Source organism: Adiantum capillus-veneris, chromosome 19, assembly GCF_014529385.1.
Source record: "Adiantum capillus-veneris isolate H3 chromosome 19, ASM1452938v2, whole genome shotgun sequence".
NCBI lineage: Eukaryota > Viridiplantae > Streptophyta > Polypodiopsida > Polypodiales > Pteridaceae > Adiantum > Adiantum capillus-veneris.
This window is the reverse complement of record NC_140949.1, coordinates 88815136-88887007: the sequence shown is the minus strand read 5'-3', so window position 1 is coordinate 88887007 and position 71872 is coordinate 88815136. Positions and strand designations below refer to the sequence as shown.

Here is a 71872-nt window from a genome sequence, read left to right as displayed (position 1 = left end):
TCACGGCTCACGGACACCCTATCACCTACGAGACGGACGTTGTAACCTACAGTGGACATTGTATTATTTATTTGGTAGAGTCAGGTACCGGGCTTGTCGGTCCAATAGGAAAAGGGTAAGAGTGATCGCCGATGAGAGGCGCACTCTAACTGGGACATTCAAGGGATTAGTTGGCTAAGCATGGGCGCCCAAGTGTGAATGGAGTGAGCTCATATAAAAGCCAACTAAACCTAAAATTCACTCATTCTCTCATTTGTGCAATAGAAGAGTGCTCTTGCTCCATCTCCATCTCCATCTTCTTCTTCTTCACGTCCTTGTGTGTGTGTGTATGTGAGTGAGAGAGAGAGAGAGAGAGAGAGAGAGAGAGTGTGCGATCGAGCATTGCGACGACGGCACGGCGAAGCGGTTGAGCGCGGCGGCTCCTTCTTCTTCGCGGCGAGGAATCCTCCACGAAGAAAGCATAGAGCGGTGAGTGACACACCATCGCTTTCTTTGAGCTTACTAGTTAAGCTAGTTGTGTGCTTGGAGCCGTCTGTGGCTCGCACACAGTGTTAGGCAAGTCCCTTGCTTCGACAGTGCGGCAAGGAGCGCACACTTGGTGAAGGGACTGGGCTCCACAAAACAGCCTGCAACTAGTTCTCTATGCATCGGCCGGTATAGCTTTTTGAGATCGGCTTTGGTAAGCGCCAGGTGTCCTCTTGGTTGCATAGAACTGGTGTGGCTCCGACTCAGTGTGGAGGTACGGCTACGGACAATGGCCTGGATGGTGGTAGTGCCCTGGACAGTGGTGGCATTCCAGTCTCTCCGGTGGCTTTTGGAGTTTTTGATGGTGGGACCGTTTGGTGGCATCCTGTATTGTTGGTGATGGGGACTCAAGCCCCGCCCATTCAACTCTATAGATGTTTGATGTAAGGTTATGCCTTTGGTTGTAGGTGGTGAGATGTCGGGTGGCAGTCGATGTTCTCTCTTGTGGCAACACTTTCCAGGTATTGATCTATAAGTGTGGCACCCTCTAAAGCCTGACATAGCTTGAATCGGAATTGTATTGTGGTTATGTGGTTTGTTGTTTACGAGGAATGTTGTAGGGAGTCTGTGTAGCTAAGGTCAATGGGGTGGCTCCCCTGTCAGCCAAGATTGTGTCATGGAATGGTAGTATATTCTTTTTGAATCCATGGCTCAGTCTATGTGAGCAGGGCATGTATTTTTTTGGTGTTTAATTTAATCTAACTGACTCAGTTGAGTGAGTATGGCAAAAAAAAGGTGCGTAAGTTAGTTAAGGGCAACCCTCGCCATCCAATCGAGCCTACGCAATAGTAAGATACTCGGTACTTCTACAGTTGTAACCCTATGTTCCTCAAGGCTCGGTCTGAGCTAGACGCTGAATTGTATTTTTGTTGGTGACTATACAATACAACCATTCACAATTGTGAGTTTTGTACCCAAAAAAAAAGATGCTTAAGTTAACCCCAAACTGCTTAAAAAATGCACCAAGGAAAAAAACGTGGGAGTGTGTGTTTGAGGCCCATATATTGACCGCGAGGCCACTTAGCCTCTTGGAGTTTCCTATAGGTACTAGGTAGTCGTGCACCATAGATCCCACAACGGCACCTTCATTAGGGTAAAGGGGAAAATAAGGGGATGGGATGGGCTCCTCTACGACACCCGTCCACCCCCAATGTTAAATAAGCTTTTCCACTAGTTCTGTTACAACACTTCTCCAAAGGCGAGCGTGGTTAGTGGTCTGGCGATCAAACCTTGGCCGTCAGATCGTGGGTTCGAGCCTTGTTGTCACACTTGCCCTGGATTACCTTTGGATCGTCACGCTATGGAATCCTCTTTTTGGCCTACCCCAAAGGGGGAAGGCCTTAGTGATGGTTCCCTTTTTGCTAATGAAAATGGGAAGATTATTTTTAAAAATTTGTTCAAATTATTTTTAGATGAAAGAAAAAAAATATTTTCATTAGGAAAATTCCTCCGAGATAACATAATGATGTTTTTATGGTTGGGTGGGAATTGGTTGATACTCTCAATAAATAAAACACTCATCAAAAGAATGAGTGATGGGTGTGGTGGCCTAGATGTCGACATATCCCAGCTTGAGCTTGGGGAGAGAGAGAGAGAGAGAGAGAGAGAGAGAGAGAGAGAGAGAGAGAGAGAGAGAGAGAGAGAGAGAGAGGCTCCGAGGGAGAGAGATTAAGGCTAAACTCCAAGGATATCCTAGCTTGTGAAGGCTAAACTCCAAGCAAAGATGAGTACCTGGGAATATGAGCTGGCCATAATAAATCAATGTTGGCCTCTCTCGGAGTGTCCCAATCACCTGTCATGTTCTCTCTCTCTCTCTCTCTGTGCGTGAGACTCTGCCTTACAGGCTAGCAACCAATGTTTCTTTGTTTTGAGAATCTCAGTGCTTAGTGCTCACTCTCTCTCATCTCCCTTCCAACTTTGTTGGGCATTGCTAATTGATGGGCTGACCAACATCTTTCTTCGCCTTGAAGGTTAGAAGGCTTGAAAAATTAGAAGGCCGCAGACTACAGAGTCCCGACTCCCGAGGGTTGGTGGACCTCTTGATAAATTCTCTGAATAGATATCTCTCTTCTCTCTCTCTCTCTCTCTCTCTCTCTCTGTGTGTGTGTGTGTGTGTGTGTGTGTGTGTGTGTGTGTGTGTGTGAAGTTGCACGAGGCACTCCATTGAAGTGCTTCAAAACGCCACAAGAGAAACTGTTCGGCGACTACAGCCATGGTGGGAGCCTATCAAAACGCTAGGCATGACCAGTAGGACTAGCACATTGCAGCTTTGAACCCTTCCAGTGGGCCTTTTTCAATTCACGTCTTAGTTGGATCCGCTCGATGCAGTCGACGTAAGTGTGCTGACGACCAGCTCGCGGCATATGCAAGCTCTGTATTTGTGTGTGCGTGTAGTCAACCAGGAAACAATGCCGGTGCAATAGGGGTCGGGGTGGTCCTGTGTGCCAATTGTGAAGTGCGGCCAAGCTGGTTGTGACGGTGTTGCTCTCCATGCCATTGAGAAGGAGGAGGCTTCCAAGCTAGCTAACCAACTACGTTTCCCCTATTGAGACTAGGCAGATAGCACTAGCCGCATCCTCGGTGTGTCTGACGTCTTCACCACCATCAAGATTGCTTTGGGTGACCCCTGGAAGTTTCTGGCATGCCCCTCCATCCCAACCTGCTCTGCAAGTCATTTGTCCTTCCTGAGAACCTGGGCAACCCCATAACCTCCTCCAACCTATTCAACCATGCGGCCAAGCCTCACTACCAAGTCCTCTATGGAATTTCCTTCACCCCGCTTGGCTACTCGACCGTCAGCCATGTCAACCCAGCCTACACCACCCAGAACAACAAGCTCAATCTCACCTTCTTTTGCGATGCAAAAACACCATGATCGACAATATTGTCTGTGCCGTTTTCCACCATATAGATTGGTTCTCCTTCTCTTACCATTACTAGTCGGTCAAAGGGGAGAAGTCCCCCAAGCAGCTCGGGCGCTTCTCCTCACTAGAGTTGGTGCACGACCTGGTGCACAGTACCGCAGATGGAAATGGAGGTCAGCTAGCACATCTTGACCTTTGACCCCTTCCTCTTCTCCCACCATGCCAATGTGTGCCACCTCTTTGCTGTGTGGCAAACTGTTACCCCATCTTATGGAATTCAATGTTACAAGTCTAGAGGATGATGTCAATGGCACCTTCATAGAGGTGGCCCGTAGTGCGATGCATGCCCTGTTTCCCTTTTGGTTTCTCTCCCTATCACCCTTTTGGTTTCTTCATATGCTGCTAGGCAAGTCCTACTCCAGGGAATGACATCCATGGCTTGCCGACAAAAGAGCATATGGTCACCCTCCAAAATGCTTGTGAAGGTTAGGCCTGAGTGAGCAGGTTGACCAACATTTACTACTTGCCCTTATGAGGGTTAGGCCTGAATTAACAGGCTGAGTGGCTACGACATGCATTGTAATCTTCTTAGCGGATGATATAGCGGTCATGGGATCAGAGTGGAAATGGTTCTTGCTCGAACAAAGGAGAAGATGGGCTTCAAGTCATAAATCCTTTTGAATATTGAGAATTTGGACTCTCTAACTAGTGGCCCTTTCAATTCCCTTGTATGCCTCATTTGTAGGCATGCTGCATTTTATTGCCCTTCAATATAGCGTTGCAATTTGTATTATTGATGATGTTGTTGATGATTGTGTTGTTGTTGGAGCTGTTGTTTGGCTGCAGGGGGAAAACACTTGGTTTCCCACAATGCTATCTCCGTCCTCTCTCAACTTTTTTGGCCCACTGACATGCTCCAGCTTCATGGTACTCGCTTGCATCCACACCATCTTTGCGAGAGGAAGTATCAAGAAGCAACTGATGCCCTCCACCTTCATACCCCATCACACATGCACCTGACTGCTCTCTACAGATTTGCACACAAATAGCTGTGTGTGCATGCGAGTCGTGATATATAACATTTTGCCTGATCTAGAAAGTTGGTAGAGACTATTGAGCTGTGAGGAATTATCAACGTCCCTTTCTCTCTCCTCGTGCTTAAGATGTCATCTATGCTAAGGACACACCCTTGCATGAGTCATCATTGTAGAAAAAGAGTGAGCTGTGAGGAATTGTCAACGTCCCTTCCTCTCTCCTTGTGCTGAGATGCCATCCATGCTAAGGACACACCCTTGCATGAGTCATCATTGTAGAAAAAGGGTTGGTGGGTTGCACGATGATGCTAGAAGGGTTGCACAATGGCGGTGATAAACAAGGGGATTGTTGGCCCTCTCAAGAAGATAGGGATTGCTCCTTGTGGAGGTGTTGCTCTTACGTGAAGTGTGGTTAGGCTCTCTGTTTTTCTTTTCTTTAGCATTGGTCGTGTGACTACAAGTCCAAAGCTAGTTGCAATTGCAAGTTTCTTTGATCGAAGTGGTTTAAAATAGGGTTGTGATTTACTACTCCGTCCCTTCGAGGCAGTATCCCTAAAGTTGCATATATTGCCAAGGAGAAAATCTTCAATGTTGGCTTTGGCTTCGTATCAAAGAATATAAAACAAGAAGAAATGGTATTCTTAATCCTTGATCAACCCTTTTATTTTTTACTTTGCCGTTTTTTTATTATGAAAGGCAAGGCGCTAAGCAAGGTGTTTTAAAAAACATTTGAAAATGTACTTGGCACTACTACTAGATCAATGTCTTTACATGGGGATTGTTATGGTGTTCTGCGTTGTCATTGAGTAACTTGTCCATTACCTTTATCACCTTTTTACAATCATAGGGGCATGCCTCGTCTATAATCGAGGAAAGGCACTACTCTCCATCTCCATCATCACGACCTGTGTTTGTGTGTGTGTGTGTGTGTGTGAGAGAGAGAGAGAGAGAGAGAGAGAGAGAGAGAGGGAGGGAGGGAGCTCAAAGTTAGCTCTTGCAAGCCAAATAGATGTCTTGAATGGTTTTCTTGGCAAGGCAAACTGTGCTTTGCTTTGTTTCCATTTGTCCTTAGGTTCATCGCATGCATGACCACTCTTTTGAAGCTTTGATTTTGTTGGAGAATGGAGCTCAACGCATTCGTCGTATGGCCTATTATAAATCCATGTGGGCAATGCATGAATATGAATTATAGATGTGACGATATTTATGTATGTCACTGAAAGATGTGAGCATATGTACATATGTGCAAGCCTTGTGATTTATCAGTTGTTAAAGATTGCAATGGTGGTATTAGCCTTCCCCTATTCTTCTCAAGGTAGGCCTTGTGATTTTATCACTTGTTGTTACATAGGATTCAGTAGAAATGATCGTTCTTCGCTTGTGTGTCAGTGTGACCATTCGCGGTTCTCATTTTATTACGAATAGCTAATGTGCTCACGGTTGATTTGCGCAATGTTGTACCTTGTCCGGAATTGGCCGCAAAGCTTAGGTGGTCCGCTATTTGGTAGTTACTCCAAAAATTAAAATTTTAAGAAAGAAGTTATCCCGCCAAATTCTAGGCGCCAAAGAGAAGATCTAAACGAACCTTGTGGCGCTTTGGCAGTCATCTTCATCATCAGTTGCAAAATGGGCGACTGTACCTGAGCAAAATGGGCGACTGCACCTGCGCGATCTTCATCACCTGTTGCAAAATGGGCGACTGCACCTGAGCAAGGGGGTATACGTGGTTCGAAGGTGGGAGTCCGAAGAGGTAGAGGGTGTCTATTGGACAGAGGACCAGGGCCCACATGTTTGTCAAATGTGAGCCCCGTGCGGCAGCCGGCCATGGGCTTCATCAGCGGCGGATTTTGGAACATCCAGTCTGCAGATGTCCTGGATGAGCCTTCAGATGGGGCTAAGCAGCTGTACAGGGTAGTATGTAGTGGCTCAGATGGGCTATGTAACATTCATGGGTCCCTCTATGCCAGCAAGGAGGAGGCGTATGCTGTGGCCTTGCTCAAGCAGGTTGCTATAGTGAGGAGACTCTCCCAGCAGTACAATGATTTGAACGAGAGGGAAGAGTGCATCAATGCCTTGGAAGAGGTCAAGGGAAAGCCCATCGAAGAGCAGCTCCGCGCAATTCGCAAATTCAGTGATGGTCGATGCTTAATCACTTTCGATGCGGAGAAGGTGAGCCTCTCCTCTTTTGCTTTGCCCGCTTCTCAGAATGAGCTCATTGATACTGCCATTGGCATGGTGAGTAACTCAGAGCAGAAGATCTATTTGGTCAAGAGCACCATGACACATGGTGCAGCCCGCGACCGGCGGCATGGGGCCGTCTGCTTTTCTTGCACATGTTTTGAGTATGTGAGTGATTTCAAAAAGAGGCAAACGGTGCTTCATGGAGCTTTCCTAGATTCCAAAGAAGCTTATGTAATGGCATTGAGGAAGCAAGCCCAGGAGGTCCATGCCCACTATAGACATGCTGCCTACGAGGGACCATTGAAAGAGCTATGGCCTCAGCTTGAGAAGGAGGAAGAGGAAGAACCGAAGAAGGCATTCGAGTCTTTAAAGTCGTGGCTCATGGACGAGAGGGTTAAGTTGAGAAGCATTGGTAGGTCTTTCACAGTGCAGGAGTTTGTTGTAAAGAGCTTCCTACAAAAATACAATATGGACGATTGGGAAGCAGTTGAAGAACTCTTTGAGGCTTCGGACAAAGGGTTCTTGCCTGACGAATCGGTTGACTCACTGCCCTAGGGCTCTTGCAACTCAAAGCTGTTGTGAGGATTATAACCCTACATTACTACCATTTCATAGTATGGAAACGGATCTATAGGCATGTTGTGTCTTAGATCTGCACCTATGTAATGGTAGTTTCGTTGGTTTGTGTAAATACAAGGCCATTAGCTTCCTCTCCCCACCCTACAGTCATAGTATGAGCTTTATGATGCTTGGCTTCAAGACAACTTGAGCTCACTTCATTTTTGGTAAGCAATCATCTCTTTCGTGAATGAAGAGGCTGAGGATATGTTAGTATTGAGAAGGTTGATGTAGATATAAAGTGCAAAGAAATGCTATGCACCCAAGGCTTAGGCCTTAAGCTTGGCTAGCTTCTTTCTTGGGCTATTTATCATAGAGTTATCAAAGAGAGTTGTGCTTTTGCATGTCTTTGTTTGTTTCATTAAAGTCACTCGTTTGTTTGTTTTCTGTGGAAACCAATTTCTCTCTCTTTTGTGGGCTACTCTATTTAAGCTAAGTTTTTTAAGGGATGTGTAGGCAAGTTTAACTCCTTCGGTTATCCAACCACCCTTATGCAAGTCCACATCATCATCATGCCAAATGAGGTCTATCCTCTCAACCCTATAAAATGCTCCCGTTTTACACTCATTTCAAGGTGTTGAAGTAGTTAACTCCTTTTCCTTTGTTCTGCTTGAGACTATTATGGTCACTAGTAAAACGGCACCGCCTTCGGTGGCGGCATGGCCCTTGTTACACTCAAAGAACTCAATTGTGAATAAAATGCTATCACAATCTGATTCACACACTAAGTTTGCACTGACATATTCTTTATAAGTACCAGGAAACTTTTGCAATATCAAATTGTTTATAGCATCCACATCCTTGTTGCGAGGTGCTAAGATTGCCTTGTCCTTGAAAAAGGTTGCATGACAAGAGTGTTTCAAGGTCTCCATATATGCAATCAATAAGTCCTTGCAAACTATTTTGCGGTAGCACCATGTAGGTTGGCAAAGCTACATTACCATGTACCTTCCCATCACAAACATTGCCATTGCCAATATCAAGTGTCCATTGCACAAATTCTCTTTTTTTAACATTATTGCAACAATTGACCACTCGCATGTTCTCTATTAGACGCAGAATTTTTGTACAACACCAAATGTATGAGCGGCACAAAGATGCATCAACAATGTTCGCCCTTCCTCTACGTACAACATGCAATATCTGTCTAAAATCATCACCAAGGAGGAAAACTTTTCCACCAAACAACATTTTATTATGCATGACATCTCTTAGTGTCTTGTCATGAGTCTCAAAAGCATGTCTATGAGTCATGGGAGCTTCATCCCATATGATCAATGAAGCCATTTGCAACAGCTCAACAAGCTGGCTATTTACTTTAATATTGCATGTCGAGTTAGAAGTTATATCAATAGGGATCTTAAATTTAGAGTGTGCGGTCCTTCCATTGTCGAGACGTTGTGCCGCAATATCAAACAATGCACATATCAAAGCAACTTTGCTCTCTCCGTGTATGCGAGAGAGCAAGACATTATAAAGATAGGTCTTTCCTATTCCACCTGGCCCATCCAACAAGAACACAGTCCCACTATTCATGTCAATGGCTTGTAAAACCTGATTGTAAGGTTCCCTTTGTCCAACATTCAAAGATGATTCCATTCGAGTAGATAGACCTCTTTGTTCCTCTACATTATACATTAACTCTTCTGTCCCATTATTCATGTCAATGGCTTGTAAAACCCTTTGTAAGGTTCCCTTTGTCCAACATTCAAAGATGATTCCATTCGAGCAGATAGGCCTCTTTGTTCCTCTACATTATACATTAACTCTTCAGCAAGCACTCCATGATCACTCATTACTTGCAATGTGCAATCCACCTGGGGCATTCCAGAGTAATCTGAGAGCCTCTTTCCATACTGTTGAAGCATTGTCTCTAAGTTCGACAATGCTTGGTTTTGTGCCATGGGTTCACAGATACTAAGATTGGTTGTGCAAGTCCTCATATGATACACATGGTAAGCTCCTTACAGAAGTGATTCCATAATGCACCAGGACATATCGGCTCACAAAAAACCAAAATGACTACAAATAGTAGCCGTAATTGTTTTCCTGTTTTTTGAAATGAAGCTTCTTCTAAACAAAGAAACCATTCATCATCAACTTGCAATAATCCCCGTGCATTGCATGCTTCTTTAAACCTTTTATATACTCGTCCATTGAAGGTCCAAATATCCTCAAAAGACCTACATCCTTTACACTTGTTGAGTAACATACGCAAATAGTACAACTCTCTAGCAGTGGGAACGATGTTGTACATTCTTCCAATCACGTCTCCTTTGTGTCTTGGAGTCCATGTTCTGCTTGCTGACTTCCGAACCCACTTTGTTGGGAAGTCTATGTACAACAAATCATTGGCCTTTGGATATCTTTGATTTGCAACAAACCACTCAGTGAGCGTAGTCTTTCTATTGGCTTCACTCTCCACCACACTTTGTATAGCCGCTCTGTCATTAAAGAAGACTTGATTTTGTTGTTTATAAGAATGTGCAAATGAATAATAAACGGATTGTTCTGTACAGTCCATTTTTGTCAGTAAGGTACAATGCGCATATCAATGTGAAGGTTTGCTCCACTATATCCACTATGAAATATCTCTACAAGTATGTGTATAAGGGACATGACAGGGCGACTATTGCTATACAAGACACTGAAGGGATTTTAGGTGAAGTTACAAACTATCTTAATGCACGATATGTATCAACATCTGAAGCTATCTGGTGGATATTTGCATTTGACTTGCATCAAGAGAAACCTGACATACAACGCCTCCATGTTCATTTACCTCATCAAAATCAAGTCTTCTTTAATGACAGAGCGGCTATACAGAGTGTGGTGGAGAGTGAGGCCAACAGAAAGACTACGCTCACTGAGTGGTTTGTTGCAAATCAAAGATATCCAAGGCCAATGATTTGTTGTACATATACTTCCCAACAAAGTGGGTTCGCCCTGTCATGTCCCTTATACACATACTTGTAGAGATATTTCATAGCGGATATAGTGGAGCAAACCTTCACATTGATATGCGCATTGTACCTTACTGACAAAAATGGATTGTATGGAACAATCCGTTTATTCATTTGCACATTCTTATAAACAATGTGATTTCCATCATCCCTTCTCATGTATGTTGGGTATCCTTCCCTATCCACAGTAATCGGTCCATTGAAGCCTCGAGGGTATTTAAACTTGCACTTTCCCTCTACCATACATGGAGCATTTTTATTCAAGTTTCCACATGGTGCATGTACATTACACCGATTGATAATGTCATACAATTGTGGAAACATCAACTTATTAGGAAGCTTCACACACACGATTTTATCATAATGGGATGTCTATGTTGGTTTGTGCTCGGGAGAAAGTATCAATAGAATGTGGACATGAGGAAGGCCTCTCTTTTGGAACTCAATCACATAAATGTGTCCAATGACCTTACCAAAAATCTCCCCCTTAATCAGCAAGCACCTCAAATCCTTGAACTTATGGTAGATGTAACATTTAATGGCCTAATAACTTATGTGTAGCAGAAATTAACATGAACATAGTGGACATTTCATTAGAATAGATTCCTAATGAGAACTACAAGAGTGCTTGGGTAGAGAGAGCAACAAAAAGCATAACACCTAGTTAGATAGCATCAACAATACTTTCAAAAGAGAGAGAAATTAAGCTATTGACAACAGTTGAGGACCGGATTTGCATGGAGCCGGTCCCCCCTCCAAAAGGCTTTGTATTATGGTTTCTCCCATCAAGAGAGACATTGTACAATACAATTCTTTGTGTTCCTTCAAGACTAGCTAGTGCAATGAAGATGGAAGCTTCATGCACTAAGCAAAACACTTAATCAAACACAACTTGAATTATCCCCGTTCTCAGACCCAAGACCTCACACACCTTCGAAGATGGTGAGAGCTAGCAGGGTATGAGAGTAGATTGAGAGGAAGAAGGAGTATCTTACGAGAAAGATGTACATCTCCTCACATAATCACTCATATCAGCATAGCTTAGCTTATTAATTAGCTTGGTAGAGAAGATGAGCATGCATTGAAGCTTGGATCTTGGTTGGATTTGCATCCACATGCCAAGAGAGTGTTGATGTAGGCTTCTATCTCACAAGCTTGGAGTAGGTGATGAGCTCTCCATTAAAGCTTGGGAGGAGATAGAGTATTCTTTCTTCACACATGGTCAAGTGTGAGTGTGTGTGTGTGTCAATGCCAAGCAAAAATCAGCCCCCTCTCTCTCTCTTGGGCGAGCCCTTCCTGCTAAATTGGTCTGGCTTTTGCCTCATTGGACCTCCCCAAGTCAAGCCAATGGGTGCTAAGCAGCATAAGTGATAGCCTTCTGACATGTGTCCCCCTTTCCCCTTTTGTGAGAGCTTTAGGTAATTAAATAATTAAACTAAAATCTCATTGGACCCCTTTGCCTCCTGGCCAATAGGAATCAGGCAAGCCATGGGGCTCCTGAATGCTCATTGGACCCCTTGGGAGACTGCCCAATAGTCTTCTAGGAGACTTAATTCTCATTGGTTTCTTTTATTAAATGTTTTGAAATTAATAAACTAGATTTACTCTAGCTTAATTCTCATTGGTCCACTTCAAGGGTCTTCCAATAGGAATTGGGCACACCTTGTGGGCATCTGGCCTAGGGAGCTGACATGTGTCCCTAATTCCCTTTGTGTAAAGGGAGCCTCTGTGTGTGTGTGTGTGTGTGTGTGTGACTTTCTCTCTCATCCCCTACTAAATGGGCTCGCCCCCTCCTTTGTAGGCTTTGAAGAAGACTTTTGTACACACACTAAGTATCCAATTTTCCCAAGGGTTGACCTTTGGACACAACCTTTGAATTTTGGAACCTTAGCATTTTGGAAGTCTTAATGGGCTGAATCTTAGGGTCTTTTTAGCCCATTGTTGCACATGGCTCTTTTGCAGATGGCCCCCCCTTTTGATCCCTATTTCCCCCTCCTTTGGATCCCTATTGTGGCCGGTCTGCTAGCTTAACCAATATTCTAGCTTTTTCTCCCTTGGTACCTCCCCACATTAAATGATCAGTTTAATATGAGAAAATCATTTAGGAGAATTAGATATTGATTATTATGACATTACCTCTCTCTTGAAATCATAGTCGTCCTCGACTATGGTGTAGAGAAGATAAAGCATATTCATGAGTCCTTTTCTTAGCGGGTAGAGGATCCCTATGTTACCCTACGACATCATTCCATAATGGATGACTAGTCCATTTGGGGCTTGAGAGCCTGAGGCTGCCGCAAGCATGTCTGCACATCAGTCCTATCAGTCTTCCATAGTAGAGTGACAAGCTCTACTTGGTGTTTGGGAGACGTCGTCTCCACAAACTTGATCTAAGCATGCATACTACTTTATTTTTGTGCACAAATAAAGAAAAAGAGAGTCTTATAAGACAAAAACTTTGTTCATTTTTAACATTTTGTACATTTGCTTACTCTTGGGAAGCATTGTAAGCATTGACAAGGTTTAGGTTATCCTTTAATTGCATGCCTTGCATCCATCTAGCATCTTCAAAATGATAATTCTTAAACTTAATAAGATATCGTCGGATAGTCTTACCGCCTCTTAATACCTTGTCTTCATGTCGGAGAATGGACTCGGGCTGCAGCACCTCCTCTTGGTCCTCGATCTCTGGTGGGTCTTCAATAGTTGGTTCTTGAGGTGGCTCTCCTTTGTAAGGCTTTAATAGGCTCACATGAAAAGCATTGTGTATGAGCCAATGATTGGGTAACTTAAGTTGATAGGCCATGTCATTGATTGGCCTAAGAATCTGGAAGGGACCATAGTACCTTTTTGCTAGTTTAGCATAGTACTTTTGGTGGCCCGTAGGATTCTTGCCCGTCGTGTGCCTTAGTCGAGCCTTGGGAAACTTTAACAAGACCCAATCATTTTCTTTAAAGGCTTGGGCTCTTCTGTGCTTGTCAGCAACAGCCTTTTGCCTTTGCTGTGAGATAGAGATAGCATCTTTAATCTTTTGAAAAGATTCTTGTAGGTCTTGGCTATACTCATCTGCAGCGAAGATCTTCCCATGTACCTTAAGTAGCAAGGGACTTTTTGATCTTCACTCAATTACCTCGAAAGGTGCTTTTCCCGTGGAAGTATGTACAGTGTTATTGTAAACATACTCCACTAAGGGTAAGTACTTCTCCCATTGGGATCTTTGATTTACTTCCGTTACATAGGCTTTTAGTAGATCGAGAATTGTTAGGTTAGCTATTTCACTTTGGCCATCCGTTTGTGGATGATAGGCCGAAGAGAAATTTAGCCTTGTCCCTAAATTCTCAAAGAGACCCTTCCAGAAATTACTGGTCTTTCTAGGATCTCTATCCGACACTATGGACATTGGCAAGCCATGGTATTTGAAAATTTGTGAAATGAAGAGGGTTGCCATTTGATGGGCTTTGATAGTCTTTTTGACAGGTATAAAATGAGCTTGTTTACTGAACCTGTCTACTATCGTCCATATTCTCGTATCCATGGATATGCTCTCCCATGGTGAATTAGGGATTGGCAAGGGTTGAAGCAATCCAGGTTGCTTCCCTCTATCAAATTTTGTCTTTTGACATACCACACATTTGGAAACATACTCTTGTATGTTCACTTTCATGGTAGGCCAATAGAAATATGTTTCAATTCCCTTTAAGGTAGACTGAATCCCTCTATGCCCCGCATACGGGGGAGCATGAGATTCATACATTACTTTCTCACGCAGGGAGTTAGTAACGCATAGTCTATTGCCATAGAGAAGATAACCATCTTGTAAAGTAAATGGTTCTTCTTTCTTCCCTAATGCAAGGGCTGAAATCACATCTCTAAAATCGGGATCAATAGCATACTCATCTATCATTGAAGATAGATCATTGTGAGTTGCTATGGAAACCGCATTCACTCTCGGCCGTCTTGAGAGTGCATCAGCTACTTGATTATGCTTGCCAGCAATGTGAGCAATATGAAAATGAAATTGCGAAAGGAAATTTGCCCACCTCATTTGTTTGTCGGAGAGCTTGGTCTGCGTCATGAAGTACTTAAGACTTTGGTGATCCGTTCGCAGAATGAAAGGAGTCCCCAATAAATAGTGTTTCCATGAGTCTAAGGCATGAAGAACTGCAAGGAGTTCTTTTTCATATATGCCTAGAGCTTGCTCAACAGGGTCGAGCCTTCGACTCTCATAGCCTATGGCATGCCCTTCTTGGAGCAAAACAGCTCCAAGGCAATCACCACAAGCATCGCATTGGACCTCAAATGGTTTTGAGAGATCCGGTAGTGTAAGAACACGTTGAGAGATAAGCTTTTCTTTAAGCTTTTCGAAAGCATTGTTCTCCTTAGCAGACCATGTATACCTAACGCTTTTCTTTGTTAGGTCATGTAATGGTCCCGCAATTTGTGAGAACTTTTCTATGAAGCGTCTATAGTATGCACACATACCTATGAAGCTTCTTAGTTCATGAAGATTCCTTGGTTTAGGCCATCCTTTTATTACCTCTAACTTGGATGGATCCATTTGGATGCCATCTTGAGAGATAATGTGACCTAAATATTGAATCTCTTGCAAGAAAAATTCACTTTTCTTTCGATTAACATAAAGTTTATTCTCTCTTAAAACTTGAAATATTACATGGAGGTGTTGCTTGTGTTCCTCCAATGAATTAGAGTAGATGATAATATCATCAAAGAACACTCCAGTGAAGGTTCGATGAGGCCTTAACAGCTTCTCCATCAAGCAGTTGAATGTGGCTGGTGCATTGGTCAAGCCAAAAGGCATGCGGCGGACTTTTGAAAGTGCATAGCTACATGGCGTAGCTTAGAGGACTCCGTGAAGCCCTCATCTCCAAACGCCGCATCGAATTTCTGGATAAAGGCCAAGACTTTGTCCGTAGCACCAAAGGTACCATCATAGGTAAGGAAAGAGATACTCTTCCCTCCCTCTTTGAATTTCTTCAACGTGGACGACCTCTTCCATGCGGCATAGGATTTCCTATGGCCTCTTCTTTTTGATGGTTCAAAGGTTGCACCATCACTTTCTGCAGAAGGTGAAGAATTTGAAGAAGGTGGAGAAAGAGGGTGACCTCTTTCTCACCTTTTTCTTGTCTTGATCTTTGTCGTCTTCACCATAGCTTTCATAAGAGGAAGAGGATGAAGAAGATGGAGAAGAGGGTGTCCTCTTTCTCGCCTTTTTCTTCTCTTGCTTTTTATCATCCCTCTTTGAATTATGGGGTGGAGAAGAGTGTGATGGTCTTCTCCGCTTTGGTGGTGATGGAGAGCATTTAGCCCGCCGTCTTCGTGGAGCCATCTCCGCCGAGGTGGCGGGAGACTCGCTTCTTTCTCGTTCCTTCGGTGGAGGCTCTTGAGTTCTCCTTTGGGAAGGAGATGCATCATCAAGAAGTAAATTCTTGAGCCCTTCATATGGATTCTCTTCTTCTTCCCGAATCGGAGAGAGACCTCTTTTGGTAGTCTCACAAGGAGGCTTTCTAGGTGCTCTCTCGTCATGGTGATGAGCTTGGAGAATCCCGTGAGCACGGAGCTGCCGTTGCACTTCACTTTGGAGAGATGGATTGCCCATGGCTTGTTGAAGCCTAGAAACAAGATAGTTAACAAGCATTGAAGCATCATTAGTAGCTTGCTCATGAGCAAAATCAAAGTTATCAACATTAATTTCACTCTCTTTACTATTGTCAGCCATTCTAACAACTTTTAGGTGTAAACTTTTTAGGTGTACTTTGGCACTTCAAGCCCTAGTTGCTACTCCTCTTTACCCCTTTAGAAAAAGCACTCAAGCTACTGTACCCGCGGCTCGAATACCATTAATTGCAAGGAATAGAAGAGAGGGTCTTTCGATACCAAAACAGCACCGGCTCTTGTCAAGCTTCTAATAGCTCAATAGTGGTTAAGCCGTAGGCAAGCCCCGTAGGACTCCACTATTAAGACCATAGCTCTCGACGGTGATGCCCCGTTAACTGCACGAAGGCAGGCGCACTGCAAGGCTGAAAAATCCCTATTCTAGTTACTCACAGGCAATTAATAATACCAACCATTTGTAGCTAGCTTGAGGACCTCCCTTCTTGAGCAAGAAAAGACAAACCTTGAGCTCTGATACAATGTAACATTTAATGGCCTAATAACTTATGTGTAGCGGAAATTAGCATGAACATAGTGGGCATTTCATTAGAATAGATTCCTAATGAGAATTACAAGAGTGCTTGGGTAGAGAGAGCAACAAAAAGCATAACACCTAGTTAGATAGCATCAACAATACTTTCAAAAGAGAGAGAAATTAAGCTATTGACAACAGTTGAGGACCGGATTTGCATGGAGCCGGTCCCCCCTCCAAAAGGCTTTGTATTATGGTTTCTCCCATCAAGAGAGACATTGTACAATACAATTCTTTGTGTTCCTTCAAGACTAGCTAGTGCAATGAAGATGGAAGCTTCATGAACTAAGCAAAACACTTAATCAAACACAACTTGAATTATCCCCGTTCTCAGACCCAAGACCTCACACACCTTCGAAGATGGTGAGAGCTAGCAGGGTATGAGAGTAGATTGAGAGGAAGAAGGAGTATCTTACGAGAAAGATGTACATCTCCTCACATAATCACTCATATTAGCATAGCTTAGCTTAGTAATTAGCTTGGTAGAGAAGATGAGCATGCATTGAAGCTTGGCTCTTGGTTGGATTTGCATCCACATGCCAAGAGAGTGTTGATGTAGGATTCTATCTCACAAGCTTGGAGTAGGTGATGAGCTCTCCATTAAAGCTTGGGAGGAGATAGAGTATTCTTTCTTCACACATGGTCAAGTGTGAGTGTGTGTTTGTCAATGCCAAGCAAAAATCAGCCCCCTCTCTCTCTCTCTTGGGCGAGCCCTTCCTGCTAAATTGGTATGGCTTTTGCCTCATTGGACTTCCCCAAGTCAAGCTAATGGGTGCTAAGCAGCATAAGTGATAGCCTTATGACATGTGTCCCCCTTTCCCCTTTTGTGAGAGCTTTAGGTAATTAAATAATTAAACTAAACTCTCATTGGACCCCTTTGCCTCCTGGCCAATAGGAATCAGGCAAGCCATGGGGCTCCTGAATGCTCATTGGACCCCTTGGGAGACTGCCCAATAGTCTTCTAGGAGACTTAATTCTCATTGGTTTCTTTTATTAAATGTTTTGAAATTAATAAACTAGATTTACTCTAGCTTAATTCTCATTGGTCCACTTCAAGGGTCTTCCAATAAGAATTGGGCACACCTTGTGGGCATCTGGCCTAGGGAGCTGACATGTGTCCCTAATTCCCTTTGTGTAAAGGGAGCCTGTGTGTGTGTGTGTGTGTGTGACTTTCTCTCTCATCCCCTACTAAATGGGCTCGCCCCCTCCTTTGTAGGCTTTGAAGAAGACTTTTGTACACACACTAAGCATCCAATTTTCCCAAGGGTTGACCGTTGGACACAACCTTTGAATTTTGGAACCTTAGCATTTTGGAAGTCTTAATGGGCTGAACCTTAGGGTCTTTTTAGCCCATTGTTGCACATGGCTCTTTTGCAGATGGCCCCCCCTTTTGATCCCTATTTTCCCTCCTTTGGATCCCTACTGTGGCCGGTCTGCTAGCTTAACCAATATTCTAGCTTTTTCTCCCCTGGTACCTCCCCACATTAAATGATCAGTTTAATATGAGAAAATCATTTAGGAGAATTAGATATTGATTATTATGACAGTAGAAAACACGTGCAGTAAGGTCAGGCCGATCGTTGGACATTTGTCCAGGCAATAATGTGTCCTCTATCTCCTTCCATCCAGGATTGCATGTGAATGTTATGAAGAGATTAGGCTTCCCTCTTTTGCGTACAATTGCCATGGCATCCTGACAGAGTTGGTGCATATAGCATGGACTACCAACATATGATGAAGGCAATACCACCCTCCTTCCAACATTAGCACCGCACCCAATATGGGTTCTCTGTCACCCCTTGTTCCATCTCTTGCTCCGATCATGTCAGCCAAACCTTGATACACCTTACTGTGTAGATCACTCTGATGATTGCGAACCCATAAAAGCCTCAACACCTCCATACAACTCTATGCATCAACAATATATTGTTACAATAGCCTACCACCATGTAGAAGACATTGAGTCGTGTCATCCCTGATTTTCAATCTATACTTGTAGAAATCCATTGTAGAAATATACCTTGTATTCCTTCCCCCTTGCTCTCTGTTTTCTCGTGGCCTCTCTAATGCCTGTATGTAGGGATTCCAACCTTCTTCACCACTTGGAAATAGCAACACATATAAGAGAGGCATGTACGACCTATGGCAATTTGAGCTTCTTTTTAGACCACCACCAGAAAGATTCAACACAATATCACGATGGCCAATGTTGCTCTCATCGCCTTGATCAGGCATGATTGCATCAACTTCCGCACCTGTTGGAGCAAGGTACTGCCAGCCATTTGAACGTCTCTTAGTGATGACCATCCTTATGTCAGGAATATTGGAAGTTTGAACCATTGATGCAAACTGCCTGAAAGCTTGAACGTAAGGATTTACGTGATGCCTCATTGATTGCAAGATTTCCAAGACATCTGGCTTGAGCTTAGAAACATGGTGCATCCTATTTTGCAACTCATTCTTAGTGTCAATAAAATAAAACTGAGCAAAGCGAGGGATTTGATCTGGCTGTTCTTCAAGCATCAGTGGACCAATTTTATGATAGATAGATCCATGCACTTTGAAGGTATAGATTCCTTTTATTTGACAGAGAGATTCATCTATATGAGCTCCTAAAGAAGCAAATGTCAACACACTATTGTATGCTCTAATATGTTTTAGGAATTTCTTGCTTCTAGTATTACCTCCGTGCATTAATTCTCTTAATTCAAAAGGAGGTTCACATAATGGTGGCAAAGAAACACTCCGTGAGTTGCAACATATTTTCCCCACAAATGTGCGAATGGTCTTTGCTTCTATCTTCCAAGCAAAAGCACCACAAAAGGAACATGAAAAATCCAAGCTGCCTATATTGTGAAGTATAGATTTTTTGTGAAAAAGTGAAAACATAGAGTTAGGCATCAAGGGTGTGTTTTTAGGATATATGTAGGTGATGGATAGGCAATGCCTTTCAACTTTGGAGTAATCTCCCTCTCAAGAGACAACTATGGGCTCCCCATGAACATCTCCATTACTGGCTTCCAAATTGCTTCTCACTTCAATCTCCTCTCGATTTTGCAGAAGCATTGGATCAATATCTACATCCATTCCAACCCTTCCCTGAGAGAAATTATTGCATTGATCGACATTTATCAACTGTTGGCAATCTTCCAAGCGAGCTACATTAAGCCCCTTAGAGAGCGTCGAACTCTCTCTCTTGCTGCCTCACATCGCCTAGCTCGAGAGGCTTGACAGATCCTACTACGTCTTGCATGTCCAGGAGACAACACCTTCGGACCAATAGCCATCTGTCCCAAAAAGAACTCTTATAAGTAATATTAAATGTGGATAATTAAGGAGAGAGTGGATCTTCTCTCTATCTCTACCTTTAAAGTTTCATGTATGGAAACTACGATATATATATATATATATATATATATATATATATATATATATATATATATAGAGAGAGAGAGAGAGAGAGAGAGAGAGAGAGAGAGAGAGAGAGAGAGAGAGATGTATTTATACCTATACACCTTAAAAGGAGTGAGATTACAGAGGGGGAGGAGCTTGTGCACCAAATTAGCATGACCACATTGAGAGATTGAGAGAGAGAGAGAGGGAGAGAGAGAGAGAGAGAGAGAGAGAGAGAGAGAGAGAGAGAGAGAGAGAGAGAGAGAGAGAGAGAGAGAGAGAGAGAGAGAGAGTCGGTGCATAATACAACTTTGGAGAGCACTTCATTCAACATGTTATGGCCACAATTTTATAGAGAGAGAGAGAGAGGGAGGGGGATACTTCTTTCACAAAGATCACTCCTAAAAGTAGCTAGATAGATAGATCCATGCACTTTGAAGGTATAGATTCCTTTTCTTTGACAAGAGATTCTCCTCTTCTCTCTCTATCCCCTATCCCTCCTTTTCTCTCCACCTATCTCTCGATTTTTTTTCACCACCGCTCTCTTTTCCTCTCTGCCTATCTCTTAATTTTCCTCTTTCTCTCCCTCTCCCTATCCGTGCCATCCCACCGTTCATTCAACACTTCAATCAACATGTTATCGCCACAAATATATACATATAGAGAGAGGGAGGGGGATACTTCTTTCACAAAGACCACTCCGGAAAGTAGTTGAGAGAGAGAGAGAGAGAGAGAGAGAGAGAGAGAGAGAGAGAGAGAGAGAGAGAGAGAGAGAGAGAGACCCCCAAAACATAGATCTCCATAGGCCTATAAATTATATAGAAGAACATGTAGATCCGCAAAGCCTATAAATGAGGAAGACGTGATGGATTATCTCTAGTCACATTAAGCCCCTTCTTGGGCCAATGTGTCGACACCAATGCATTGAGATTGTTTGTGATAGATTTGACTTCAGATACACCTATATTATCTAATATTGCCACGGCAGCCAATTTTTTGTTGGTGCTTTGCAATTCAGACACAATGCTTTTTAAATCAATGCCATCCTTGTCACGTTTGTTCTCAAGAATAGATATCTTCAAGAGACTCATGGTTTTGTCTTGGTATATAGATTCCTTTTCTTTGACAGAGAGATTCTCCCCTTCTCTCTCTATTCCTTATCCCTCCTTTTCTCTCCACCTATCTCTCAATTTTTTCCACCACAGCTCTCTAAATATTTTCCTCCCTCTCTCTCTCTCTAAATATTTTCCTCATCCTCTCTCTCTCTCTTATCCCTAGAAATCTCCGCCCCATCTACTTCTCTCTCTATACCACTTCTCTCCATTTCTCTTCTCTATCCCTATCGCTCTTTTTCCTCTCTACCTATCTCTTGATTTCCCTCGTTCTCTCCCTATCCCTATCCATGCCATCCCACCATTCATTCCACATGTTATCGCCACAATTATATATATATATATATATATAAAGAGAGAGAGAGAGAGAGAGAGAGAGAGAGAGAGAGAGAGAGAGAGAGAGATCTTGAAAGAGGAAAATCTATACACCTTGAAAGAGGCAAGAGAGAGAAGGGGAGAGGAGTTTGTGCACCAAATTAGCATGACCACTTAGAGAGAGAGATAGAGAAAGAGAGGGAGAGAGGATCTAATAGAAAGAGAGAGAGAGTTGGTGCATAACACAACTTTGGAGATCACTTCTTTCAACATGTTATGGCCACAATTTTAGAGAGAGAGAGAGAGAGAGAGAGAGAGAGAGAGAGAGAGAGAGAGAGAGAGAGAGAGAGAGAGAGAGGGGGGATACTTCTTTTAGGAAGACCACTTTGGAAAGTAGTTGAGAGAGAGAGAGAGAGAGAGAGGGAGAGAGGGAGAGAGAGGGAGAGAGAGGGAGAGAGGATCTAATAGAAACAGAGAGAGCAAGTACATAACACAACTTTGGAGATCACTTCTTTCAACATGTTATGGCCACAATTTTAGAGAGAGAGAGAGAGAGAGAGGGAGAGAGAGGGAGAGAGGGTGTGTGACTCAAGAGACATAATGACAAAAACACTTAGAAAAGAGAGCTCATTGTCCATCCACTACATACATAAGATAGACCCCCAAAACATAGATCTCCATAATAGCCTATAAATGAGAGAGAAGAACATGTAGATCTGCAAAGCCTATAAATGAGGAAGACGTGAGTATTATCATCCACTACATAATTCACTTCCTGTGAGGGGTTCCTTGCTTTGAACTCGATGGAATATCTCCAGTCACATTTAGCCCCTTCTTGGGCCAATGGGTCGACATCAATGCATTGAGCTTGTTTGTGATAGACCTGACTTCACATCATCCTGTATTATGTTGTATTGCTACGGCAGTCAATTTGTTGCTGGTGCTTCGCAATTCAGACACAATGCCTTTTAAATCAATGTCATCCTTGTCAGGTTTGTTCTCAAGAAGAGACATCTCCAAGAGACTCATGATTTTGTCCTGGTTGCTTTTTATGTCAGAAAGTTGTACTCGCACTGAGTTTTGTTGCTGCAAAACATCATTGATCTGTACTTGCATCTGCACCTCTAAGCAGCGAAGATAAACCCCTTGATCACATTGTAAATCGTGCAACCCATGAATGCTCTCTTTGTAGGAAACATGTGCTGCCTCCACTCTCTCACATGAGGCTTGAATGTTGGAGTATATTGTGTGGATGGCCCTTAGCCCATTTGCAATCTGCCTCTCTGATGATCCATCTGCAATTTGCCTCTTTGAAGGTCCATCCCCCCCTTAGGCAACACGCTTGGCACTTCGCACATTGTTGATTTGGTCTCTCTCTAGGGTAGAAAAGATCACCTCCAATGAATCTCCTCCAGAGGTAAGGGCTTGCTCCATTACTCTAAGAAATTAGGATAGGTTATTTAGGATAAGTTAGGACAGAGCGTGGAGCAGGATTGGCTCGATACTCTCTCTCTCTCTCTCCGATGACTCTGATGTGATACTACTTGTCGAAACATGGGAACATGATGCGCGACGAATTCTTGGATTTGACAAATATGATGTGCATTCTTTGATGTGGACAAAAAATGCAAAGCAATGTAGAGGCCAAGGAGGTGTAGCATGTATGATCAAGAAGGGTTTGAAATATGTTTCCATTGTCAAAGAGGATAAGTATAAACGCTACTTATGGCTGAAAATCAGCCCACCCAATGGTCAAGTCATGTTTGTGTTTGGTTGCTACATTCCTCACTATGACTCCAACTTTTATGCTCGCTTGGATATGGATAGAGATCAGCCGTTTGTTGAACTAGAGGAAGACATTGCTCATTACAACGACCAAGGTGAAGTCATTGTCTTTGGAGACATGAATGCTCACTCAAATAGGTTACAACACGACACACAACAAGTTGACATGCCGCATGTCTCGAGAAGAATGGATGACTCATACATGTATAATCGAAGTTCTAATGATGCAAAATAATTGGATCACTATGGAAAGTCACTCTTACATATGTGCAATAGTATCGCAATGCTCATTGCAAATGGTGTATCTTTATGGCAAGGCACCAATGACTTTACATGTAGAAAGCACAATGGTGATAGTGTGATCGACTATATGTTGTTTTCGGCAGCCACTATAGAATGTATACAAAGCTTTACACTTGGTGAATGGAATCCGGAATCGGATCATACGATGCTATGTATTGACCTCAAGTGTGGTAAAAGACCCGAGCATATAGCCTCCAATCATGATGTGAATCATTCGTACCTACGTCTAGACTTCAAACAAGCACTTATATATGCTCATATGGTGGACCAAATGTTAAGCATGACAGAGCATCAAGAGAGCCCAACATTAGAATGCAAGTGGAAAGTTTTCAAAGAAGTAATTTGCTCTTGTGCGAGGGAATGCTTTTCGGTGAAACACATGTCTTGCAAAAGATCTAAGAAAGGTAGCATCAAGAAGAAATGGTTCGACATGGAATGTAGTCAAGCCCGAAAATGCTTGCTAAGGTTGGATGCAAGCCAAGACAAGGAAGGTTATTTGGGACATTCACACACATACAAAGCACTTGTTCAAAAAAAGAGGAGAAGGTGGGAAGTCAAAAAACAACTTCTTTTAGCGCAAGAAAAAGCACATGCATGCGGCAAGTTTTGGCAAAATCTAAAAGGCAAGCGTGTTGAGAGATTTGGTGACTTGACTCTTGAGGATATGTATACGCATTGCAAGAACCTCTATGAGCAACCCAATGTTGATAAGATGGAGTGTTGTAGCTCCCTTCCGTTTATGCCTCCCTTCTTTACCATTGAAGATGTATGTTGCGCGCTTGAGAAACTTGCTACCCACAAGGCAGGGGACCTTCGAGGTGTCAAGGTTGAAATGATTAAATGGACAAGCAAGAAAACACGGTATTGGATATGCGATATATTTAACCTTGCACTTCAGCATGGCATGCCTCATGATTGGAGTGAAAATTGGATCAAACCTTTGCACAAAGGAGGAGATGTAAATAATGTGAACAACTACCGCACTATAATGGTTAGTTCTTTGATGGCAAAGTTATTTGGATGTATCATGGAGATGAAGATAAGTGAATGGGCTGAAAAGAATGGCAAACGTGTGCTAGTCCAAGCAGGTTTTCGAAAGCATCATAGCACTATTGATCACCTTGTCACTCTTCGAGTTTTTATGGAAGCGTCTCGATTGAAAGGAAAAAAGTTGTATTGCTGCTTTGTGGACTTCAAGAAAGCTTTTGACATGGTACCGCGAGAAAATCTTTGGAGACGTATGCAAAGCCTTCAAGTGTCGAGAGAATTTATGCATGCAGTCTTTCGCATCTACCAAAAAGTGATATGTCGACTACGTATGGGAGATGGAATTTCAAAATTTTTTGCAAGCACCATTGGTGTCAAACAAGGATGCCCTCTTTCCCCAACCCTCTTTGGGCTACTTATTGATGAATTGGAATGCATGGTTCTTGATTTTATGCAACAAGACGACATAGAAGAGGTTAAGATCGGAAATGGGGTGATCATGCTTTTGCTTTGTGCCGATGATGTAGTGCTCTTGGCACATACCTTAAAAGACGCACAAAAGCTTATGAGTGTCTTGGAACGGTTTTGCCCACATAGCGGGCTGATCGTGAATGGATTCAAAACCAAGGTTATGCTTGTAAAGACCCTCAATGATGAAAATCCATGCATTGTATACAACGATGAGCAACTTGAAGTGGTAGATAGCTTCAAGTACCTTAACCTTGAGGTTCCATCCAATCATAGATGGAATGATTGCGCAATGCGTCGCTTGGAAGCCGGAAAGAGGGCTTATTATGCATTTGAGAACATGTGCAATGCTGGAGAGATCAAGTGTTGGGCTCTCAAAAAGTACCTCTTCGACACATTGGTGACACCGGTGCTTCTTTATGGAGTGGAGGTGTGGGGTGGTAGCATCGGGAAGTCTACTTGGAAAGAGTTTGAGAATGTCCAAAAGCGTTTTCTCACCAACTTTTTCCAAGTCAAGACACAAACACCCTACATGCTCTTACTTCTTGAGTCTGGATCGCTTCCCATTGAGGTCTTGGGCATGCAAAGGGTTGTGGAATACATGCTTAAGACACAATGTAGCCCTTTGTATCGACTTCCTAGAATCGCATATGAAGCAAGTCAAAAGGTCCAAAAGACATGCAGGAGCAAAATACTAAGTTCGGGGTGGATGCTTGACATCAAGAATGGTTTGGAAGATGGGATGCATGTCACTTGGTCAAGGATGCATCAATTGACTCCCAAGGTAATGAGGCCTTTTTACAACGCCAATGTATCACGGCTTGGGAGAAATCCGGAGGTTCTCGTTTCAGCCATTAGGCTACACACATTGCTCCAAACTACAAATCTCTCTTCTTCTCCGAGCGCGGTAACCAAACCCATCCCTACATCCTTGAGCCCATCCCATTGAGTGCAATCCGCACCATTGCCTCCATTCGTCTTAGCTTACATTCTCTACGCTGCGAGACAGGACGTTGGGGCATTGGCGAGGAGTCTCATCGACTTTGCACCTTATGCCCTCATCAAGTGCGAGAGAGTGAGTACCACACACTACTTGAGTGCTCAAATTTTGACCACATTAGGTCCTCTTTTCCCCATATATTCAGCTGTGAGCTCTCCTACATACCTTCCTCTCCTAACCACCATGTGGACTCTCTATTGCGATGCTCATATTGGGCATTTTTGAGCATCAAGAGTCACTTATGACCTCCCCTCACACCATGTGACATGTTCATTTGGTCCCATAGGTCATATTCGACCTCCGAGGACGATAATACAACTAACATTCTAACTAACTATCTCTCTCTCTCTCTCTCTCTCTCTCTCTCTCTCTCTCTCTCTCTCTCTCTCTCTCTCTCTCTCTTCTGTGTGTGTGTGTGTGTGTGTGTGTGTGTGGCAAAATAAATTCAAACACTGCCTAAAATTTGCCCTATCAATCTCCGAACCCCTACCTCTCTCTCTCTCTCTCTCTCTCTCTCTCTCTCTCTCTCTCTCTCTCTCTCTCTCTCTCTCTCTCTCTCTCTCTCTCTCTCTCTCTCTCTCTCTCTCTCTCTCTCTCTCTCTTTGTGTGTGTGTGTGTGTGGCAAACTAAATTCAAACACTACCTAAAATTTGCCCTATCAATCTCCGATCCCCTACTTCTCTCTCTGGTTTGGTCTCATAGGTCATATTGACCTTTTGAAGACGTTAATATATCGTTTCATTTCATTTCATTTCATCTCTCTCTCTCTCTCTCTAAATATTTCCCTCCTCCTCTCCTGTGCTAGACGAAGGCGAAGAAGCAGCAATCGATGAAGGCGAAGAAGCAGTAGAAGTAGTCAAAGCAGCAATCGACGAAGGCAAAGAAGCAGCAGTAGAAGCAGTCAAAGCAGCAACCCTCACAGATTCTCTCTCTCTCCCGCTCTCACAGGTAAGCTAGCAGATTCTCTCTCTCTTGCTCTTGTAGATTCTCTCTCTCCCGCTCTCACAGGTAAGCTGGCAGATTCTCTCTCTCTCTCTCTCTCTCTCTCTCTCTCGCTCTCAGTCTTGCAGGTAAGCTGGCCAAGACTCTCTCTCTCTCTCTCTCTCTCTCTCTCTCTCTCTCTCTCTCTCTCTCTCTCCCACGTAGCCGGTACAGGATTCATTCAAGCACCTCAAATCCTGGAACTTATGGTAGAAAACACGTGCAGTAAGGTCGGCCGATTGTTGGACATGTGTCGAGGCAATAATGCGTCCTCTATCTCCTTCCATCCAGGATTGCATGTGAATGTTATGAAGAGATCAGGCTTCCCTCTTTTGTGTATAATTGCCATGGCATCTTGATAAAGTTGGTGCATATAGCATTGACTACCAACATATGATGAAGGCAATACCACCCTCCTACCAACATTAGCACCCAATATGGGTTCTCTGTCACCCCTTGTTCCATCTCTTGCTCCGATCATGTCAGCCAAACCTTGATACACCTCACCGCGTAGATCACTCTGATGATTGTGAACCCATCTAAGCCTCAACTCCTCCATACAACTGTATGCATCAACATTATATTGTTGCAATAGCCTACCACCCTGTAGAAGACATTGTGTCATGTCATCCCTGATTTGCAATCTATACTTGTAGAAGAGAGAAAGAGATCGATGTATTTATACCTATACACCTTAAAAGGAGTGAGATTACAGAGGGGGAGGAACTTGTGCACCAAATTAGCATGAGAGAGAGAAAGAGAGAGAGAGAGAGAGAGAGAGAGAGAGAGAGAGAGAGAGAGAGAGAGAGAGAGAGAGAGAGTCAGTGCATAACACAACTTTGGAGAGCACTTCATTCAACATGTTATGGCCACAATATTATAAAGAGAGAGAGAGAGGGAGGGGGATACTTCTTTCACAAAGACCACTCCTTAAAGTAGCTATATAGATAGATCCGTGCACTTTGAAGGTATAGATTCCTTTTCTTTGACAAAGAGATTCTCCTCTTCTCTCTCTATCCCCTATCCCTCCTTTTTTCTCCACCTATCTCTCGATTTTTTTCACCACCGCTCTCTTTTTCTCTCTGCCTATCTCTTGATTTCCCTCTTTCTCTCCCTATCCCTATCCCTGCCATCCCACCATTCATTCAACACTTCATTCAACATGTTATCGCCACAAATTTAGAGAGAGAGAGAGAGAGAGAGAGAGAGAGAGAGAGAGAGAGAGAGGGAGGGGGATACTTCTTTCACAAAGACCATTCCGGAAAGTACCTGAGAGAGAGAGAGAGAGAGAGAGAGAGAGAGAGAGAGAGAGAGAGAGATTCCCAAAACTTAGATCTCCATAGTAGCCTATAAATTAGAGAGAAGAACATGTAGATCCACAAATCCTATAAATGAGGAAGACGTGATGAATTATCTCTAGTCACATTAAGCCCCTTCTTGGGCAAATGGCTCGACACCAATGCATTGAGCTTGTTTGTGATAGACCTCACTTAAGATATACCTGTATTATGTTGTATTGCCACGGTAGTCAATTTGTCGTTGGTGCTTCGCAATTCAGACACAATGCTTTTTAAATCAATGCTATCCTTGTCACGTTTGTTCTCAAGAACAGGCATCTCCAAGAGACTCATGATTTTGTCGTGGTATATAGATTCCTCTTCTTTGACAGAGAGATTCTCCCCTTCTCTCTCTATTCCTTATCCCTCCTTTTCTCTCCACCTATCTCTTGGTTTTTTTCACCACCACTCTCTAAATATTTTCCTCCCTCTCTCTCTCTCTAAATATTTTCCTCATCCTCTCTCTCTATCCCTAGAAAACTCCGCCCCGTCTACTTCTCTCTCTATCCCACTTTCTCTCCATTTCTCTCTCTATCCCTATCGCTCTTTTTCCTTTCTACCTATCTCTTCATTTCCCTCTTTCTCTCCCTATCCCTATCCCTATCCACGCCATCCCACCGTTCATTCAACACTTCATTCAACATGTTATCGCCACAATTTTATAGAGAGAGAGAGGGAGAGAGAGAGAGGGAGGGGGATACTTCTCTCACAAAGACCACTCCAGAAAGTAGCTGAGAGAGAGAGAGAGAGAGAGAGAGAGAGAGAGAGAGATCTTGAAAGAGGCAAATCTATACACCTTGAAAGAGGCAAGAGAGACAAGGGGAGAGGAGTTTGTGCACCAAATTAGCATGACCGCTGAGAGAGAGAGAGAGAGAGAGAGAGAGAGAGAGAGAGAGAGAGAGAGAGAGAGAGAGAGAGAGAGAGAGAGAGAGAGAGAGAGAGAGGATCTAATAGAAATATAGAGAGTTGGTGCATAGCACAACTTTGGAGATCACTTCTTTCAACATGTTATGGCCACAATTTTAGAGAGAGAGATAGATAGATAGATTTTATTATCGTCCTCGGAGGTCAAATATGACCTATGGGACCAAAGTTACATGTGATGTAGTATGTGTATGGCTGATGAGTGACTCTCGATGCTCCAAAATTGTAGTGATGAGAGTCGCAATGGAGAGCCCACACTTTGGCTGGGAGAGGAAAGTGTGTAGGTCTAAGTTATGGCTGAAAATGGGACAGAAGCAAGTTCGGATGTGATCAAAAGCTGAGCACTCTAGTAGTGTGTGGTACTCAAACTCCCGAACTTGCAGTGAGCATAATGTGCACAATCGATTTGACTCTTCTCCATTGCCCCAACACCCTATCTCGCATCGAAGGAAATGGGAGCTAAGCCGAATTGCTGCGATAGTGCGTATCGAGGACAAGGGAATAGGCTCAAGCATGTAAGTGTGAGTACGGTTTCCTCTCTAAGCGAAGAACATGGTTTTGTAGTTGGGGGCAATATAGGTGGTGTAATGTATGAAGCGTGACCCACCGGATTTCTCCCAAGCCGTAATACATTGGCGTTGTAGAAAAGCTTCATTCACTTGAGAGTCAATTGAAGCATCATGTAGCAAGTGTAATGCATCCCATCTCCCAAACCACTTCTTTATGTCTTGCATCCATCCCGTGCTCAAGATCTTGCTTTTATGCGTCTTTTGAACTTTTTTGCTTGCTTCCCATGAAATTGTAGGAAGTCGATGTAAGGGGTTTTGACGTATCTTTATCATGTACTCCACAAACCTTTCCATGCCCATAACCTCAATTGGAAGAGATCCCGACTCAAGAAGTAGGAGCATATATGGTGTTTGTGTCTTAACTTGGAGAAAGTTTGTAAGAAAACGCTTTTGGACATTCTCAAACTCTTTCCAAGTAGACTTTGAGATGCTCCCGCCCCACACTTTAACCAATGCATCAAAAAGATACTTCTTGAGAACCCAACACTTGATGTTTCCCGCATTACACATGTTCTCAAATGCATAATATGCTCTCTTTCCCGCTTCCAAACGACGCATAGCACATTCATGCCACTTGTGATTGGATGGAACCTCAAGGCCAAGGTACTTAAAGCTCTCAACAACTTCAAGTGTCTCGTTGTTGTACACAATGCATGGCTTCTCCTTATGGTTGGTTTTCACAAGCATAACCTTTGTTTTGGATTCATTTACAATCAGCCCACTATGCAAGCAAAAGTTCTCAAGGACAACCATAAGCTTTTGTGCATCTTCTAAAGTGTGTGCTAGAAGCACTACATCATCCGCATACAACAAAAGCATGATTACCGCATTGCAAATAGTGACCTCTTCAATGCCTTCTTCTTGCATAAAGTCAAGTACCATTTGTTCCAATTGATCGATGCATAGACCAAAGAGAGTTGGTGACAATGGACATCCTTGTTTAACCCCAATAGTGCTTACAAAAATTTCTGAAATTTCTCTTCCCATGCGCAATTGACAAATCACCTTCTCATAGATTCGAAAAACCGCAAGCATAAACTCACTTGTCACTTGGAGTTCTTCCATCCTTCTCCACAAATTGTTACGTGGAATCATATCAAAGGCTTTCTTAAAGTCCACAAAACAACAATACAATCGCTTGCCTTTCAACCGACTTTCCTCCATGAGAACACGAAGAGTAACAAGATGATCAATGGTGCTATGGCATCGACGAAAACCCGCTTGTCTCTTTGCACGCTTGTCATTCTCTTCAGCCCAATCACTCAATTTCATCTCCATTATGCACCCAAACAACTTTGCCATAAGAGACCCAATCATTATAGTCCGGTAGTTGCTTACATTCTTTACATCCCCTCCTTTATGCAAAGGCTTAACCCAATTAGTACTCCAATCATAAGGCATACCATGTTGAAGTGCAAGGTTGAACATATCACACATCCACTCATGGGCAAAATCTCCCGTCCATTTGATCATCTCCGGCTTGATACCTTGAAGATCTCCCGCTTTGCGAGTGGCCAACTTTTCAAGCCCACCGCATACATCCTCAATAGTAAAAAAAGACGGCATACATGGGAGTGAACCATAAAATGACATTTTTTCAGTATTTGCTTGCTCATATAATTGCCTACAATGTGTGTACATATCCACTAGACTCAAGTTACCAGAATTCTCAACCCGCTTGCCTCTCAAGTTTCTCCAAAATCTTCCACATGCATGTGCATTTTCTTGGACTTGAAATTCTTGTTGCTTTACTTCCCATCTTCTTCTCTTCTTTTGAATCAATGCCTTGTATGTATGCAAATGACTTTGATAGTTGTTTTTGTCCATAGTTGCATCAAGCTTTATCAAGGACTTTCGAGCATCTTGACATTCTTTATCAAACCACCTTTTGCGTGATCTATCTTTGTTGATACCATGGAGATGCTTTATGACAAAGCATTCTTCCGCACAAGAACAAATAGCTTTCTTGAAAGCTTCCCATTTAGTTTCCAATGGTGCATCACATTGAAGCTTTGTCATCCATAATTTTTGTTCAACCATTTCAATGTACATTGGTGCCCGTTTGAAATCCATACATAGTGATAACTTCTCTTTCCTTTGGCTGAGATTATCATGCTTAGTTGCTTCTCCACATGAAAGGTCAATACATAAGGTGCGATGGTCGGATTCCGGGATCCATTGACCAAACATAAAACTCTTTATGGGATACATGATGGCTTCAGAGAGAAGCATATAGTCAATCACACTATCCCCATTATGTCTCCTACATGTAAATCCATTGGTTCCACTCCACAAACATACACCATTGGCAATGAGCATACCCGTGCTATTACACATGTGTAAAAGTAACTTTTCATAGTGATCCGGCTCTTTCTCATCCATTGAAGTACGATCATACAAGTGAACTTCCTCCAACTCCCTTGAAATGTATGGCATATCAAATTGTTGAGTATCATGTTGCAATGTTTTTGTGCGAGCATTCATATCCCCAAATACAATAACATCACCTTCACCTTTGAAATAAGCAATGTCCTCTTCCAAATCAGAAAATGGTCGATCTCTATCCATGCAAGCATAAAAGGGAGAATCATGATGAGGAATGTAGCAACCGGCTACAAAAATGGGTGCTCTTTTTGGTGTCATAATTTTCAGCCATACATAACGTTTGTACTTGTCATCTTTCACAATTGATACAAAATCTTCCAATCCTTTCTTAACCATACATGCTAACCCTCCTTGTCCTCTTCGTTGCTTGAGATTATTTGACCACATCAATGAATGTACATTGTAATCCTCCAAGCCGTTAATCCTTTGTGTATCATGCTCCCAAGTTTCAACAAGAAGTACAACATCGGCTTTGCTTGTTAGTTCATCAATGCCAACCCCCGCATTCCATGGGTATCCATTACAATTCCAAAAGCATATTTTCAATTGTAACTCAGTCTCATAGGTCACGCATCCCTATTTGCTTGAGAGACTTGCCTCCTCCTTGGGCACATTTTCTTCATGAGAGATCTCCTTGTTTTTATTATTTTTTTCCTCATATGCCTTGCGACGCATATTTTGTTGCTTAATAGTGCGATCTTCACATACAAAACATTTTGTATCCCTCAAATAGATCCAACTATTATCAAGGATAATCTTTCGCTTGGTCTCATCCGGCATGGTGCATACAATTGGCTGTTCTCCCGAGCGAGGAGCTCCTTGCTTCCCCACTCTATGTGCTCCATAGACCATAACTCCGGACATGCCAAAGTGGGTTTTGAAAAAATATTCAATAACAATGTCAAGAGAAGGAGGTGCCTCTAACTTCTCTTCGGGAATTCCACGAATAACAATGTTCTTGGAACGTCGCTCCCGTTCCTTCAACTCCTCCACATCCACATTCTCAACATTCTTTGTTTGAACCATAGCTTGCATGAGTGAGGAATTAGAAACCACATTGCTACCACATACATCAGCCCAAGACTTGTTTGTGCATACATTTTTCATGTCGCATACATCCCGGCTCATAGTGTCAAATTTCTCCTCTTTCAATACATGGTCATGCTCTACTTTGCTCATCCGCTCCTTCAAAGCATTCAAGTCCACAAGAGAGCGTTTACAATCCTTGACTTTCTCTTCAAGTTGCATCAAACGTGTTGTTTGCATCTCAAGTGTCCTCTTGAGATTCTCATTCTCAACCACAAGTACCCTTAGTGTGCAATTCTCCATTGCAAGTGCTCGTAAGTCCTCGCCTTGTTTGTTTACGGTCTCTTGCAATGATACCAAGTACGCCATGATCATGGTTTCCGATGTCGTTGGTTGGGTGGTTGTGTTGCTATCTCCACACTTAGGAGATTTTGGATCATTCTCCACAATGGTTGTGGACCTTGTTGAAGAAGAAGAACCCTTGCGAGTGCCGGAAGACATTGTATGTAAAATAGGAGATGAGAATCAATTTTGTTGAACTTGTTCACTTCGGAAATGCTGCTACAGAAACGCCTTCCATAACTCTGAAATTTTTTGTCTTTACATCAATGCGTAGAGGACTTCGTGCTCTTCGATTGAGGCTATAGATCACCCAAATCGGAGTTCGGATGAAGAAGTTATGATCAAAAGAGTGGACTGCTGTCTACTAGGTCAAAAAACGGCTGCGTTTTTTGAGAGAGAGAGAGAGAGAGAGAGAGAGAGAGAGAGAGAGAGAGAGAGAGAGAGAGAGAGAGAGAGAGAGAGAGGATACTTCTTTCAGGAAGACCACTTTGGAAACTAGGTGAGAGAGAGAGAGAGAGGGAGGGAGAGAGGATCTAATAGAAACAGAGAGAGCTGGTGCATAACACAACTTTGGAGATCACTTCTTTCAACATGTTATGGCCACAATTTTAGAGAGAGAGAGAGAGAGAGGGTGTGTGACTCATGAGACATAATGGCAAAAACACTTAGAAAAGAGAGCTCATCGTCCATCCACTACATACATAAGATAGACCCCCAAAACATAGATCTCCATAATAGCCTATAAATGAGAGAGAAGAACATGTAGATCTGCAAAGCCTATAAATGAGGAAGACGTGAGTATTATCATCCACTACATAATTCACTTCCTGTGAGGGGTTCCTTGCTTTGAACTCGATGGAATATCTCCAGTCACATTTAGCCCCTTCTTGGGCCAATGGGTCGACATCAATGCATTGAGCTTGTTTGTGATAGACCTGACTTCACATCATCCTGTATTATGTTGTATTGCTACGGCAATCAATTTGTTGCTGGTGCTTCGCAATTCAGACACAATGCCTTTTAAATCAATGCCATCCTTGTCAGGTTTGTTCTCAAGAAGAGACATCTCCAAGAGACTCATGATTTTGTCTTGGTTGCTTTTTATGTCAGAAAGTTGTACTCGCACTGAGTTTTGTTGCTACAAAACATCATTGGTCTGTACTTGCATCTGCACCTCTAAGCGGCGAAGATAAACCCCTTGATCACGTTGTAAATGGTGCAACCCATGAATGGTCTCTTTGTAGGAAACATGTGCTGCCTCCACTCTCTCACATGAGGCTTAATGTTGGAGTATATTGTGCGGATGGCACCTAGCCCATCTACAATCTGCATCTTTGATGATTCATCTGCAATTTGCCTCTTTGAAGGTCCATTCCCCTCTCGAGCAACACGCTTGGCACTTTGCACATTGTTGATTTGGTCTCTCTCTGGGGTAGAAAAGACCACCTCCAATGAATCTCCTCCAGAGGTAAGGGCTTGCTCCATTACTCTGAGAAGTTAGGATAGGTTATTTAGGATAAGTTAGGATAGAGTGTGGAGCAGGATTGGCTCTCTCTCTCTCTCTCTCTCTCTCTCTCTCTCTCTCTCTCTCTCTTTGTGTGTGTGTGTGTGTGTGTGTGTGGCAAACTAAATTCGAACACTGCCTAAAATTTGCCCTACCAATCTTCGATCCCCTACTTCTCTCTCTGGTTTGGTCTCACAGGTCATATTGACCTTTTGAAGACGTTAATATATCGTTTCATTTCATTTCATATCTCTCTCTCTCTCTCTCTAAATATTTCCCTCCTCCTCTCTCTATATCCCTATAAATCTCCACGCCGGCTACTTCGATCTCTATCCCTCTTTCTCTCCATTTCTCTCCCTATCCCTATCGGCGCCGGCTACTTCTCTCTCTATCCCCTATCCCTCATTTTCTCTCAACCTATCTCTCATTTTTTTCACCACCGCTCTCTCTCTCTCTCTAAATATTTTCCTCCTCTTCTCTCTCTATCCCTAGAAATCTCCACGCCGACTACTTCTCTCTCTATCCCTCTTTCTCTCCATTTCTCTCTCTATCCTATCGCTCTTTTTCCTCTCTACCTATCTCTTGATTTCCCTGTTTCTCTCCCTATCCCTATCCGTGCCATCCCACCGTTCATTTTGACCTTTTGAAGACGGATGTCAATATTTTATTTCATTACATCTCTCTCTCTCTCTCTCTCTCTCTCTCTCTCTCTCACACACACACACACACACACACACACACACACCTATCTCTCAATTTCCCTCTTTCCCTCCATTTCTCTCCCTATCCCTATCCGCGCCGGCTACTTCTCTCTCTATCCCCTATCCCTCCTTTTCTCTCCACCTATCTCTCGATTTTTTTTCACCATCGTGCTCTAAATATTTTCCTCTCTCTGTCTCTCTCTAAATATTTATGTCTCTCTTTCTCTCTCTATCCCTATAAATATCCACGCCGACTACTTCTGTCTCTATCCCTCTTTCTCTCCATTTCTCTCTCTATCCTCTTTATTTTTCCTCTATACCTATCTCTTGATTTCCCTCTTTCGCCTATCCCTATACGCGCCATCCCACCGTTCATTTCATTACATCTCTCTCTCCCTCTCTCTCTCTCTCTCTCTCTCTCACACACACACACACACACACACACACACACACACAACGCACTCATAGGTGATTTTGACCTTTTGAAGACATCAATATTTCATTTCATTTAATCTCTTTCTCCCTTCCTACCCTCTCTCTCTCTCTCTCACACACACACACACACACACACACACACGCAACGCAATCATAGGTGATTTTGACCTTTTAAAGACATCAATATTTCATTTCATTTAATCTCTTTCTCCCTTCCTACCCTCTCTCTCTCTCTCTCTCTCTCTCACACACACACACACACACACACATAAAACCTACTCATAGGTGATTTTGACCTTTTGAAGACGTCAATATTTCATTTCATTTAATATCTTTCTCTCTTCATGCCTCTCTCTCTCTCTCTCTCTCTCTCTCACACACACACACACACACACACACACACACACACACACACAAAACCTACTCATTTGAAGTACCTTGGCCTTGAGGTTCCATCCAATCACAAGTGGCATGAATGTGGTATGCGTCGTTTGGAAGCAGGAAAGAGAGCATATTATGCATTTGAGAACATGTGTAATGCGGGAAACATCAAGTGTTGGGTTCTCAAGAAGTATCTTTTTGATGCATTGGTGACACCGGTTCTTCTTTATGGAGTTGAAGTGTGGGGCGGGAGCATCTCAAAGTCTACTTGGAAAGAGTTTGAGAATGTCCAAAAGCGTTTTCTTACAAACTTTCTCCAAGTTAAGACACAAACACCATATATGCTCCTACTTCTTGAGTCGGTATCTCTTCCAATTGAGGTTATGGGCATGGAAAGGGTTGTGGAGTACATGATAAAGATGCGTCAAAACCCCTCACATCGACTTCCTACAATTGCATGGGAAGCAAGCAAAAAAGTTCAAAAGACGCATAAAAGCAAGATCTTGAGCACGGGATGGATGCAAGACATAAAGAAGTGGTTTGGGAGATGGGATGCATTACACTTGCTACATGATGCTTCAATTGACTCTCAAGTGAATGAAGCTTTTCTACAACGCCAATGTATTATGGCTTGGGAGAAATCCGGTGGGTCACGCTTCATACATTACACCACCTATATTGCCCCCAACTACAAAACCATGTTCTTCGCTTAGAGAGGAAACCGTACTCACACTTACATGCTTGAGCCTATTCCCTTGTCCGCGATACGCACTATCGCAGCAATTCGGCTTAGCTCCCATTTCCTTCGATGCGAGGTAGGGCGTTGGGGCAATGGAGAAGAGTCAAATCGATTGTGCACATTATGCTCACTGCAAGTTCGGGAGTTTGAGTACCACACACTACTAGAGTGCTCAGCTTTTGATCACATCCAAACTTGCTTCTCTCACATTTTCAGCCATAACTTAGACCTACACACTTTCCTCTCCCAGCCAAAGTGTGGGCTCTCCATTGCGACTCTCATCACTACAATTTTGGAGCATCGAGAGTCACTCATCAGCCATACACATACTACATCACATGTAACTTTGGTCCCATAGGTCATATTTGACCTCCGAGGACGATAATAAAATCTCTCTATCTCTCTCTCTCTCTCTCTCTCTCTCTCTCTCTCTCTCTCTCTCTCTCTCTCTCTCTCTCTCTCTCTCTCTCTGGTCAGCGGCTGCAGCTGCGGCTTGACAAAGGACGGCACTGCAGGGGCACGGCTGGACAGAGGAGCGTGACTGCAGCGGGCTAGTAGCGGCTGGTCAACTGCATGCAGTAGAGGTCGAGGGTGGTCAGGGGCGGGCAACTGTAGCGGCACGGTGGTCGACTTTTGGGGGCTGATAGAGGGGGGTGACTGCAGTGGGCGGGTAGCGGCTGGTCAACTGCAGTGGCCGGGAAGGTGGTCGATTGCATGCAACAGAGGTTGAGGGTGTTCAGGGGCGGGCAACTGTAGCGGCATGGTGGTCGGCTTGAGATGCACGCAACAAAGCTGGACACAAAACAGAGCTGGACGTACCTGTGCTAGACAAAGGCAAAGAAGCAGCAGTCGACGAAGGCGAAGAAGCAGTAGAAGCAGTCGAAGCAGCAGCCCTTGCAGATTCTCTCTCTCTCCCCCGCTCTCGCAGGTAAGCTGGCAGATTCTCCCTCTCTCTCGCTCTCGCAAGTAAGCTGTCTGAGATTCTCTCTCTCTCTCTCTCTCTCTCTCTCTCTCTCTCTCTCTCTCTCTCTCTCTCTCTCTCTCTCAACTGGTACCGGATTCATTCAAGCACCTCGCACGACATGAATGCCGACGGCTTTCCAAGGTCACGTCCACCATTCAAACTGCTATAGATTTTCGGATTTCCTCATGCGGACCTCCAACCGGATGCATGAGGGCGTGCCACGTGGGGGGGCTGAATCCCTCCCCCTTTTATACTAGTATAGATACTCTCTAATAACTAACCCAACCTAAATTCTCTAAGCTCAATGTGAGCTAGCACTCATGACATGCCTACATGATCTCTGCTCGAAAAGAACCATTTTCTTGGGCTTGATTTTTAAGGTCATGTAAATGAGACCTTTGAGATTTATGCCTTAAATTATGATATTATCGAGATTTCTAACTTATTTGCCCACTATTTAACCTTCAAAATCAAGATCCAAGGAAACCAAGACCAAGATTTATTTTCGACTACGAAGTTTACACTACTAATGGAAATATATGACCATTGTTTGGGGGTACTTCACCAACCAATTGGTATCAAAGACTCGGCAAAAAGACTCTACATCGTCGCTACATTGACTAGTACACGGTAGGGAGCACCCCATTGCATCAATTCAAGAGATACGTTTTATAAATGGCTTATTGAAACCTTCTTGTGTAAGAGCTTAATCTATCTCCATACTAGACTCTCAAGACCATATGGGTTGGGCCTTAGATAAGCCATTTGAAGGGTTCAAGGGTGGGGCCTTGATAATTTTTTTAGTGTGTTTGCCTACGTGCCAATAGCCAACACCCTCATAAGTCCACGAGTTTTGAAATCAAGAACTTTCGCTAGTGCCATGTAGACACTAGTGCTCAAAATTGAACACAATGAGTGGAAGTGAAGCACATTTTTGAGGCTATCACAATTATCCATTTTGGGAAGGGGGAGCCGGTGTCGGGTCTACAAAAAAAAGAGGTAAAGCTTGGTAAAAAGTGGACCTTGCACGCTTCCACTGTGGTAGGTTGAGGTGTGGCATATGTGAAGGGTTGGCATCATTTGACACTAACACGTGGATGCTAGTAGCTCCAAGGTTTAGCGGGGCTTTTAGGGTGGGTTCAGACTACCCCAACCCAAGTACCGCCATTCAATTCGCACCAAAGATGAGTCCGCTTAAACTCAATATCTGACGCATACATCTTCTTTTGTGTGGGGTTTCAGGTTCAAGCTCTCCTCATGGTCTATGTGTTCGGGAGTCTGAGTCCGCCCATGGGTGGGTTCGGAAGTTGGACTGTCAAGCCAAGCAGAGGTCAATTGATTGGCCTAATAGTCTGAACCTAGCCCTACTTATTTGCACTAGGGGTAGGTGGGCACATGGGTAGAGAGAGGTGGATGATGTGACTTTGGATGAGTCGAGAGCCAGGGGGAGAGGAAGGAGGCAGGTTACGTGCCATTTTTGCGTAGCAAGGAAGCAAGTGCACGCTCGAATGTCTCGGTGTTGTGCAAGGAGGGCTCTTGAGATCCATATCTTGAAGCTCTCAAGCAAGCATGGAGTGTGGGAAGAAGGTTCTTATTTGAACTTATCAATAACAAGTTTTTTTTGAAATCAAATCATTTGATGAATGGACACCAATACCTCTGAAATCTTCAATACATGTAGCACATTGACAAGATACTTCACTTTGCAATCTTACATAGATAGAGGCATATTTTTCCTTAAGCAATAGGATAAGCCATGTCAACCCTGGTCTCAACCAAACTTGGTTTTTTGAGATTGCATTCTCCATGACTTAGTCATGTGATTCAAACCCCAGTATACATACTATACATCTTTAACTATGTTTAGATATATCATTAAAAATCTAGCTCTATTGAGATATCAAGCTCAACACATGGTATGCATGAATGTCTTCTCGCCTACATTGTCATGTGCACGAGGCTCATCATCAATAGTACTATAGCTACACTTCACCGACATGGTCTACCTACTGAGAATGATGGTCACTTATCCTACCGGTTCACTGATGACTAACGGTTTCACATTGACTGTTGTACATTATTAAGGTGTATTTTCCACTTATGCTTACGGTAGACTTTATCATCATTTTGAGTTGTGAAGAAGAAATAGCTTTGTGCCTCCATCTCCATTGAGTGGTTTCTTGATTTTGTGCGTGTGTGTGTGCGCACGTGCGTGCGTGCACATGAGCTTGCAAGAGCTCAAGCTCTCTCCTTATCTATCTCTTTACAAGCTCAACATAGGCTACCTTACCAACGCTTCTTCATTATATCGTCATTTGGTTTTACCCAAATAATCATCATTCCTTTTTCTACGATTATTAAGTCTATCTTTGTCTCTTATAACAATAACGGTGACTTTAGCATGACAAAAACAATTTTATCCATCCTTTTATTGCCTCTATTTCTAAATTAGGCTTTTCTGCATGAGTACTCTTCTCATTAAATGTTGCTCCAACTTAGTCTCTACCGACATTCAAAATATAAGATTTGTGGATCAAAATTGGCTCTATTTGTGAAGATAAGTCTTCACCCACCAAGGCTTCTCCTTAATTGTCAACAAGGACACACATCTTTACATAGTGCACATTCTTTTTAGAGTCTAGCAATATCTTAAATGCCTTATAATGTAAATTCTCTTGAGTCTATAGTGCATAATCACTATCGAACATGTTCTTCTTCTCTACATGTGCAACTCACTCTTCAAAGGTCCGTCTAATATTAGTGTTTGCAACAACCTTTACTAGACTTTTGAGATCTCCTTGAGAGACATCACAACCTATATATGTGAAACAAGGTGTCCTTACATTGACATTGCAAGGAACCCAATTTCTCATGCTCGCACAAAGCACACTGAGGTGCATTACCACTATGTCACGGAGAGGCTCTTAGTAGGAGAGGTCATCTTGGCTTATGTGCCAACACATGACAACCTTGCAGATCTTTTCACAAAGTCATTATCTCGTGAGAAGTTTGAAGCTTTCCATAAAGCTCTAGGATTACTCCCGTTTGTGGATTGATCATGTCCTTAGGGCATGGCACTTCCCTACATTGTATGTGCCAGCTCTCATTCATCTCATCACTCCCAGGGGGGATTTGTTACTGTTAGGAAATAGGATGTAGCTAAATAGATATTTGAGTAGCTTACTTAATGGAGAGAGACAAATCTTCACACAAGAGAGATTAGAGAGAGAGAGAGAGAGAGAGAGAGAGAGAGAGCACACACAATAGACGTGGTTCATCCAATGTGGGCTACATCCATGAGAAAGCAGACACTCAATGGCTTTAATATTAGGTTACAAAGGGATTATACCCTTAATAGAGCTCTCAGCTTGCTTCACTCTCACCACCTCACACCCACCTTGTTGCATCAACTTCACACTCCAAAATGTGTGTTAAAATGGCCTCCTTTTAGGCCAAAAGGGCTGCCCTCTCTCATGAGAGGCAGCCGTGTGTAGCCGCCCTTGTATAAAGTCCAAATGGACTCTCCGATCCACCCATGTGCCACCCTTGAGAATACAAGTTCGCCTTTGAAATTGGCCACTTGCCATTGAATTCCACCATCGACCACCGGTCACCAGCCATTGACTTCTGACCATTGGCCAACCGCCGTTTTTCGACCACTTTCAGGCTGCCATCGGCCAGAATATTCCGACGAAGCCAGTCTCACGATTTTCTCGAGACTGGCTGTGAAAATTTTGCTTTTCGGCGAGTGATTTTTCTTCACGCACAATGGCTACTCCTCATAATGGGGGCCTTACAAATGTGCATGTTTAATACAAAAAATTACAAGGGGTAAATCAAGCTCCATACTTAACAATCTTCCACTTGGAGACTGATCTCCACACCAAACCTGTGACGGCTTTCCATCCTAGCTTCTTATCCTTGAATGATGATTGAAGATGATCAGAAGCTCAACTTCTCCTCGTTGACCACCTTTGTAAACATGTCTGTAGGATTTTCTTGTATGCATCTTTCCTAGCTTTAGTTGTCCCTCTTCCAAAAGTGTGCATATGAAGTGATATCCCATCTCAATGTGCTTTGTCCTTGAATGAAAGTCTGAGTTCTTTGCAAGATAGATAGCACTTTGGCTATCAATGTACAATACACAATTGTCTTGTTTGAATCCAAGCTCTTCTAAGAATCTGTGAAGCCACATAATTTCTTTGCTTGCCTCTGTCATTGCTACATACTTTGCTTCCATGGTAGAAAGTGAGACCACTTTCTGCAGCTTTGAAGCCCAGCTTATTGTTGTGCCTTCAACCGTGAAGACATAGCCAGTGGTGCTCCTTCGAGTATCTTTGTCACCTACCATATCTGCATTAACATACCCATGAAGAAAAATATCAGTTCCTCCAAAATACAAAGCATTTGTTGTTGTCCCTTTCAGATACCTAAGTATCCACTTCACAGCTTGCCAGTGCTCTTTACCTAGGTTGTCCATGAACCTACTTACAACTCCCACTGCATGTGCAATGTTTGGCCTTGTTTAGACCATAGCATACATAAGAGAACCTACCGCTGCATCATATAGAACTCTAGACATATAGGCTATCTCCTTTTGTGTCTTTGGCCACATATCCTTTGTTAGTTTAAAGTGACCATCCAAAGGTGTAGAAACCACTTTTGCATTTTACATTGAAAACATTTCTAGTACCTTCTTGATGTAATCCTCGTGAGATAGCTTTATTGTCTTCTTTGTCTTGTCCCTTGATATCTTCATACTTAGTATCTTCTTTGGAGCACCTAAATCTTTTATTAAAGAAGATTTAGACAGATCCTCTTTTAGGTCTTTGATGTCCAACATGTTAGCACTTGCAATCAACATACAACATTAGGATTATGAACTTCCTATCTCCCAAATTCTTTGTGTAGACACAGTGATTTGAGTTGCATCTTGTGAATCCATGATCCAACATCCATGGATTGAACTTCAAGTACCATTCTCTTTATGCTTGCTTTAAACCATACAAGCTCTTCTTTAATCTGCAAATCATTTTCTCCTTACCTTTTACTTCATACCCCTTTGGTTGAAGCATGTAAATTTCCTCCTCTAAGTCACCATGAGGGAATGTCGTATAGAGTGAATGTCGAGATTTAAATCATGAGCAGCCACAAGGCTTAAGAAAAGCCTAATTGAGTTCATTTTTATAATAGGAGAAAATATATCATTGAAGTCAATACCTTTCTTTTGAGAAAACCCTTTTACCACAAGCCTAGACTTATACCTTTTCTTCCCACCTTCTTCTTCCTTCAGCTTATACACCCATTTGTTCTGCAGTGCTTGCTTACCTTTAGGCAACTCAACCAACTCCCATGTTTGGTTGCGATGTAATGAGTCCGTCTCCACTTACATGCTCTCATCCATTCTTCTTTGGATTTGTGATGCATAACTTCTTCATATGATTTTGGCTCTCCAGAATTTGAGATCAAGAGATGGTTGAAGGAAGGAACAAAACTTTCTGGAGGTCTACTTGCTCTTGTGGATCTTTGGGGAATAGGTTGAGGCTCCTCATTTGGTTGATGTTATTGCACGTTGTCACCGTTTTCACTCCTTGAGTCTTCATCGTCCTCAAGCTCCATGTACTCATCACCTGTTTCTTTTGTTTGTTTTCTTTCCAAGTAATCTTTGTACATATTTTTTTGTTGAAAATTACATCCCTACTTCTAAATATTTTACCATCTTCAGGATTCCATAGGCGATACCCAAAGTCACCTTCTCCATAGCCAATGAACAAACACTTTTTGGACTTTGCATCTAGCCTTGACCTTAGGCTTCTATCTATGTGCATGAAAGCCTCGCACCCAAACACTTCGAGAAATAAATAGTTCCCCGGTTCACTCTCACCACCTCACACCCACCTTGTTACATCAACTTCACACTTAAAAATGTGTGTAGAAATGGTCTCCTTTTATAGGCCAAAAGGGTTGCCGTCTCTCATTACAGGAAGTTGTGCGTAGCCACCCTGGTGTAGACAAGTCCAAACGGACTCTCCAATCCGCCCAAGTGTGGCCTCCCTTGAGAATACAAGTCCGTCTTTGAAATCGGCTACCGGCCATCGATTGTGAAAATTTTGGTTTGTGGCGAGTGATTTTTCTTTACGCATGATGGCTTCTCCTCATAACGGGGGCCTTACAAATGTGTGTTTTTAACACAAAAAAATACAAAGGGTAAATCAGGCTCCATACTTAACAATTACCATATACATGTAGTAGTGATGGGTGTGAACACACTTAGGACCGCCTAGGCATTTTTTCCCTCACTAGGAGGTTTTTTCTCTCGTGCATTGTATATACACCCATCACTCTAGGGCTAACTTATCTTTCCATTGCACACTAAGTAATCTACTTTTTGTTGTCTACCTTGAGATTTCTTTGTCTTCTCCAAGCCGTCTGTGTTTTCTAGCAACCCTAATTCCAACAACCCCAAATATACTAGATATCAATTAAAAGCTCTCTACTATCACAATAACTTTCTCATAAAAATTTCTTATATTTGCATGATTAAGATGCATGGTATCCTCTTCTTGTGTTGCTCAATAATAGCTCTAATTTTCCTATGATATGGTTGTATGTGTCTCTCCCAAGGGAACCTGGGTATTTTGCTTGGCTAAGCATGATATCTTGTCGGATGCATCATTGTAGTTGAGAGATTAGGTACAATCAAAAAATGGCACAATCACAACTCTGTTTATTAATTTTGCATTAGTGAATGAAACTCTATGTTAATAATGTTTTCTTAGTGCTAATTAGTTAACAAATGTACTGACAGGTGGGTCTCTCAAAGTAGACAAGTACATCTAGTTGTAGAGAAGAAACTTTGATATAGACAATGATATAATTTGATAGAGAGATTTAGAGAGATGTGGTAGAGAGAGAAATAAAGAGAAGAGAAGACAAATTCATGGGGTCCAATCAACCCTCTCAAGGGCCCTACCATCATTAATTATGTTTTCTATACATATAATCAATTGAGAGATGTAAGGAGAGATAGCTCTCTCAAAGTAGAGAGGTAGATCTAGCTATGGAGATACAAATTTATTGTAGACAATGATGTAATAAGATAGAAACAGTTAGAGATATTGGAGAGAGAAGAGAGAAAAAAATTGCTAATTTTCGTGTTGTGTGTCCTTGGGCTTCTCTATTGTCATCTCCATCTTCTCATGCATTTTTGTGTAGTCGTATTTCCAACAATTGATATCAAAAAAGACGGGCGTCCTGGAATATTGTCACATGTGCCAACAATGCAAAGAAATGTAGAGCAAATTGGATTATGTTGCAAGGAGAGTAGAGAGAGATATGATGCAAAGTAGATTAGTGAAAAATCAAAATTTAGATTAACATTCTTACAAAGTGATGGCATCATCCACAAACACACTTTCAAGATAGAGCTTAGATTGTCAATATAGACAACTAGATCTAGTAGGCATGAATGAATACAAGGGTGTATTTTAGAGGGCCATATGAATGAGAGAGAGAGAGAGAGAGAGAGAGAGAGAGAGACAGAAAGAGAACACACGTCCAATGAGTAGCAACACTATGTAACGTAGCATGAGGATCATAGTGATGTTGAAAGATGGTGTCCAAGTCAATGCCCTAGTAGCTACAAGTGCTAGGATCAATGTTGGTAGCTATTCCACTTACAAGAAGGCCACTACACAACGCTTGGAATACTATCAAGCCAAAGTGAAATCTTGTCCAAGAAAGTTACTTTAACTTTAGGTATGATTAACCTCAACCTACTGGTGCATAGATTCCTTGGTCGTAAGATTTTTTTTCGCATACCAGGTGAACATATGAAGGAAGATATGGTATTGGAAGCTCCTTGGATGAGAATGTACAAGGGAGTTCAAGATTGGGGCACTAGAATCTTATAACTCTCCCTTAAAGGTGGACAATTGAAAGTACCATTTTATACAACAAGGAGGAGTGGAAAGCTAAACTTCATGCTCCTAAATTGGCAAACTCGTATCATAGCACCACACTTAAATCACACATGCATCAACATCATCATGCCCAACCCAAAATTTCTCCTCATATGACCAACATGCAAGGAACTAAGCAATATTGGGTGCCAAAGACTCAACTTCAATCCAATCCTCATTAGATTTTGGTGCCCAAAGAACTTAACTTCCATTGCAAATAGGCTACATAACCATCACACTCTTGTATGGGTTGAGTGACATTTGGACATTCTGAACATCCTACATCTCTCAAAACACAATCTCAGATGATGTAAGTGTAAATCCTTCTTACCAAAAATTGAAAAATCATCGACAAAGACTCTCATAAAATTGTGTAATTAAAGTTAAAATGTCTTATAGGTTGTAAAGTTAAATGATGGTGGTCCATTTTTTAGTCCAAATTTCATAACTATAGAAGCAAAATCTTCCCATTATGTACTAAACTAAATTTTATATTGATCCTCTTATGCAACCTTAATCTGATTATACCCTAAAAACCCAAAAAGTTGTACATCTCTTTCCCTACTACTGCATCTAATATTGCATCACAAAATGGCATTGGAAATGGATCAGTGATGGTGGTTGCATTTAACTTCCTATAATCAACACATACTCTGATCTTGCCATTCTTCTTGGGTACCACAATGATGGATGATAACCATGTAAGTTCATGGATTGGTTTGATAAACCCTACAGCCAACAACTTATCAATTTCTTGTTTGACCTATTGTGCAAAATTTCTTGATAAACCCTACAGCCAACAACTTATCAATTTCTTGTTTGACCTATTGTGCAAAATTTGGACTCATCTTGTATCTTTGTTTCACAATCAAAATTGCATCCTCTTTGAGGTTGATATGGTGTTGATGTAGATCAAGATCAATTCCTTTTACCTCTAAATAGTCCCATGCAAAAACATCTTTGTACTCCATCAAAAACTGGAACCAATCATACAAAAATTGTCCATCCACATGAATACTTTCCTTGACCATCTCTGGATCCTCCTCAATTCCCAAATTGAGCTCCTTTAACTCATGTTGCTTAATTGTGTTGTAGCCTCCAAACCATTTATTGTAGATCTTCTCTCGCATATCCCTTGCTTCCTTCTCTTCATGTGCTACTACTTGTTTTGAAGTAGAGGCTTCATTCTGATCTACCATCTATATCAATTTAGTTCCATGTATTTCCTATCCAAGAACTAGATTAGGGTTTGTTTCTATTGACTTGTCTTCTTTATGCAAAATCCCTTCCACATCAACCTTAAATATAGGTACAATTTATGGTTTGGCCTTCAAAAATTCTTCCTTATCATCATCTTCAACTTCTTCAATTAAATTAATGGTCTAGGTATACGATGGACTCTCTTTGAAAGGTGCATAACATTCCTTTAGGCAAGATCTTTGATCCTAGGGTTGTCAAAATTTTGATTCAAGCTCATTTTGACACTTGTCTATACTAGTAGTAGTATTATGCATGCAATATTTTTCTTTTATGCAAGATTTCAGATGGTGCAATTTTTTGCAAAACAAGCACTTTGTAGTCTATCGTAGATTTTACTTTATAGTGCATGTAGATTGTGTGTAGTTTCCCTTTGATACAAGAAACTCTTGCATCCGGTGCAGTCATCGACCATGGTTTTCAACAATGATGTTTTTCACATGATGGTCCTTGAGTTACCATATTTAATTTTAAGTAAAGATGAAAGGTGTAGAATAAATATTTGATATCCATATGTAGATAAGATACACATGTGGCATGTATGCTTTTCCCTAAAATAAGTCAAACATGACCTATATTTGGAGAAAAGTGAAAAAGTAGAGTGGCATGATTAGTCTTTTTTATTGATTCTTCCTAAGGGCTTTTCCAATGTATGACAAATGCAAGGAAGACCAGTGGTGGCAAAGCTCCCTTTTGATAGACTCTAAAACCATGGGGGATTTGTATAGTATTACATGAGTGTAAGGACGAGGAATTTTAAATAGGGATGCCATAAGTGTATACAATAGGGACAGCCTCCACTTATTTTTTGATGTCTACGTAGGTGGGGGTGGGGGGGGGTTGATGGTCCATTAGCATGATTTGGAGGTATGTTTAACCTACACATATAGCTTTTAAAGGTATAATTAGAACCAAAATATACAGATAAGATATATGAACCTGGTATTTTTCTTCAAGAGAAAATGAAGAACTAAGTGGAATAAATGATTAGATATTTTGTCTTTTGAGCTACTACTTTGTGATAAATTCCCTTGGGCTATTGGTTCCAGATCACCCATTCATTCCTAGTGATTAAGGGTTCAATGCAATGCCATTATGTAGGATCCAATAGTTTAGAGCTAGTGGGGTGTTGTCCTCATGTGGTTCTTTCTACCATGGACATCACTAAGGGAAAGCTAGTTTTAGGAATGTTGTCCTAGCACGAATCTCAATTGTTGGTTCTATGAGGCAACCAAAAAAGTATGGGGAGCCATGGTACCATATTGTGTTGTTACATTTATCTCTATAATCAATTGTCATCTAGGGATATAAGAAACATTATAAAGTTTTTTTTTCATTGGGATTGATATACAATTCTATTCTAAATGCTTTATGGAAGAGGTCTTGGTCGATTACTCAAAAGTGTACAATATGTTCTTCTTGTTTGTTCTCTTCTATAGCTTCAAAATTACAATGGGTAAACATTACCAATGCTGATTTAAGATTAAGATATTTTAGGCTCATATCATGTATGCTTTTGGAACAAGGTGTTCTTGAGGATATCGAATCTTTGTGCTCAAGAGAGTGAGTTTGAAAATGGTTTGGTTCACTCTATTGGGGAAGTTAAAGGTGCTTGTGAGGGCAAGTTTCAAAGGTATCATAGTTGATTCAACCAATATTTTTTTGCATTCACTTAAGCAACAATGTCAAAGGAGGCATGTTGCTTCTTCTTTCATAAGTGACAATGTCATAATGTCCTTTATTTCATGTATCCATGCCCATTGCTTCCTCAATATGCTAGAGACTTTGTTGAGGATTAACTTTGTCTTCACTAGCTTGAAAGGTTGAATAAGGCTTCTATGGCCTATCATCATTGGCCTTAGTGTTTGCCCCCCTTGGTCTGGTGCCACAAACGTAGCATAAAAATCTGGATGATAAGGCTATCAAATGTATTTTTGTTGGTTATAGTGCTGAAAGCAAAGGTTACAAGTTGTATCATCCGCAAACAAATCGTATCTTGGTCTCACAGGATGTTGTGTTTGTGGAAGATTCAGTTCAGACCTTGTTGTCATATACTAGAGACAGTGATGTAAGCTCATAGCACATTTATGAAACTTTGTTGCCTCTTTTCAATGGTATAATTTTGAATGTAAATTCCAATGAAACAAATGTACAGCCTATGGGGGTTTCTGAAAAGTTACACATCAATCTATTACTGAAAGGTCAGAGAATAAGCAGGCTAGAGGTATGCCAAAATGGCTAGTGCATACTTTGCATGATAGTAAATTGGATGCACCTTTGTCTAGTTGTACTCGTTCTTGGTTCTCGCCATGCATCTTATGCATCACATTATTATACTTTGGATGTGTCTAGTTTATGTGATGTTGAGGAACCTCTATCTTTTGATGAAGCACACAATGGCATACTTATTCGAAAAAAAATTGAAATTAATAGAGAAAATTCTATCAAAATTTTTAAAAATGATAATATCTTCAAAATGTATACATATTACGGAAGGGGTGAAGCAAACTATACAAGCAGCATAAAAAGAGGGATATATGACTTTCTTAAAAGTTGTAGATAGGGGTCTAGGTTAGTGCTAAGGGGTCCGTCGATAAGAGGTTTTTCCTGTATGATTGTACACCATCCCACCATAAATATAAGTGAAACCTTGGGATATAAAACTGGCTAAACTGCTACTCATAAGACACATCAATGGGACATCAATGCAAACATGAAAACCCAAGTATCCAGAAGCTTGTCCTCTAACAGCCATGTGAAGTTGTCCTGGCAGTCTCCATCAACTTCTATAAGAAAACCAAAAGACTTGTGCTAGTTATTGAGTGCAGATGCCAAAAATGCAAGCAATTGACAAAGTATGAGTAGAAAAATGAAAAGAATGAGAACTCGAAAAAGGAAAGAAGCCACTTTTGGGAAGCCCTTGTCCCACCGCAAGCTTCGGCTCATGGAATAGATTCCCACTTTAGTAATTTGTTTTTTTGCATTGGGATGCCAAAGGCACAAAAGAAAGCTTAAATGGCTTCGTCTAGACCTACCACATGGAAGAAATAGGTGATGCATCAAAAATGAAAAAATATGGTCACAGAAAAGGCAATCATTGAAATATATGGATTGCAGACTAGGCAGTTGTATTCAAGCCTGAAGGCATTTATCAACCTAATACCACCCTCAACAACTACCATCATGGCTGGCGCCATCAAAACCGCAACTATCGCTTGGACATAGGCCTCGAGCAAGATAAGCCTAATTTTGCTAATAGGTGCAAGAAAACCAAAGCCAAATTTGAGCGTGAAAGCTTGACACAGTTGTAGATGAGAGAGGAATCTCAACAATTTGTTAATTCAAACGACATGTCATAGGGTCTCTCTCTCAACAACCACTTCCTGCACAGGCTTCCAACATACAGGGGAAGCCTGTGCAGGAAGTGGTTGTTGAGAGAGAGACCCACAAAAAAAACCAAAAACATGCAGCCACACACACACACATGAAACTGCTCACAATTGAAAACATGGCCGATGCGATTCGAAGCAAAGCCACTTCGCATCTGTCATTTCTCCAAACTGTCATCTGTTAACTATGAACAAAGGCATTCGATTTTAGAAGAGTTCGTCGTCGAATATGTAAACCTTATGGAACCCAAGCAGGCCCAAATAGTAGTCCTCCACGAGACAATGTGACCATCAGCTCCAACATGCATAATACTAGTGCTACTTCCCACAAAGGATCATCAGCCCCCAATAGTGCGTGCAGAACTAGGTATCACTGTGCTCCCCTTCCCCCTCCAATTACAAAAAATCACTCTAACACAAAGGCCTACATACCTATAAACTATTGAGATGGAAGCTCAATCTCTTTAATTGTGACATCTATAAACTGTTTGGACCATTGCCAAACCCTCCAAGAGCTGGATGCCAACCCACAGGGCTGCAAAATTGCCAATATTCATTAGAAGCTCATTACCTCGAAGGAAACCAACCTTCGTTGATATGCCTTGGCAAACATGAGATCACTGCTTTAAAGTGATATCAGACCACTTTGGTCTCATCATAACAAAATAAACCAAACTTGCCTATACAGACAGAATTGGTGACCAACAAGGGGATATCAGTCATATTGAGTAGAAACGATTACAAATGGAGGGTTGATTGATTTTGTGAACTTCCTGCCGAGAAACACACGTTCGCAAAGAATAACAATGTGTGGTTGTCATTCACATAACTGTTCACTTTCTACATGGGAGCAACAGGAATATCTCAGAGAAAATGAAATCAGTTATTGTGACGAACATAGCCCCTTGTTCTCCTGGATTCTACAATGGCCTGCATGTATGTAACTCTGGCATACCTAATATCTCAACAAATTAAGACTGATGAAACAAACTAACACGTCAAAGCCTTTCAGAACTCATATCTTAACAACTAGGGGCTCTCCCGCCAACCTGAAAAGGCTACCGATAAGATGTATGGCCCCCACTCTGCACTCTTGTTTAAGGCAACTTCCATGGCATGCTTCTGCATCCTCATGCATAAGAAAATCCAGGCTCGCGTGTAAAAATGAGAGGCGTGACAAGGCATGAAATTTACTCCATGCGCGTCAGCATCAAGCTTGAAGATCTTTGGCTGCCCCCCCCTGCCTACTCCACAAGGGTGCTACATCGTTAGGGTCATCATGCTCAATCGATCCAGTATCCACCTTTATAAGAGGCTCTGTCTCCTTATCCTTAACCACCTGCAAAAACAATAAAAGATTACCTCAGTCCTTCCCATCACAAGGTAATAGGAATTAAAAAAACTACCCAATTGGTATAGCTGTTCTGGTTCCTGAATCTAAATTCAGATAAGCAAGTAGGAAGACAGATTCTTTTGCACCCTTCACTCCAAACGCATGGCAATAGGATCTAAAATTTCCATTTTGACAAATACATACTCAACATCCATGATTGATGTCAAGGGCCTACACATATATTTCATGTACCCGCTTAAATGTAGAATGACCCATTTGGAGCCTTTTCTAGGTGTTGAAAGATGTCCAAGACAAAGGCTGATGGTAGAGACAAGTTTTGAAAACAACTTGAGCATTTAGGTTGATTGTGTGCTTAAAGTATACCGAGGATAAACAAGAACAGTGCTAAAAGTAGTAAGAAGCAGCAGACAAAGAGACCCTTACTCTAACTTGCTCTACTTTGCACTAATGAATAATGACAACGGAATGTCGTAGATAGAATCAGATCTAGAACTCGAATGCTGGCATGAGCTGTGTTTTTGTCAAAATGTCAATGTAGAGATGACTTCAGACTAACCAAGTGCCTTGCACTTACTTTGGTTCTCTTCCCCTTGAATGGCTATGAAATTCCTGCTGCAGAATGCATGACAATGAACCTGTGGGGTGCCTTTTGTTTTGAGGAGTGCTGAGCAGCTGTTATGAGGCCAGACATCAACCTAAATGATGTGAAACTTATACAAAGGTGCTTGCCCTACAACACTAATGAGAAGGACTCCAAACCAACAAACTCCGCCTCAAACTTTTCCCTTCATGCAGCTACAAGAAATAGGCATGTCCATGCAACACTTTTAATACATTGCACACATGACACTTAAAAAACTTCAAAACCCCCACCCCCCACCCCCCCCCTCCCCCTTCCCCCCCTCAAAAGATAACATACAGCATCAAAGATAAGATAGCAGCTCACCTGAGGTAGTTGAGAAAGAGATTCAATTGCTTTTTGTTGGCTCTCTTTCACAGAGATATACGAATATAAGCCCATTCCAACAACTGCGACCCCAATGCCAAATATATTCTGCCAGCTGAAAGGGTTTTGCAGCAGTATGTAGCCGAATGCCAGAACAAGGCATGTCTTTAAATGTCCCAAGACCTGATAAGTAACTGGAGAAGTCTTGCCAATAACAAGGAATGTACTGAAATTAACAGAAACTGATATCAAACATGACAAGATGATGAAGCCCTGCATTAGGAAAAACGCCAGCGTCAGTATACAGGGGTGTGTGTGTGTGTGTGTGTGTGTGTGTGTGTGTGTGTGTGTGTGTGTGTGTGTGTGTGTGAGAGAGAGAGAGAGAGAGAGAGAGAGAGAGAGAGAGAGAGAGGACAGTTCTTGTAATAGAGAGAGTAAAATCATACCAAGACAGGTGTGGTATAGGTGAAAGAAAACACATTCTCCTTTGTAAGAAAACCATCAAGAAAGGGGCCTGTGATTAGCAAGGTGGTCGCTTGGTAAGGGCATGATTGATATAGTAGCTGGGTTGAAGAAACTTTGAACTTTTTTTGTATAGTGTTAGTCATCTGAAATAGCATTTGTCAAAGAAAAACAAGACAGGACGTTCGAAAACGTGATTACTTTTTGGTCAGATAGGTGATGATAAATAACTACAATAAATCAACGCCTTTATGAAGGATACTATCTGTGCAATACAAGTGGTTATAATAGCAAGTACAGCAAGTAATGATCCTAAAACATTGAGCTGCAGATCTGTAACAGTTGCAATACCAACTCCAACAAGGAGTATAAAAAGAGCCATTTGAATTTGCCGGCTGCAAAACAAGAGCATAAGAATGCATTCAAACAGTGAGGAAAACTTCAGCGAATGTAATGTAAAGCATGCTAATGCTATGCTACGGAAATTCTGAAGACAGACAAATAAACTAACTTTAAAATCCAAACCATGCAACATCCAAGCTTCCAAAAAAGCATACTGTACCAAAAAATTGCCAAAGCTTGCAAGACTTAACACACCTGAAGACTTTTCTCAGAAACAAGGTCTCGAGTAAAACAGTACATGGAATTATTGCAAGCTTTGTCATCTGCATAATAATTTAAACAAATTACCAATCAGAAATACCTTACAACAAAAGCCAGTTCACAGAATCCTTAGATCTTTCAACACATGAACAAAACAACAACTGTCGTAGTCAAGCTAAGCCCTGTAAAGCTGCTGAATCCCAAAGAGCTTTATCATTACCAAACAAGAGACAGGTATTTCAAGCTGCATGTAGTACCTGATAAAATCCAACTGAGTTAAAACCCAAGCAAAGGTTCAAAAGTCCAATGGAGATTCCGTTTAGAACCCCAAACCCCATCACTGTGCGTGGGTCGAATGGTTTATGCTCAAACATTTTCAACATCTGAGCCGCGTGCAAAGAACAAAATGTCACCAGCAGGTGCCAGCTTGTCAATGTTGTAGCTGCAACAAGCATTAAAAAAAACCTGTAAATGCTGTGACCGTTTAGCATTAATTCAGATAAGTAATAAAGCACAACTCAGTTAGAATCATCCCCAACATAAAACTAAACATTAGAACAGGGGTTTATGCAAACAAGATGCACAGGGCTTGACGCTTCAAAAAAGATGTTACTCTGTTTCAAACAAGGAATAAGTGGAGCAAGAGATGAGCAGACTAGGCAAAGGGGACAAAATTTTCTCCTAGTGGCATAAGGTTACCATATCCTCAACATTACAAAGTTCGGGACACTGGTTTCACATGTTCAAGGATACATAGTGGTCTCAGAAATCAACTTTCTGCATTCCCGTTAAAAAACAGCCATTTCAAACAGTGTTCCCCCTCTCTCCGTTCAAGAAATGGCCAGTTCCAGTCCAGATGTCCAAGGAACACCCTTCCATTCCCGCACGTCCCCCCATGGACCCAATGGAATCCAGGGACAAGAACGCCGTCCCTGCATTCCAAGGTCCCCGCAACCCATCCCACATACCTATGCCATAAAGACATGATGCTCAAGGCTTAATTTTTTTTTAAAGGGAAGCCTTGCATGCCTTATTTCACTTTTGAGCAAAGAACAAATCTTGTTCTACACAGACATCCAATCAAAGAAAGTGCCTGAAAAATGCCACGAACACATCACATGGTCAATAGTAGCCATGAGCTTTTTTTTTGAAACTGGTTTCCAGGTTTTGGGGGGTTTCGTTCCATGTCCAGAATGCTATCTGAGAGAGAGGTTACATAAAAAACTTCAAGATAAATGTTGGCATGCATTCACTGCACAACAAAAGGGTATACCTTCATAAGTTCAGAATAGTATGAACTCACGAATTATAAGAGGGACTAAAGGCTAAAGCACTCATAAAACTATAAAAGCAAGGGACACAAGAAAAGAAAAGAAAAAACAAAAACAAACAAACAAACTAAATCACTTTGTTTGCTACGAAACAAAACTAGATAAAACAAAACATTGTTAACTTAAAAAAGTTTTTAGAAAAGGCATGCGTAAAATAAGTTGACGCAAATTACTTGGCTTAAAATAAGTACGCAACTTTAAGCAAAAAAGGATAAGACATCTCAAAAACTTAATCCTAGAAATCAAACTTCACACAACTTCTACAGGAACACATTCTTAAGTCCTCAGGTAAGCTAAATATGAAATCGAAAAATGAATACTACTACAAACCTACGAAGAGCAAAGATCCAAACTTGACAATATGTGACCTCAACTTCGCTGCTTGTCCAAACAGGAAGAATAAGATTATCACCTTTATCATGCATAGCTTGGACAATAGCTATGACATCCCTACTCACGTCATCAATGCCCAAGAGTAGGTGCAGGTTTGTATAGAGGTCATTCATGCTTTGAACGTACTCTACAAAACCAACGAGCTGAGTTTCTATCACCCTCCAGAGGTGATGGGCATACTCAGCCATGATAAAGGCTAGCATTTGTCAAGCTATAGTAGAAATACTAGAAGCGCTAGAGATCAAAACAACAACATAAGGTGTTATTAAGTCAAACAATAAGTGGGCTTTTTAGCTCCCCACTTCTATTGAATTTACTACTGATTATCTTGAACATTCCAAAGGAAGAAACATTAAAAATAAACTTACTACGATGCAAAAATGAACGAACGTTTTTCATGATTCTTTTGAATGAGTATCCTTTTTCAACTAGTAAAGAAATAAGATGGCAAGATTGAACAACAAAAGCAGATTTACTAGAACAAAGACGAGAAAATCTTTATAGTTGAGAGCAAATGACACCGTACTTAGCTAAAAGAGATATGTTGGAAAAAATGTGAGGCATACGGATGATATTTAGATTGGCATATTCTGGTTCAAGGCGCTTATCATAGATATCTACTTCTAATCCCAAGGGAGTCTGAAAAATCTTGAGGTCTAAAAAGGCACAACAATTACTATTTGTGGTACAGTGAAGTTCACAAAACTCCTTGGGATAAATTCCTCCGCCTACAGAACTCGAATTCAAGTACATAAAATCTTGAAAAGAAGGAACGTCAAGAATAAAAAGATCATCTACAAAGCGTCTTACATTGCATAACTCGTGCAAAAATATTGGACAAGTGTTAGCAAGGACAAGACACTCCATAAAATCAAACTCATAAGTAAAAAGATAGAAATTAGCAAGAAAAATAGCACAATTGGTGCCCATAGGGATACAAATTGTTTGCTTGAAAAGAGAGTCGCCGATGGTTATATATAAATTGTCCAGAAGAAAATCTAACCAAGATATGATGTCAATGTCATCTACAATCCTGATGAATCTCTTTCTTCCTTTGTCTACATCTACATTCTTACTTTTCAGCCATAAGAAGTCAGAGTTCAAGGCTGACTTTTCTACTAGCAATGCCTTGTACCTAGAGTTTCTGGCCTCGCTCTCGGTATGGACTCTCTCATCACGAAAGAGTGCCTTGATGTGTTGTTTACAGTTCAACAAGCTGCTTTTCGTAGAAAATTTCTTATGTCTCCTCTTTCAGGATGTGATATGCTTTTGGGTATTAGATGGTTTCGTGAGCATAACCCTCTCATCGATTGGGAGGCTAACACTCTCACATTAAATGCCAAGACCGACTCCCCCATCATCATTTGTGATGAGGAAGGTTTGCATTCTTTGCCTCTCATTTCTAATGTACAGGTAAAGCGTGAATTACGACGAGGAGCACAAGCGGCATTCATCTATGCTACTCCAGTTTCCCAGAGCATTCAAGCTCCAGACAAGTATTCGGATTTGTTTACCAAGTTTAAGCATCTCTTTTTGCAGGATGATCTTCCACCCCGTCTCCCACCCGAGCGGCCGGAAGACCATCGCATCAAGCTTATGGAGGGGGCACACTGAAACCGGCCTGTTCAATCCAAAAAGGGCGGTAGACTTTACTTTAAACCTTGATTTAGCTTTCACCCATTATTAGTCGTCTATTTTACTTGTACTTTCAAGACACAACAAAGGGGAGAGGGATACAGGCTGCTAGATTGCACCTGTATGAGTAGACGGACACCAGATTGGCCCCTAACTTAGGCGCCCCTTTCGGTATTTCTTTATTGTTAAAAAGAGGGAATAAACGCTGAGGTTCCCTACAAGTTGCCCCGCACAAACTCGGCTGAATTTCCACTGTTCCAGTCCGATTTCGGCATCATAACTGTACTAGAACCCTTCACGGTCAGTATTCCCACGCATTGACCGACTTTCCCGACGCATACGGGCACTTTGCAAAACCTGGCGAGAATCTGCAGCACGCTGAATTCTCTGTTTTCAGCCCTGAAAATGCGCCAGATCACCTGTACAGCGGTCCCCTTGCGTCCCCGAACCTCTTGGGGGTATTAGGGTCCGTTTAGGGCCAAAACCCTAAACCTGCAAAAATACACAGCAGGCTGTAATTTGCTGTTTCGGGCTCCGTTTCGCGTGCCGGTCGCATCCGTTGCAAGTCCTCGAGCTCCCGCACCTGTAGGGCTACTTGCCCTTTGAATCGGACGAGATTTCTGGCGTGAAACCTCTCCGAATTCACCTGTACCTGCGGGGGGATTAGCCGCTAGCTAATCCAGTACCTGTGCAAGAGGCTCTTGCCTCGGCAATCGCGCATGAACCCACACAACTGTACATTGGTCAAATGAAGAGCCCACTAGAGGGGCATAACATATTGCCAAAGGGGAGAGAGAGGGCAGTGCGTAGCGTGCAGGGCATCACTCCTGGCACCGCACTGTGCATAAGAGGGAAAGCAAGCACTCCATAGCTCTTAACCTGTGACAGGAACTTGCAGAATGAGCCTCCCAGCTATAAATCACGTTTTTGCCTTCTCTATAAGTAGTAAACTGGCCTCATAGTGCCAAGTGTCACTCATTTGTGCATTTTCCCGCTTTAGACCCTCGGGTCTAAAAATATCTCACCTGCAGCCTCTGTTGACTTGGCCACAGAGTAACAAAATGATCCCCATGTCAAACTGCACGTAATGACGCGAAGACATTTTCAGGTCCCAAAATAGCAGTTCCCTTAATTTTAGGAGATGCTGCCATTGTATCTTTCTAGGTCATCCGACCCTCTTTGTACACTGCGGCCACATCCAGAACTGAAATGTAGCCTCTGTAGCAAAGGATTCCACTTTGGCTAGTCAATGACCCCACTTGGCTAACCATAGTCCTTGTCCAACCTTAGTGCTCTCTTGCCCTCAGGCCTAGACTCCCTCTAGACAGTTCCACACTAGCTATGCAATGCAGGGCAGTTAGATTTCCCGAGGGGTGTTTCCAAAAAGTGAAAGTAAATAAATAATAAGAAAGAAATCAACAAAAAGGATAGATAGTAATCACACGCTGGTGACACACACCCTATCAGCAAGGCTCCCTACCGTTTGAACAAGACACAGGAGGAAGAGTTAGAGCGACAACTCACGGAGTTGATGGCCAAAGGATTCATACGTCCTAATATAAGTCCTTTTGTTGCTCCTATTTTGTTTGTCCGAAAGAAAGATGGTTCGTCTCGTTTGTGTGTTGATTACAGGGTATTGAACAAGATGACCGTCAAGAACAAGTTCCCAATGCCTCGCATTGAGTATATCCTTGATAGGCTCAATGAGGCAAAGGTTTTCAGTAAGGTTGATCTCAAGAGTAGGTACCATCAGGTACGGGTATTCAAAGGCAACATCTTCAAGACCGCTTTTCGCACCGAGCGAGGGTAATGGGAGTATGTTGTCATGCCTTTTGGATTGACAGGTGCCATGGGTACATTTAATCGTCTCATGGTAGGCCGTTTCAGCGATACGGTCGACGTATGTGTGTTCATCTTTTTGGATGATATTCTCATTTTTTCTGCATCGTGGGAACAACATGAAAAGGATGCAAAAGGATACTAACCCGTTTGGATGAGTGTCAGTTATACATTGCAGCTAAGAAGTCTGAATTTTTTCTTACCGAAGTCACTTATCTGGGTTATATCATTTCTGCAGAAGGCGTCAAGCTAGATCCCGCGAAGGTAGAACAGGTACGTATTGCGATTTGCCCAAAACTGCATTTGATGTGCGTTCTTTTCTTGGTTTATGTCAAGCATATAGTTCGCACATAGAGAATTTTGCACGCATTGCCGCACCTATGACTGATGTTTTGAAAGGGGTCAAGACTCGCCGTCAGCGCGTAGACTTGCCCGAAGTAGCCATTGAGGCTTTCCCAGCTCGCAAGGTTGCGGTGATAGAAGCACCGCGTCTTATCCTTGCCTCTTGGGATGACCCCTTTGAGGTCTGGACGGATGCGAGCAATGTCGCCATAGGCACTGTGCTTCAGCAGCATGGTCATCCTATAGCTTTCCTTAGCCGGAAGCTCAATAGTGCAAAAAAGAATTATTCAGTTTATGATAAAGAACTTTTGTATGTCATTCACTCTCTTAAGCATTGGAAGCATTTTTCGTATGGTAGAGAGTTTACAGTTCGCATAGATCATCAAGCCCTCAAGTGGCTCCAGTCTATGCCTAGTGCACATTGGAGTGATCGCCAAGCACGGTGGTCACAATTTTTTGAGCAATTTGGAGGTTTGATTGAGTATGTGCCTGGAAAAGCTAACCCTGTTGCAGATGTGTTGAGTCGCAAAGGACAGATTTTGACTCTTGAATCAAGGTCCACTTTTTCTATCCAGGGTGTGTCTTTTCGACAGCATGAAGAATCAGTATGCGGATTCCGAGTTTGGTAAGCATTGGCAACTATCTCATTCGTGATAGTTTATTGTATTTTCATCAACATTTATGTGTGTTGCCCTCTCTCAGGCCAATCATATTGCATGATGCACATGATTCTCTTACGGGTGGGCACAGGGAAATGAACACCACTTTGGAAAAAAAAGAAAGATTCTTTTATTGGCCTAAAATGCGAAAGGATGTGTTTCGTTATGTCACTCAGTGCACTATATGTCAAAAGGTAAAAGCTCCTCGAGGTAAGCAGCAAGGCCTCTTGCTTCCGCTGCCTATTCCCGATGGACCTTTTCAAGATATTTCCGTGGATTTTGTGACTAACCTTCCACCAAGTTTGCATTCAAGGAACACTCAATGTTTGACAATTGTTGATCGTTTCAGCAAGTTTTGCATGTTGATTCCTTGTAAAGCCACAGTCACTGCACAAGATATAGCACGGTTGTTCATTAAGCATTGGTACCCCCTTTGTGGTTTGCCAGAATCAATGTTTCAGATAGGGATGTTAAGTTTACGTCCAATTTTTGGCGTGCACTCTTTGAAAATTTTGGCACTAAGTTGAATTTTTCATCGGCTTTTCATCCACAGTCAGATGGTCAGACAAAGATTTACAATCAATTGGCTTTTGATGTTTTAAAGTCATATGTGCATGATCAACAGTCTCAGTAGGAGCTTTATCTCCCATTGGTTCAGGCTATTTTGAATGACTCTTTTTCCTCTGCCATTGATCGAACTCCGTATGAGGCAGCTTTTGGTCGTCCGTTCCAGTCACTTTTGACTCGCTCGGTGAGTCAAATGCCTGATGCCAATGCTGAAAGTCAGTCATTGGATGAGATTTCTGACAGTGTGAAGCTTCGGCTAAGCAAGGCTCAGAAATCTTATTCGCGTCAAGATGTTTCGATCAAGGAAGGGGATTGGGTGTATTTACGAATCATGAAGCAACGTCTTAAGCAAGTTGGAAAGAAGTGTCCAAAGTTGTCTTTTCGAATGTATGGTTCATTTCTAGTCATTAAAAAGATAAATGAGGTTTCAATGAAATTGCAGTTGCCTAACTCATGGCCAATGCACAATGTTTTCCATGTTTCTTAGTTGAAAGTGTTTCAAGGAACGCCTCCACAGGACATTTTGGAAGAAGAAGAACCGTAGATCATCGATGAAGCTGAAGTCATGGAGCCAGAGAAAGTGTTGTTGCATCGATTTCGGCATGGTTCAAAGAAGCAAGTGAGACAATACTTTTTGAAGTTCAAGGATCGAGGAACCCACGAAGCAGTGTGGGTCGATGAAGAGTTTTTTAAGGATTACCCAGAGTTGTTGGCAGACTACAAGGAAGCCATGCAGCTCGGTACCAGTACCTCACTTTAAAAAGGAGGGGATGTCACATACACATCCAACCCTATGTGTCCGTGGACAAGCAAAAGCATGACAAGGGTTCAGCCAGTCCAGTCAGTCTAGCTTAGGAAGTGTTCTAGCACTTTTGTGAGTCTGTTCGCAGACCGTGCATGCCCAGGCACTTAGAGTAGATGCATATCCTCTGGTTGCACATAGCATGATTATCACCATTACCATCAGAATCCAACAGAATCCATCGGGAGCATTTTCCAGTGCATTGAACCTATTTTTTCTATTTTTTATATTTTTCACTTATTATTTTAAGTGACTTTTGTTGGGAACTGGGTAGGGCAATTTTGCTAAAGTTATATATAAGCAAACCTAGGATTAGGCTAATTGGTAGAAGAGCAAGGAGAACACAAGCACAAGTGCAGCAGGTTCCCCCTCTCTCTCTCAACAAGACTCCCCCCCCCCCTTGGCTGGCGTTTTCACCAATCCTCTTCAGCAAATCCAGCCCTGCCTTGGCGATTTCAATCAGCGTTTTCAGCCAGGGAATTCAGCAACAAAAGGCCTCTACAGTTAGCATTTTTGGTCACCTGCTGTCTAGCGTTTTTCAGCCAGCCTTCTCAGCGTTTACAGCAGCCATACCAGCGTTTTCAGCAAGGGCTTTTCAGCAAGCAAGTGCTCAGAATAGCAGCGTTCCTGCAGCAGTATCTCAGCACCATCAAACAGTGTTTTAGGGCAGCATTCCAGCGCCATAAGACAGCGATTCTCAGCAGCAAAACAGCGACAAAGAAAGCCAGTAGAATCAGCCTTTCATGCTACAGCCCTAGCATTTTGGATCTAGCCGTTGTCAAGAGTCACAGCCTTCAAGTCCACAAGCAACAGATAGAAATTCGAGTCATTGCCGTTGTCTCCACACCTTGCATCATAGTTCTCAAGTTTGCATCAGAGTCTTGTACCGGTTTGTGCAATCAATAGTAGACGACTCTCACCATCGAGAGTGGGGCCTTCGAAGGAGGGTTTTACAACTACCCGGTGTCGTATTCTCTTCTCTCTCTATCTCTCAGTCTCAGCACCTTCACGCACAGTGTCCATTCACTTTGTTTGTGTCCATTGCACTCTCTCATTAAAGAACGGAAGGCTCTTCACATTGGGAGAGCAATTCAGCACCAAAACTACCCCTTGGTGGCCATCTGCAATCCCACATCGAGAAGGATCCAAAGGTGCATCAGATCAGCCCCGGAGGTGCTTCATCTTGAAGAGTTACTGCGACGACATTCACCATTCGAGTAAATAGAGTCTTCACTTGATGTGTGTACATTCCATTTACGCAATCTAAAGCAAATACCACGAAGGCAAAGGTCTGGGGGGGCCTTGAGAGGGTTGGTTGCGACCCCATCCGGTGTCATTCTCCTCTTCTCCCTCTCCCTCTCCCTCTCCCTCTCCCTCTCTCTCCCTCTACACATCTCTCGCTCATTCCCTCTCTTTAGGAAAAGTAAAAGGAACCATCATTCACACTAAAGCAATCACTAACACAACGAAAAGAAATAAAAGATTTGTGGAAAGTGTAAACTTAGATCTTCACCATTTCAATTCCACTTCACCTCACACTCTAGTAGCCTAGTGTCACAAAGTGTTGACATTTCAACCATGTTTGTTGAATTAATTGCTCACATGGCAGGGTGTACGGATTAGAGTGATGACAAGTAAATTGTATGGCAACAACTAACATAGCAATCCAACGCAGATGCTTTTATTGGTCGTTCATCACACATGCTTGTGTATTCCTCCATATGCTAGAGCAAGTTCCTTTTACTGGTTAAGTTGCTTTGTTGGTTGCTTTTATCAACCATGAATAGAAAATGTCAATGCGCCAGTTGTGCTCAAATTCATCTCATCACTTCAAGACTCGAGCTCCACATGCCTTTCACACACAACATTAATGGGCACCCCTAAGTCCCTTCCACCGTACGCATGTCATGGTATAAACACCAAGCTCTTAGCAAGCAAACACAACAAATCCAAGCTTCTATTACGTCCAATACCATAAGAAGTGCTCCACTAGATCCGTTGGGTATTGTTGCAAGGTGGTGCACATGCATACTCGAACCAAGCTTTGACAGCCATTCACCCATCATACTTTACTGTTTACAAAACCCCATGCTTAGATATAAAACAGACTAACCTGTGCACTCTTTTTATTTCAAAGTTTGAGCATTTTGAATTGGGTATCCAAAGAGGAAACCTGAACATCAAGTCACATCCATAAAGCAACAAAATCATACACACTCTCGCCTTCCAAGACTAACAAATATAAAAACAGTAAAAGTAAACCATTACTTTCTAAGAGTTTCAGCTCAACCGACATTGTCCTTGCAAGTCACCATACAAGAACGCATTCTTCGAATCCATCTGATGTAAAATTGTAAATCCCGTCGTTTTGAGGTAATCACAACTACTATTGCACAAATTGTGGCCATCTTGGCATTGGCTACAAAGCTGAATGTGTCTTCATACTAAATTCCATATGTTAAGACTAGCTTATGCTGCCATCTGCATTGTGCTTCGCCTTGTAGACCAACTTGCAGCAAATTGATTTCTTGCCTTGAGGCAACGCAACCAATCCAACTTTAATTGACTGCTTCCATCTCCTCAGCCATGGATTACTCCAATTTTACATCTCCAACAACATCCTCAAACCATGGGGATTCAACCTATTAAAACCACTATTGTAGACGTTAGAAACTCGTTTCCTTCTTTAGGCTTCCATCTGTTCTTATTGCCTCCTCTCCCTTTACTATACACTTTTTTTACAAGAATAAGGTGTCTCATAAGTCTTGAAAGACATTTCCATGTACCAAGAACCTACTTGTTCTTGCATACGCTTCCGTTTTTGGTTCCATGTGACTATTTATGGATTCATAAAGTGATGTATATGGATCCAGTGATTAGTATAGCTGGGAGAGTGGCTCAGCATAGAAAGCTATGGCTGCTTTGGCTTGAATTCTTGGCAAGGAACCATACGTCAAGCAAAGCATCTTAAGCCCTATTCCATTTACTCCTCCTACAACTAGCCCGTAAAAAAATAATTGACCCCCAAGCAATTTAAACTAGAAGACCTCTTCCGACTTGAAGGATCCCAGACAAGGCCCTAATTAAGCCTTTTACGCAGCCCTACGCAGACAATCTGAGGTATTGAGGACACATGCACAAAATCCTAAGAGACATTATTGGAATGCTTAACGACACCCTTGTACACCATTGACCATTCTATCGAGAAACTCAGCAACCCAGGCTCAGTTTCAACAGGAGGGTTACTGAAACTAGACACCCTTACATGATTGACCACTCTGTTGAGAAACTCAACAACCCAGGCTCAGTTTCAGTAGATGGATTAAGAACGAACTTAAAACGCATTGCAACTAAAAACTACTGGCTCATATGGTTATCCAGAATCAAGCGCAAAATCTCACAGTACCCAAACACAGTGTGTAGCATAGAATGCCGGACATTTCAAAATAAGTTCCTATATGAAATGTATAAGTTCCTATATGGAATGTAATCTGTTGCTAATTGTAGTAAGTCTCTTGGCTTGAAATTTTCTGCAAGATGCTACAGACAATCATAAAATTAACAAGTTTCTGATCTTCCTTTCCTAAATAATTGAGGGTGTGTAGCATACCAAAATTAAATCTAAATGTAGTTAGGAGGGCCTTGTTGCAGATGACAATGGCCACAGAGGATATTACGGAAAGGCTGAGGGCCCCAACAGTTCCAAGCTGCCTTCCTGTGGCTTCTGTCATCACGGCCTCGGGTACTTGCTTCTACCTCCTCCTCTCTCTCTCTCACTCTCTCTGTCTGTCTGCTCCACTTACGGACTGAAGATCGAGAGCTAGTAAAGCAAGGGAATGCAACCAGATCCGCAATGCAGCATGACTAAGTAAATGCCAAAGGGCGAAAGTTGAAGGCGGAAAAGGCAGAATGGCAAAGCTTGCTGGGCGTGCAGAAGTGCTTCGAAGGAGGAGGGGCGATTCACAGTCGAGCGGGGTAGAAGGCCACAATCGTCTTCAAGCGTCTGATGTTTGTGGGAGGGGCAAGGTCTAGAGAGGCGCTTAAGCCTTACCACTTTATCCTCTGCTGCAGAAGGGGGGGCAATGGCGATGGACCTGTGGAGAAGCTGACGCACAGCAATTCTCTTTCTGTCGAGCACTTTAAACTCCTCTCATTAATCAGAAACGTACATAAAGGAAGTGACCTGCAATCGCCCGTTGCCCTCCCCCACGCCCCCACGTTCACCCGACTTCGGGCAACCGAACCTGCCGGTCACTTTTCCTTTCGTTGAATTTAAGACAAATGCATCTCCAAACAGAAATGTCAATGTTAAAATTGTTTTAATATATACGGTTGGAGGTCATAGGACGGTCCTTGGGTGGTCCCATGGAAGTTGGGTAAGAGCCCCTTCCCATAAACCCACCCAATAGGGGTGGTTTGCCGGACATTAGGACCTTGCGAGCGTAGGCACTTGGAAGCTTCAAAGTTAGGTAAGAGTGATCTCCCATTAACGAGATAGAGGTTGCTAGGAAGAGCTTTCCAAATTAAGCAACCATCCTAACAACACCCTCAAAAGTTGAAGTCTAAACTGATTGGCCTCCATTGTGTAGTTGACACAATTTGGGGGGGTAGAGCTTTTTGCCAAGCATCGTCCGCATTTAAATATGTGTGTTGCCCTTTTAAAATCCATAATGTACCAAAGAAGAAACGATGTCTTCGAAACCTTTTTTTGTAGCATCCTGTGTGAATCGATACGAACCTTGTGATGTCTTTAGAATTTAACGAGCATGTTTGCCAATTTACAAAAATCGATATTGATAGGGGTGCGGGGGGGCCTTAACTACCCTTGAAGTTTAAGAAACACCTTTGTGACCCGTGACTGGTGGTTATTGAGAGCAAATATGATTCTTCTCAAAAGAAGTTATTTTGTAGCGAGGGTTATGGACATGCACTATGATTGTCGAGGACCAAGTTCATGAGGAGGCGCTCTGAGAAGGGTTGCACACAAAGGGAATTAACCATGTATTGAGCATTCAAACTAGTGGTCCAAGAAGTGGAAATTAACCATGGTGCCTTAGATGAAACTTTGCCCATTCTAGTGTGATTGTGATATATAGTGACTTCTTCCATGAGGTGGTCAAAGGAAAAGCAAAAAAGAAGGGAGGGGAGGGGAGTAATGATGATCTATGATTTTGGTTGCTTTTTATGATAACTAGTACGGCCGGCCACCTTCGGCGGCCTCTCTCTCTCCCCCCACACTCCCTCTTTATCACGTGCAAAGGGGTTTTTTTTAGTTTTGGACTTTAGCTTTCAGGTCGCAGATTGAGACACGTGTAAAGGGCTCCCCCCTCCGCCATATTATGTTAGTAGATGATAATGGTAATGGTAATATATTGTTGAAATCGTGTTTTCATAAGGGGCATTGATTTTCTAGAGTATATGACACATTGTTAGAACACACTTTGATGTATTCTTGGCCATATTTGAATATAGGTTACTCATACAAGAAAATTTATGAAAACCATTTTCAATAACCCAAGTTGGACTCGCGTGTTTTGGTCATGCACAACAAACCACGCCCCCCCTCAACCCCGCCCCCCAACAAGGGCTCATTTTTTAAGGCTTCTATGACCTTTAAAGACACTTTAAACTTTTAGTGAAGGGCAAAAATAATTCTACCCTAAAAAGAAAAGGATCCATATTCAAAAATTTGCAAGTAGCACTTCTAATTTTTGCCTAAGTATAGCTTAATGAAAGGTACGTTATCCTTCAATGAATGATAAGGGTCACCCTTCAAAAATGAGCTCCATGTGTGGGTGTGCTTTTCTTTTGGTTTTTTTTTTTTTGTTGGGGGGGGGGGGGGGGGGGGGGGGGGGGGGCATCTTCCTTCTTCTAGCTTCCCTTGCTAGAGGCCACACTAGGAATGTTCTAAATACCAATAGTAATACCATAAAAGGAAGTTTGAGACTTAACGTGGACATGAATGTTCATGATTCCATATTGTTCATGATTTATGACAAGCAAGACACCCTTTGTCCCAACCAATGCATAGCATGACATTGATACTCATGAAACATGAATGGCCACTTGCCATTGTACAATGAGGACATAAGATACACAGAAGTACTTAGAAAGCCTTTCCAAGTCATGACATCAAGGTTGGTCAAAGGATTATGTCACCCAATTAAAATCAAAAGGTGCATCATGTTTGTTCCACCAAATTTCATATAAGGTCCCAATGTGTCGAGAAGTTTGAACTACTACAGGGAGTGACAAAGCAAGGTTGAAATGTATCTACATGTTAAGTTGGTTTGTTGGTCCAGACACATACATTTAACATCCTCTACAGTAATGTTTTGCGTATCTGTCGTGGTGGTTGTCCGAGCATGTATGGCAGTTGAACTATCATGTAAGTACTTTTTGGAAATACAATTGCATTTGGCTAATTGACTAGTGAGCATTGCCCCAAGAATAAAACACACACCTCCATTTATGAGTATACATAACATCCGATTTTAAATAGATCGTCGCATGACCCTAAAATCTAGTTTTTTGAAAATTCTAGACCAGGTTGCTTTGTTTAGGAGAAAGGTTAGTTGTGATCATACACATTGTTGCTTTAGTAGGGACGGAGGCAAGGCTCACAACAAATAACCATGCCAATTGTACCTATTGTGTAAAAGCCACTCCACCAATCATGTAAGTCTATTCTCACAAGTTTTCAAAAGTGGCATTGCCTTCCACATAAAGCTTGTGAGCATTTGGTGAAACAAAAAAATCAAAAAGAGCATGCTTCGAGCCAAATTCTATGCTTCTACATTCCCATACTCGATGCTTCTAGGGACAAGTCACCAATCTCTTCCCCTCTACTCACTTGTGTTGATTGAGTTAAGAGACTAAGAGAGAGTTTGTATTCACCATACGTCACGTAGAAAAACAAAAACTCTTGCACGAAACAATAAACAATTAATAAAAAGAGAGCTAGTGGATGTAATTGTGCTCCTTTATAAAAGAAATTTAAAAAGCAACGTGATTTAAGGCAAATGTAGTTGAATCCATTTATATATGTCCTTTTGTCTTTTTTTGTATGCTCAAATGGCAAAGCCGTTGTAATGCTTAGCCATTTTTTTCCTTAAGTAAAACTCTAAATTTCAACACCATTCCAATATTTTATATACTACCGATAAGATTATACAATTCTTCAAAAGTGCTTGTTTTTTGTTCTCACAAGTGTGGCTAGCGGCCTTCATCCGCCTCTCTCTCTCTCTCTCTCTCTCTCTCTCTCTCTCTCTCTCTCTCTCTCTCTCTCTCTCTCTGTGTGTGTGTGTGTGTGTGTGTGTGTGTGTATGTGCAAGCGCTTAGTCTGTGTCACCGGATCTACAAGGCACACAAGCCGGATCAAGGTGCTTTCGTCACATGTCAGAGGGATCGAAATCCCTTCCCCTTTTATAATGCATAGATGCTTTATCCCTTCAATGAAAACTAAGGTTGAATACTTATGTTTTTTGCTACAATTTAAGATACTTATTCCTTATTCTCCATATTGAACTATAAAAAGCAAGAGATGGGTCTTGAGATAGTTAGCTTCTTCCACCGTACAAGCTTCTGTAGACATGTAGTAGTGTTATTGTGTATAAGCGCTTCACCAGGGGCACTTTTCTCCCACTGGGTTTTTCCCCCTGGACATCCGGTGTGAAAGTACACCTTATCTCTTAGGGTTTCATATAAGCTTTGTAGCTCTGAGTTTATACATACAATTATTCCAATACAGAGAGAGAGACTACAGAGATCTCGTACACAAGCTCTGTGTCTTCTCCTTCTCCATCTTCTTCCTACTCTGAGTTGCTGTCTTCCTTCTGTTTCCTGTTTCATCATCTTCAACAATTGGTATCAGAGCAAGGTGATTTCCAGAGCCTCTACTTGCGTTTTCACGTCCGCGCGCGCAATCGCAGTTTTCAGGCAGTTTTCAAAAAAAAAATTCGTGGGAGCATCCTCGACGTTCCGGGAGTATTCTGAACAGGTGACCTGCTGTTTTACCCCCCTTTCGAAGCCGTTCGAGCCCTCAGAATTTTGTTCTGAGCAGCGTAGCAGAAGTTACTTTTCGGAGGCGTTTAGATCAAGAGGGTGTGCTTTTTGACAGATTTTCTTCAGGTAAACAGTTCTTTTGGGAAGCAGCTTGTCTTAGCTTTGTGCTGAGATTTTGTGTAGAGTTTTGCTTGCATTGGAGAGGAGATTTGTGAATCTCTTGGAGGTTCTTTTGCTCTCTTGTGTGCATCTACAGTATGGCTCAATCTACGGAGAAAGAGATTTTTGGTGCGTTTACATCCGAAGACAAATTGGATGGTACCAACTATTCTCTTTGGTCTTTTATGGCCAAAAATGTTTTGGTTGGTAAAGGATGGTGGGATTATGTATCTGGAGATGAAGTTCGTCCAGGTAGCATTGCACCTGCCACGCCTGGTCGTGGTGCAGCTGTTGGTGCAGGACCCTCACAAGTCACTCCAGAGCAAAAGAGATGGGATACTAAAGATGCACAGGCTATGGCTGTGATTGCCTTAACCATAAAGAGGACAATCACACCACATATCAGATCTTGCATAACTTCTGAGGATGCTTGGAACACTCTGCAAGCTATGTTTGGAGGAAGAAACGCTGCCAGAATAGAGTTTTTGAAGAAACAACTTGACAAAATACAGATGGACGAAGGTGACGATATTGTCGAGCATCTTACAAAAATCAGGGATCTTAAAGAGCAATTGCTTAGCATTGATGAAGTGATTCCAGAGAAGGACTTGGTTTCCAAAACACTCAATTCACTACCATCATCTTATTTGACTTTTCAGACTTCTTTGACTCTGTCTTTGCGAGCTAATCCTGACCCTCTTCATTTTGAAGAGTTAGTGGCTTTGCTATTGCAGGAGGATCAATCACGTAAGAACAAGTCTTTACAGGTGGATGGTATGGATCATGCTCTTGTTGTACAGAACAAAAACAGGGGTAAAGAGAGTGCTCATTACTCCAAGTCTAGTGCAGGACAATCTTCAGAGAAGTCTAAAGGTGATTCCGACAAGTCCAAGAAGAAAGGTAAATGTCACTACTGCAAGAAACCTGGTCACTACATTAGTGAGTGTAAAAAGAGAATTGCTAAAGAAAAGAAGAAAGAGTCAAGTTTGGTTGTTTCAGCTTCTGGTGATTCTTCTACAGCTAAAGAAGAGTCTGCAAACTTTGTGCAGGATTCTTATGCTTTTGTAGTATGTTCAGATTTTTCTGCTTACAGTGTTGACAAGACACAAATGATTTGGTACTTTGATAGTGGTGCATCCAGGCATATTACTTCAAGGAAGGATTTGTTTTGTTCATTGGATGCAGCTCCAGCAGGAAAGAAGGTGACATGTGCAAATAATGCTTCTTATCCAATCAAAGGCATTGGTAAGATTTTGATTACCATTTCAGATGGTTCAGATTTATGCTTGCCAGATGTCTTATATGTTCCAGGGATCAAGAAGAATTTGTTGTTTGTATCCTCTCTTGCAAAAAATGGTCTTCGGATCATTTTTGAGGATGATAGATGTGTTGTACGAGATCGAGAGAATGGTTATTCTCTTATCACTACAGGTACGTTGGAAAATGGACTATTTGTGCTAAATCGTTATGAAAAGCAGATTCAGGTATGTATTGCAGAAACAAAGACTCAGGCCATGCAGGATGTTGAGTTGTGGCATGCTAGATTCGGGCATGTTAGTTATGGCAGTTTGATGACTTTACAACGTCATAATATGGTGCATGATTTGTCTTTATTGGAGATGCCACCAAGACATGTATGTGAAGGTTGCGTTCTTGGAAAGATGCACAGATTTGCATTTTCGCAGGATGGTTCAGTTAGAGCGACACGAAAGTTGCAGCTTGTACACAGTGATGTATGTGGTCCTATGAGGACGCCATCTATAGGAAACAGCCTTTATTTTGTGACCTTCATTGATGACTTTTCCAGGTTTTGTTGGGTGTATCCACTCAAAGCAAAGTCAGACGTGTTTGCAGTTTTTCAACATTATGTCGCCATGGTTGAAAATGAAACAGGTTGCAAAGTACAGACTCTTCGTACCGATCGAGGAGGTGAATACATGTTAGGTGCATTTAAGGATTTTTTGGGAAAGAAAGGCATTAAACACCAATGCACTATGCCATACACACCACAACAGAATGGTGTTGCAGAAAGGAAGAACAGGTCTTTAATGGAGACAGCTAGATGTATGCTCAAGGCTAAGAGTTTGCCTCATAAGCTATGGATGGAAGCAATTGCTTGTGCAGCACA

The 71872-nt window shown here is 42.1% G+C and overlaps 3 protein-coding genes and 2 pseudogenes across 5 annotated transcripts; 1 reads left to right on the top strand and 4 right to left on the bottom strand.

Moving 5' to 3' along the window:
- Positions 1-6026: 6026 nt before the first annotated feature.
- On the top strand, positions 6027-7525 carry LOC147434434 (uncharacterized). The gene has a single exon (XM_086489952.1). It carries the CDS (start codon positions 6248-6250, stop codon positions 7157-7159), a length of 912 nt encoding a protein of 303 aa, XP_086346078.1. The 5' UTR covers positions 6027-6247; the 3' UTR covers positions 7160-7525.
- Positions 7526-7791: 266 nt separating this feature from the next.
- LOC147434433 (uncharacterized) lies at positions 7792-8884 on the bottom strand. The gene is made up of 2 exons (XM_086489630.1): positions 8171-8884; positions 7792-8052 (listed from the first exon to the last, which is right to left on the bottom strand). Exons 1-2 carry the CDS (start codon positions 8882-8884, stop codon positions 7792-7794), a joined length of 975 nt encoding a protein of 324 aa, XP_086345756.1.
- A 13078-nt stretch (positions 8885-21962) lies between these two features.
- On the bottom strand, positions 21963-22644 carry LOC147434432 (uncharacterized; annotated as a pseudogene).
- Positions 22645-34121: 11477 nt separating this feature from the next.
- LOC147434431 (uncharacterized) lies at positions 34122-34802 on the bottom strand (annotated as a pseudogene).
- Positions 34803-51346: 16544 nt separating this feature from the next.
- On the bottom strand, positions 51347-65749 carry LOC147434430 (UDP-xylose transporter 3-like). 3 transcript variants are annotated; one of them, XM_086490897.1, is made up of 7 exons: positions 65192-65749; positions 54271-54455; positions 54008-54075; positions 53673-53805; positions 53395-53556; positions 52949-53221; positions 51347-51987 (listed from the first exon to the last, which is right to left on the bottom strand). In XM_086490897.1, the coding sequence occupies exons 1-7, from the start codon at positions 65310-65312 to the stop codon at positions 51859-51861; spliced, it is 1071 nt and encodes a 356-aa protein (XP_086347023.1). In that variant the 5' UTR covers positions 65313-65749; the 3' UTR covers positions 51347-51858. The 3 variants fall into 3 exon arrangements, with proteins under 3 accessions (XP_086347023.1, XP_086347024.1, XP_086347026.1); XM_086490898.1 differs by having other exon boundaries at positions 54271-54478; positions 65192-65312; XM_086490900.1 differs by lacking the exon at positions 65192-65749 and adding an exon at positions 63695-63717.
- Positions 65750-71872: the final 6123 nt, after the last annotated feature.

What these genes read in the sequence shown, in the direction of transcription:
- LOC147434434 (XM_086489952.1), top strand. Translation starts at nt 6,248, where the DNA reads ATGGGCTTCATCAGCGGCGGATTTTGGAACATCCAGTCTGCAGATGTC.
- LOC147434433 (XM_086489630.1), bottom strand. Translation starts at nt 8,884, where the DNA reads ATGAATAATGGGACAGAAGAGTTAATGTATAATGTAGAGGAACAAAGA. An exon ending in GCAATGTTTGTGATGGGAAG is followed by an intron (nt 8,053 to 8,170) that starts GTACATGGTAAT and finishes ACCTTTTTCAAG; the next exon opens with GACAAGGCAATCTTAGCACC.
- LOC147434430 (XM_086490897.1), bottom strand. Translation starts at nt 65,312, where the DNA reads ATGACAGAAGCCACAGGAAGGCAGCTTGGAACTGTTGGGGCCCTCAGC. An exon ending in TACATTTAGATTTAATTTTG is followed by an intron (nt 54,456 to 65,191) that starts GTATGCTACACA and finishes TGCTTGTTGCAG; the next exon opens with CTACAACATTGACAAGCTGG. An exon ending in ACTCAGTTGGATTTTATCAG is followed by an intron (nt 54,076 to 54,270) that starts GTACTACATGCA and finishes ATTATTATGCAG; the next exon opens with ATGACAAAGCTTGCAATAAT.